The following is a 72,089-nucleotide window of genomic DNA, read 5'->3' as shown; positions in this document are numbered from 1 at the left end:
TCCATTTGATATACTTTAAATCCTTTGTGTACTACATATGCTAGTTAAGTTCTAACACCTTCTAATCATGGAACAGGAGCAAATGTTTCACCATCATCAATACCTTCTTCTTGAGAATAACCTTTACATACTAACCTTGCTTTGTTTTTAGAAAATTCTCCATCTTCATTTAGCTTATTTTTGAATACCCACTTTGTGCCAATAAAATTTTATCCTTGGGTCTAGGAACAAGAGTCCAAGTTTGTTCTTCTCTATCTATTATATTTCCTCATTCATTTCTTCAATACAACTTCTATTATACAAAGCATCTTTAACATTTCTAGGTTCAAATTTAGCAAAAAAATGTGTACCTTTTAAATTTTTTTTTGTCATTGTTCCAATTGACTTGTCTCCAATGATTTGATTAGGTGCATGATGCCTTCTGACATATCTTGCTAACAGAGGTTCTATGGACTTGGAGTTTTTTCACTGACCTCTTCATAATCTTTTGTATTAAGCTTGAGTCACACTGTCTATTTCAAAGGTGCATCAGACTCAGTTTTCTCTAGCAATAGCTTGATAGCTTTTGACAATGACTCAGGTCCTTTATGTTGTGACTCAAGTTGCACTAATTCTAACTTGGTAGATTTTGGATATTTTGGGGACTTAGGGGGTGAGACTTCATGATTTCTAGATAGATTTGGCAAAGTATTAGGTTTAAACTAAACAAATTTTCTATAATCCTCAGGTTCTTTATTAATTTCTTCTTCACTCTTTTCCAGCAAACTCGTCAATTCTTACGTGTGTAATTTCTATGATTTACTAAGTACACAAATTCAAAAAAATTTATGCTTTACTTCTGTAGGAGTATCTTAGGAATAGACCTTCATCACCTTTCAAATCAAATTTACCTTTCCTAGATTATTTTAAGATATAACATTTGTTGCCAAATATTTTCAAGTAACTTACATTATGTTTTTAGCCATTCCATAGTTTATAAGGAGTTTGATTTGAATCTTTCTTCAACTATAATTTATTCAAGGTATGCACTACAGTACTGATTACTTCTTTAAAGTATTTGATTACAACATTCTTTTCTATCATCAATGTTCTTGCACAAATTATGATGGATCCATTCCTTCTTTCAGCTATACCATTCTACTGAGGTGTACTAGGGATTGATACTTGTCTTTTAATTCCTTTTTCAATGTAAAATTCATTAAATTCATTGGAAATGAACTCACCACCTCTGTCTAATCTCAAACATTTCAGCTTCTTTCCAATTTCTTTTTCTAGTCTTGCTCGATACCACTTAAATTTTTGAAAAGCTTTAGATTTTTCTTTTGGATACACTACGATCATCATTCTAGAATAATCATCAACAAACATAATGAAAAACATATCTAAACTATAACTCTCTATTCTAATAGGTTCACATTAGTCTGTATCTAAAAGCTCTATGACTTCTTTAGAATGATAGTTTTTTTACTTTTGAAACTAGTTTTACACATGTTACCAATTTGACAATTTTTACATAGACCCATATTAGGTTTCCTTAAGCTAGGAATAACTCTTAGTCTTCTATTTTTTCTTATCTTAACCAAGTTATCAAAGTTTACATGACATAAATTTTTATGGAATAACCAACTTTCTTCTACTCTAGCAATAAAACATGAACTTTCGCTGAGATCTCGGTAGAATAGACTACCTTTTATTCATTTGCCAGACCCAAAAAGATTTCCTTTTCTATTGAGAATTTTTTCCTTCCCATTCATGATACCCACCTTGAATCCAATGTTATTCAATTGTGCTACACTCAATAGATTATGCTTTAGTCCTTAAACCCAATAAGCATTGTCACATCTAAGTTCATTGGTTAATGAGATACATCCCTTTCCATTTATGAAACAAGGTTCATTGTTTCCAAACCTTATACTGCCACCATCATAATTTTCCATGTGCTTAAAATTTTTTTTTTCTCTAGTCATATGGTGTGAGAAACCACTATCAATAATCCATGTATCATTTTTCCTAATGTAAGAGATAAGTGACATTTTATCTTCTTCATCATTAGATTCATCTTTTACACCATTTCATCTTCATTGTTATCATAATATTTAGCCATAAAAAAATATTTCTTACCCTTTTCCTTATAGTCCTTATAGTTTTTGAATTCCTTCTTTCCTTTGTACTTATTTCTTTTCTTCTCATCATTGTTTTCTTTGTTTGGTTACCTTGCAACAATGTGACTAACTTCTTTACAAGAAAAATATATTAGAGGAATCTTACCTCTGTACTTTCCTCTACCTTTGGAATACTTCCATGCAAGTAGGGCTCCAACAACATCAAGATCACTATCTAAACTTTCTTCTTCTTCTTCACTTTCTAATTGATTGGCTTATAATTTCTTACCCTTTTTCTTGAGTGAAATCTTGGCATCAAATGTAGACTCAATACCTTTGGAACCAGGAACATAGTTATCATAGTTATCTAACTCAAAGGCTATCAAACTTCCAACTAGAGCATTCAAAGTTATATTGCTATTTGAATCACATCTCATTGTTGAATAGTAGACACTCTAATTGCATATATAGGAAGAAAGGTTCTAAGTACCTTTCTTACAATTATTTTGTCATCAATTTCTCCTCCAGATGCTTTGATTGTGCTCACACTTTCTTTAATTTGATCGACATATTTTACATTATTTTGATCATCTTTCATTTTAGTCTAATCAAATTATCCTCTAAGACTTTCAGTTCTAGATCTTCTTAGATTATCATCTCCTCCATAGATGGTTTTCAATTTGATCCACATATCATGAGTTGTAGTGCAACTTTTGAATTCATCAAATTCAACACAATTATGAGCAGAAGCAACATCAATCATCATGATGTTATGAATTTATTTTTTCAAAAATATCTTCAATTGATAAAGTTCTAGTATGAGTTTTGTGTTCACTATCAAGATATTTGCATCTTGAATCACTGATAGTAGCCAAATATAGCCTTATAAGTCTTTGCTATGCTACAAAGTTATCTTAGTTCAACTTGGGAATCTCTCTACTATAAGGAATCTTGATCTTTAGTTTTGGTCCTTAAAACCTTCTTTATAAACACCAAAAGCTCTTATACCAATTCATAGAAATAAATAGGAGCAACTGAGAGAGGAGAGGTGAATCAGTTACCATAGAAATAAATCCTAGATCGCTTAGATGACAATACAAATCAAAAGTGATGTATGTTGTAACTTGGTAAACACTAAAATAACTCGGCAAAAAATTATCATTTAAACCTTTACGATATTATCTATTATTGCTCTTACTTTAACTTAGTTGCAAACTTATAAAGAAGATACCATGAACACAATTGACACAAAGATTTTAATGTGGAAACCCAATTTGGGAAAAACCACCAATTGTAACTAGTTACTAATTTTCACTCTTCTAAAGTGAGCCATGTTAGGACCCAACCTTGTTAAAGGTTAAAAAATAAACTTTTAGGTGTGAGCTAGTTAGATGATTTAATCACCCTCTTAGGAGTGGCCTTGCTAGAGGTCTTTAGACAGATTAATAGAAATGCCACCTTCTTAGAGGATTTATAAGTAGCTATTAAGCCAACTCTCTTAAGAGATTTAGATCACTACTACAATGGTTAGAGAGTAACAATGAGATGAACTAAGTTTTGGTGCAATAGAAATGCTGATTACAAATCTCAATTTTGGCTTGTATACATTATCATTCTTGATCAAATATATTTTTGCAACTCAACAAGAATATTTTCCTTATCCTTCTAATTTGCTTCCTCTAAGCATCATTAAATATTCAATATCTTCCACACATTCAATCCTCAACTTGACCTTATATTTATATCTTACACATTGTCAAGTTGGCTTGAATACAACTTAGAATAATTAATATTGATCTTCTTAGTCAACTAGAACCAATAGACAATTAAATTGAGCTCAATATGCCAAAACAAGAAAATCATTTGTTAGCTAATCTTTCTTGGTAGATACTAACTCAAAGAAATTTTCCTGTGTGAACCAAGTGAACTTAGTTAACATTGCATATTCAAAAAGTTCCTTTAGTAATTGATTGAGCTCAGTTAACACTCGTTCCATCCAACATTTTCTTCACTAATAGAGTGAGCTCAATTAACACTCAACTTCTTTAAACTTTCCTTTGTCACCCGAGTGAGCTTGATAGACACTATGTTCTAAAGTAGGAAAACTTTGCAATGCTCGATAGACACAAGAAACTATCTTCAATGCCTGAGTGAGCTCGGAATACACTGATTGGAAATGATATGAAATTTTTTGTAACATCAAAGACAAAACACAATTAATCAATTGTTTCCAACAGTATCAACATATGATAAAGAAGAAACATCTAGTGGAGAAGGTATGTCTTCTATCTCATGTACATCATGAAGTCCTATGCCAAAAGATGTGGCTATTGAAATGACACCATGAGACTACACCATATATCTCCCACATCAATTAAACGAAATCTCCTACAACTTTGTAGCCACTATAACAATGCTATAATATATTTGACTACTACCTATATCATCTAGAATATTCAACAATGCAGGAGTCATCTTTGGACCTCGTGGCATAGCCAAAAGTTTTGGACCAATTATTGTCCATTTATTAATGGGTACAACATTGTTCATAGGTCTAAACCTCTCTAATAATCTACCTAGGCCCTATCCAGCATGATCTAGAAAATATGTATAGTCTACCTCATTATGTAAATAAAATTTTACAAATAATTATTTGTAGAAATATAGGGTGAACTCATCCTTCTGTGACCATCTCTGAAGTTTGAATATCCAACATTGATATATAAATGGTGAAAAAAGATCATTTGTACAATTCATTGTCGAGTAAGCTCTAAACCTATTCCTATCTATATAGAAGGGAAATATGATTTTCACCATAACAGTGGAGACAATTGCATTAATCTACTTATACTTTATAGAACTAATGACACTATGAGAAAGAGAACAATAAAAGGACTCAATATTGATATTGTCATATGGGTTGTATGATTGGACTATCTGAATCATATGCTACAACTCATCTCTCATAGTAGTAATCTTCTCCCTATTAGGGAGGATGGTAGAATTCAAGAGTGTTCAATCTAGGACCTCGATAACATGAGATAGCCTAGCAACAATATCTGTAGTTATTCTCTCTCTCTCTCTCTCTCTCTCTCTCTCTCTCTCTCTCTCTCTCTCTCTCTCTCTCACTAATGTGTTATACCAGATTCAACACTACTAACCCCTTCATGAACATTACCCTACCCTAAAGATGTAGGTGCACCCTGAGTACTAGATACCATAATGTATGATGTATGAAAAGATATGTATGCCTATAAATTGACCTAAGATGCAAGTTGACAAAGATAGATCTGCACATAAATATATGTACACATATACATAGAATGTAAATAACCATAATTATCCTTTTATTTAAAACATATATGCCAAACATTATGTACATGCCCTATTCAATCATAATTAAGTTGAACAACTAAAAAGTATAGATCATTTTAAGACATGTACATATATATCAACATAAAAATTGTATAGTTCATCTCTTTGAACAAAAATATATATACATGTGCATGTCAAAAAACTATAGTTCAATCAAGTTGATACACAATGTATAGATAAAGATTATTTACTAAATTTAAACAACTAAGTTAACTATAGGTTTGAAAAAGTTTTCTAGGTTTGATGTCTAGATGGAACTTAACTATAGGTTATTTATATTTGAACAACTACATTGGTCCTCTAGATTTTTTTTTTATATATCTTATGAATAAGTTTGTACAACTAAGTTATTCAAGTTTAATTCTACTCGATATTTGACTATGTTAGTTCTATATCATAAAATTTAGATATGTTGGATTCTAGGTTTACTAAGTTAACTTCTTCTAAAATATAATTAACTAGTTACATTAATCTATGTTACCTAGGTTTAATCTATGACTATAATTAACTAATGTTTTTAAACTATTCAATAGTAGCCAAAAAGATAGCGGGCTAACCCCAAAGTACAAAAAGGCTAAAGAATCAGTTAGAGGTTACGCCTCTGTCATCTAGCCAATACCAACTTTAAACTTCAAAAAACAAGAATAAAAAGTAAAACCCTGTGGCGTACCAAGTTCATAAACATGATCATAATAACAACAAAAATAAACATGAGACCTAAGGATAGCTGCCCTCTTCCTTCCCATGGTTGTCTTCCTTCTTTTCCTTATTCATGTCCTTATCCATATCCTCCCCTTCCATCTTAACCAAGTTTTCTAGTATGGGCTTCAACCAGTCCTCTACCAAAAACCCATAGATGGATTAGGTTGTCTTGGTTACCTTCCCTAGGTCTTTCTCCTCCTTATTCACCTACAAAAAGTAAAGGGTGGTGGCCATGGAGTGCATGAGCTTGGTGGAAAACTCAACCAAATTTTCAAATCAATGGTAGATATCAATTTCATTGTTATCTAGGTCCCTCATAGACTGCTCAAGCCTCTCTAGTCTTGCCTTACTATGGCTATCCTTTCATTTCTTCCCAATAGCTATGGGGTTTTCTTTCCTTGGGGATGTGATACCTTCCCCTCTTCCTAACTTCTAGTTGAGGTAGTCTCAAGGATATGAGAGATAGAGGAGAGGCTAATAAGGTTGGGGGAATACTTGGTGTCCTAATATAGTCTCTTCTTTTGTGCAAGTTTGACATCACTTTTTGAAGAATCAGAGATGGAGTGATGCTTGTGGGGGGGATCTTAAATTTTTTCAACTAGAGATGCTTAATCAGTTCTCCTGGCACTATGTGTACCCTTACTAGTGTATAAATTAGACTCTATAAGGCTAATCTTAACCTTAGGTTCAATTTTGACCTCAGGGCCAGGGGTTTTATTGAATTTCTTGTGGCTAGAGCTAGGGCCAAGGTCCAAGGACACTTGGAGAATGATAGAGGCCAGAGGGTTAACCAAGAGTGGCAGATTTTGAGGTAGCTATTAGATTTACAATTTTTTCATGGATAAGGTAGAAATTCTTTTTGTCCTCATGTTTCCTCCTTGCCTTATAAATACAATCTTCCAATGACTGCAACAAAAGAAACAGGAAGGAAATGTGGTCTAGATTCTTGATGTGATTTAGAATAGGGAAAGGGAAATAATAAAGTACCTAAAAGTGGTCCTCTAGGGTAATATAGTGCAAAATTGCATAACAGATGATGTCCTAAGGCTTAGGAAGGGCTTCCTATGAAAACCCATAGCATATACACATTGGTTCCTCCTTAAATTTAAAAACTTCTACAAACTAGTTTCCTCATTAACATTGGCCTCCCTCTACTAGTTCTTTCATTCTATAGTAAATTCTCTAGCCCTCACAATGGTTTCCTCTGAGATTTCAAATCTCATTCCATTGATAGTCACCTTTCTGTCCTTCCAAGTCTGGAAGAACTGCATCAAGAAAATCTCATCATGCTTTACCATACCCTCCATATACAGTAATAGACCACCCTCCTACAAGTAAACCATCACTACCTCATTTCTATGGATACATTCCTCCACACCCACCAGTTAAATTTAATCACTAGTGACCATGTCATCACCTAGTTCAACCACCAAATCTTTAGACAACATAACCTTTTCATATGTTTGGCATTTACAAAATATAAAATGAAATGCCTCAATGATTAAAATTAAAACATAGTGCATAACCATCATAAGTCCATAAACTTTCCCAAAAAAGAAACCCTTTGCAAAATGTGTGAGTGATCTCTTTCAATCCATAAATGGTCATTTCCAGTTGTAGTTTGTGTGGAAATTCAACAACTTTTCTTTTTCATCATTAATAGATTGTTCTCTACATCTTGCCAAATCTACCATCTACATCCTTTTTTGGTAGTAGTCAACACTCATGTTAGTTGAATTTTTAATGTAGATCATTTTACAATCTTGCCAAGAAATCCATTTATGAAGAGCCTTGTCCTCCCACCCACACAAAAAATTGAAGCCCTACCACCTATTTTGTTTATTCGTATGGTATTATTGAAGGTACACTCCCTTTTCATCATAACTTGAGTTGATGATGGAAATCATCTAATGTCCTCCCATTCAAAAAATATCATGACACCATGGCCAAATTTAGCCAATTCATCTACCATGCAATTCCTTTCATGATAAATGTGAGCCACATGTATCGCATGGTAATCTTCCATCAACCTTTGGATTTTGTCAATTATGACTTTAATCAACCAATTGTTCCAGCCCTCCCCCTTAGTAGTCTTAATGATTAACATAGAATCACCCTCAATGGTAAGATTATTGACTGCCTAAGGTCTTAGAATTCTTAGTTCCCATAGGAGCACCAGTGCTTTAGCTTCGTTGTTAGATCCTCCCTTGTAGTTTCTAGTATAGGCGACCACCATATTTCCCATACTATTATAAAGGACACCTCCCACCACAATGCTTCCCATCATGGTTGAACAATCAAAATTTATCTTCATCCAAGACTCAGGGTGGGGGGGTGCCACACCCTCTTCTTTCTTGCCAAGACTTTGGAATTGTCAAATTGTGCCACAATTTAGTCAACACTCCAAGCTGATGCCCATTACATATCAAGTCCACTCAAGTGATTTAGGGGGGCTTCCAACATATGATCCCATTGCATTCTTTTAGGAGCCTAAAAATCTGTTGGGCCACCCTCAAGATAGTAGTGACTTGTTTCCTCAAATTTCTATTGTTCCTCTCCCTCCAAATTTTCCATGAAACATATGGGGAGAGCATCGACCATAAGTTTTTGAGGTATGGGTGGAAAACCAGACCATCCCAATGAATAAATTTTTTCAGCTCACTATCCATACACCATTGGACCTCCCATAAAGAAAGGACTTCCCTCCAAACATCTATGGAAAAGGTGCAATGGATCAAAAGATGTGGAATGGATTTAGAATCTTGGAAGCATAAAATAAAATAATTAGCAAGTTGACACCCTCTATGCTAGAGGTTATCAATAGTGAGAATCAACCCATGCAATGTTGTCCACCCATAAAAAGTTTATCTTTGGTAGGATCCAAGGGTGCCAAGCTTTTCACTAATTTTTCTAACCTGGTTCCCCCCCAAAACAACAGAGATAAGAAGAATTAACTATGAACTCTTCCAAGGGTATGAGTTTCCATACTAAGAAGTCATTAATCAGGGTGAAAGGGATCCTATAGTTCTAGAGAAGTTCCTTCAACTCCTAAGCAATTCCCAACTCCCTTAGCTCAAGTTTTTGGAAAGTAATCCATTGTCCATCATGGGTGATAAATTTTTGAACCCAAGGGCCATACAATCTAGTACACATCTCATGCAGAGGTAAGAACTTAGTATGAATGAGGGGGTAATCATGAATCCATTGATCTTCCCAAAAGTTAATACAATTACCATTCCCAATAATCTAGTGACACCCCAATTTTGAGATCTTTCTAGTGTTAACTACATTGTTCTAGATCTTGGAGCCCTAGGGGAGAGCAACTGCCCAAGGGAATGGGTAGAGAGACAATCCTTTGAGATATTTAACCATTATAATATTTCACTAACTACCATAAGAGTTCATGAATTTCCATCTAATTTTTGTTAATAGGGCCTTATTCAAGTGTTCTATTCTTCTTAAATTTGAACCTCTAAGAGATTTAGGTCGACGAACTTTCTACTAGCTAACCAAACTCATTCTAGCCTTCTCTTTAGTATCGGATTATAAGAATTTATGTTGGATTTTCTCAAGAATGTCTTTAAATCTTCTTGGAATTTTGAAAATGGAGAGGAAATACACTAGGATTCTCTACAAGGAGGTAGAGAGAAGCTGGAGTTTTCCAGCATTACTCAAGATTTTTCCTTTCCTATGTGCAGCTTTCGTTGGAAGCATTCAACCAAGCTACAATTACCTAATATTAAATTTTACTATAATTATCTAAATTTAATCTATGCCTATGACTAAGTAGATACTAACTGAAAAAACTATAATTATCTACTTCGAATCTAGGTCTACAGCTAAGTAGATTGAATTTAACTATATCATTTTCTAATTGTATTTAATTTGTCTAACATATAATAACTAAAAAATTAAGTTTAACTAATGTAAGTAAAAAATCCAACTAACTAACTAATAAAATAATTAAAAAATAATAAATATAACTAATACTAACAAATACTCACTTGAAAATCTCAATAAAATAAAATAAAATAACTAAAAAAGTGTACCTATCTCTTACAACCAAAATATCCCAACCCACTCCACGAAATCCTAAATTTGATTTAGCAAAAATTAGTAGGTAAGGGTCACCGCAAGAAATATATAATTTATGTGCACAATTTTAGCCAAAAGTGTTCTCATCAAAAGGTTTTTAGTTGTAACCTTTTAGCCACCTCTATGCCATATTGATGCCAAGTACCACCATGTGCATAATGCCAAAACTATTTTGGCCATAATATGTTTGGTCACAACCCATTCAAATGCTAATGGTATTCCTTTGGGGGAGTATCCTACGAATTGGAGAGCATTGACATGTTGCATTCATGATTGTGTTTTTCATTGATGTCAACATACCTATAATTATGTGAAGACTAGCAGAATAGTCAACAAAGATCATACTTCTATGTATCGAGTTTTCATGTACAAGTGAAGTGTAGTTAAGGACATGTTTTACTATCTGTCTTGATGATGAGGTTAAATGAATAGAATTTAAGTCAAAGATTTATGGAAGCTATCATGATTTAAAGAGAGACATACAGAGATAGAGTTCATGGAAAGAAGTTTTATCATCCTATTATATCTTATTGCGATGATATAATCTCATGATGCACAATTAGATAGTTATTGAGGACATTCTTATGGTGGCATCAATGAGTTCCCAAGTCATGAAGTTGTACATGTCAATTTTTGTATAGACTATGAGACAAAAATGCTACTGTGATTATAAAATAATTAATTATCTTATCATAATTAATTAGGAAAGCCTCAAGGCTGACTCAAATTATTTTGAAGATAGGGTATAAAGAAAAGATGTTTCCCTTATTTTGTAAAATATGGAATGTGAATGAAGTATATAAAGTGATCAAGGAAGTGTGAACTAGATAAGAGTGTTGTGGTAAATGTAAGTAAGCAATCAAAAGGGTTATTAAATGTGCAATTTTTTATTTGGTATCAACATTAGAAGGAGCAAAGGTCCAGTTGATAGGACAGAGAAAAATGAAGGAAGTACAATTAAATTCTATTATTCTATAATGAATAATACAAAGATCATTTAGATAGTGGGTTCATTTCTATTGTCCCTAAAGCTGTTTGGACAATGAGTCCATCTGTCTTCTACAACTCCTGACTAGGTTGACACAACTCTAAATAGGGTTGGAATCTCCTAACAAGGATTTAAAGCCTCCTAACATGGACTAATATGTACTGAATATTCTTATAGACTCTTAATGGGTTCCATCCTCTAAAAAAAATATTTATATCAGTACATCATCTTGTGCGTACCATCCCCACTGGGGTATTCCCTCTAATCAAGGGCTTACCTAGTCAACATATCTAGTATTATTGTGCATGAGTATCTTGTTATGGTTTAAATTTATATCATTCACATGGCTAGGATTTTTAAACATTGATAATTGTGATAATAGTTATATAATTGATTCCCGTCCTCCCCTCTCAATTATATTGGTGAACTATATATTCTAACAATTGGTATCAGAGCATCATGTCCTTAAACAGAAATCTTAACAAATTTGGGAGATCAATAGCAAATCTATTTAGAAAGGACCTTCCTAAATTTTATGAAGCCAACTATGATAGTTGTAAAGAGAAGATGAAGACTCATCTGGTATGTACGGGTCTAGGTTATTGTCTTTTAAATTTAAAGTCACAAGGACTATTGTGAAAGAAGAGAAGCTTGAATAATGTAGTGGAGAAGAAAGAGATATATTCATGTGCAACATGAGAACCACAAATTCCTTACTCTAAGCTCTTCTAGAGAATGGATATAGTTAGGTAAAGTCACTAAAAATATCTCATTAGACTTGGAAAATATTAGATTCTACTTTTGAAGGAGATGAACATATAGAGAGAATAACACTGTGGAATTGGATATGTGCATTTCAAGATGCTAAAATGTTGGAAGATGAATCTATAAGAAGCTATGTTTGTAGAATATCTAAGATTTTTGGAGGAATAAAATCAAATGGTGGAACCAAGGAAGAAGATGAATTTGTGTGGAAGATCCTAAAAATTTTGACACCATCACTCAGGCATGTGGCACAGATGATTAAACTATTGATACCCTACACTAAGAAGTTTACTAGAGAAACTTCGCTTGGAATATTGCAAGCAAAAAAAGTAGGTTTGAGATAGTGTAGAGAATTGGAAAGATTTGAAAGAGCTTTCAGTGCCTTAAGTGTTCAACAAAATTTGTCTAGAAGTGCAAGCACACATGGAGATTTTTCTTACAATAATAGAACTAGATCTAATGAAGATAAGAAGATTGAAGAAGGTATAGCCCTTCTTATAAGAAGAGAACCAGATGGTAAGAATATATTTAAATGTTGGATTTGTAATCAATTTGGTCATTATGCATCTAAATGTCCTAAAAGAGAGAAAAATTATAAGGGAAAGTTTATGCCTAGAAGACCTAGAAATTGTATGTATGAAAATAAAAATGAGGAATGTGATGGAAAAGTTCAGAGTGAAAGTGATCATAATATATGATTCATATCCATTAAAGAATATGATCTTGAAATAGAAATTAGAGAGCAAAAACCCCTAGTTTCTCACTTGAGTTGAAAAGAAATATGATCAGATAATAGACATTGTATGTTAACATCACATGAGTGGTGATCTGAATAAGTTTATTAAATTTAGGAATCATGATGGAGGTATTATTAGAGTTTGTAATAATTCAACCTATCACATCACAGGGATAGGATCTATTACACTTGATGAAAAGGCTAACATTGATGATGTTTACTTTGTTGATGGATTAAAGCATAACTTGTTGAGTGTTGGACAATTGGTGGATAAAGGTTATTAGTTGCAATTCATAGAAAATACTTGCATTATCAAAGATAAGGATGGTAAGATGATTGGGAGAAGAACAAGGTATAGAGGTAATGTATTTCAATTGAATCCTATTGAGATAACATCTTTGGTTCCAAAAGTGGACAATAGTTGGATATGGCATAGAATGTTCCACCATATAAACTTTGATAACATTGTGAAGGTTAGTAGCACATTTATTGTTAGAGATCTACCTAAGATAATAAAGCCTACTAATATTGGTTTCAAAGAATGCATCTCGACTAAGAAGAAGTAGGTATCTTTTCCTAGCAAGAAGTTCACTACTATAGAGAAGCTGGAGATTGTTCATGCAGATTTGAGTGGTCCATTAAGAACAAGAGGATTCTATGGAGAAAGGTATTTCATGATTTTTATTCATGATTTCACTAGAGTGATGTGGTTAGCATTGCTTAACGAAAAGACTAAAGAATTTTATAAGTTTAAGATATTTAAGAATAGAGTTGAGAATGAATTTGGTGTTAAGATAAAATGTTTGAGATTAGATAGTGGAGTAGCGTTTATCTCTAGAAAGTTTAACATGTTTTTTAAAGAGAATGTAATTAAGAGATAGTTATCTTCACCCAAGACTTCTAAGAAAAATGAGATTGCTGAAAGTAGAAATAGATCAACAATAGAGACAACAAGAGAAATGATGTTTGAAAATGATGTTTCAAAGATATTTTGGAGAGAATTAGTCAATACAACAATGTACACTATGAACATAATAAAAATCAGAAAAGGTATAGATAAGATCACTTGTGAATTATAGTTTGGTCATTCATGTTAGAAATAATAGTCCACAAAGATAAATGAGAGGAGGGGTGAATCAATTATCGAACTAAAACATTTATCAACCTTAGTTAATCTTAACCATGTAACCAAAGTAAATAAAAAATGTAACAAGATGCACATACACAATTACACTAGATTTTTTAACTAGGGAATCCCTTGATCAGAGGGAAAACCTTAGTGGGAATGATGCCCACAAAGACATATATATATATACCTTGTTGGAGGATGGACCATGTTAGGAGTATATAAATATATTCAATGCATAGGAGTCTCTATTAGGAGACTTTGAATCCTTGTTAGAATATTCCAACCCTATTAGGAGTTGTGTCAACCCTATTAGGATTTGTAGAAGAAAGAAGGACCCACTATTCAAATAGCTTCTGTGGCAAGACAACAAAAGTTCACTGTCCAACTAATCTATCAACTATTCCTTGCTGAATATTTCTTTGTACCATTCTTTATCTTCTTTCCAATATCTTGTCAACCAAACCAATCATTGTCAAACCTTTTAGACCAAGTCACAAACCTCATATTCAAATATAAAACCTTGGATCTCAAAATAAAACCTTGGCAATGAGTTTTTCTCCAACTTTTTTCTGCTCTACTTATCTTTGCATGTCAAAGTGATTACTCAATGTTCATATCTTTCGTCCTCTTTTTTCTCTTCTTGATTACTTCTTTTATTAAAGGGAAATGTTCATCCTTTATACCAAATCCATAAAAAAAATCTTATGAGTTAGCTATTACACCTTCTCAATTAATTATTATGGGACCTTATTAAGAACACATTTTACTTAGTGATAACATCAATCTATCGCCTTATAACTTGAATCACTTTATGTATGTGTAATGTTATGATGAGCAAGCTTAGCCACATCATCTCCAACATGTCTTCTACACACCTTTAATCTTGCTTCTAAAAATAACAATTCTACTAAGAGATATAACAAGTTTACTAGAACATACCTCCATAAACTCTATCGTTGAATAGTCTTCACCAAAACTTGCCTAACTTCTTCCAAACTTAATATTTTCTTGCACACTTGGTTAGTATCTTCCATTAACCTTGCTAGTGAAAATACTCAACGATCTATCTATACCAACTTAGTCATTATCATTGTTCTTCTATTAGATACTATAGAAAATTGCTATGTTGACATCAATGACAAACACAACGATGAATGTAACATATCATCATGATAATGATCTAATAGTGTTTCTATAATAATACCCCATAGGAATATCATCAATATTCATGCTTCCAACAATCTTCCACTTTGGCATTGATGGCAACATAGATGAAAAACATCTAGTTCCAAAAATTACCAACTATTAAAGACTATTATCCTTTTTTTTCAACTTCTCTTCATCAATCATACTAGCTTCTATCTTTCCTTAGTCTTATTACTGTCATCAATTATTTACACACTTCTCCCATGTATCAAAATATTTTTCATGTTGTAATCTCTCCCCCATTGACATCAATGAAAAAGGCTTCAACAACCATCTACCATTGAATCCTATCAATCTCTACAACAACTATCTCTGAAGTATCCAAAGACACTATTCAAAATAGCATCAATCAAGATTCCTAGATGAATTTGTCCATTGCAGATACTCCCCCATATAGGAAGCATCAACATTCAGTCCAGACAAACAATAGTGCTTTCTACCACTGGACTGATGCACTCTTGCATCATCTACTCCTATGTAGTTAGGGGCATAAACCCTAGCATAAATCACAAATACTAAAAAGTCTCTTTGGGAAGAGGCTTAATAAAAGTATCTGCAATCTGCTCTTTGGTGCTTACATACTCCAATCTTATTTCCTTTTCTACAACTTTCTCTCTCAACATGTGATATTTGATATAAATGTACTTAGTCTTAGAATGCAACACTGGATTCTTAGACATATTCAATATGCTTGTGTTATCACATTGTATGAAAACATGTTCACTAAATTATATCCTCATATCCTTCAATGTCTGCTTCATCCAAACAACTTGATTATAATTGTTTCCTACTACAACATATTCTGCTTCTGTTGTACTCTATGAGATACAATCATGCTTCTTTCTTAACCAAGAAACCAATCTTCCTCCAAGAAAGAATGCTCCACCACAGGTGCTCTTTGTATCACCCATATGTCCTGCCCAATCAACATCAGTATAAGTATATAAAATAAAATAATTAGATATGTCATACCATTAACAATTGAATAATGTGTTTCTTTGGGCTTATCTTGAAATCTTGCAACAATTACAACTGTATTTGCTACATCTAGCCTTGTGTGGGTCAGATATTGCAATCCTCCCATCATAGATCTATACTTCTTCTGCTCAATAGTAGGTGTCCCATCCTTTGTAGATAAATTTTGTCTAGTTATCATAGGTATTGTAATTGGTTTAAATGTTTCCAAACTAAACCTTTTCAATAGATCTTTCAAATACTTAGTCATAGAAATAAATATTCCTTCTTTATCCTACACAATCTGTAATCTTAGGAAGTACTTCATTTCCCCTTTCATGCTCATTTCAAATTCCTTCTTCATTTTTTCTTCAAATTTCTCACTTTCACTATCATCTCCTCCAAATATTATATCATCAACAATCTATCACCTATTTCTTTCGATTATAGATTACTATCTGTCATACCTTTGCTAAATCCAAGCTTTATCAAACGTTTGTCCAACCTTGCATACTAGGTTATGGGTGTTTGTTTTAAGCCATACAATTCTTTCTTCAATCTGCATACAATGTCCTTGTCATCTATTAAAGGAAAACCTTTAGGTTGTTCTATGTATACCTCTTCTTCAAGTTCTTCATTCAAAAATGTTGAATTGCCATCCATTTGATACACTTTGAATTTCTTATGTGTAGCAAAGGCTAAGAATAACCTTATTACTTCAATTCTTACCATAGGAGTATAGGTTTCTTCACAGTCTATTCTTTATTGTTGTGTGTAACCCATACATACCAATCTTTCTTTGTTCCTTACAACTTCACCTTGTTCATTCATCTTGTTCCTATCACATTCTTGTTTGCTAGTCTAGGGACTGATTCTCATGTCTCATTCTTCACTATCTAATCCAATTCTTCTTTCATAGTTTGCTTCCAATAGTTTTTTTTCCATGCCTCATCTACATTCTTTGGTTCTACTCGAAATATCAAACATAGTTCTTTATTGATTCTACTTCATGTCAACACACAATTATCTTTGTTGCCAATGATCTTCTCTAGTGGGTGTTTCTTTGTCATATTCTTACAAAAAGTAGGAGTTGTTATATCAACTCTTAGCTCTATTCTAGGTTCCAAACTTTTTTCTTGCCTTAGCTCACCTTCATTTTGTAAATCACTTTTAGTCTCAAAGAATACTTCATCATTCTTTTTTAGTAACAACATTCTCATCATGAGAATTGTAATCAACTATTTTTTCTTGTATCATGAAATTCTCATCAACTCTTACACTTGCACTTTCAACAATAGTCTTAGTTCATAGATTATAACATCTATAAGCTCTTCTTTTCAATGAATAACCAAGAAATTTACCTTCATCAATTCTAGCTTCAAATTTACCAATATCATCATCTCTTTTGATATAACATTTGCTGCCAAAATTTTTGAAATATTTAACTGTAGGTGAGTAACCAAATAAAAGTTCTTAAGGGGTCTTGTTTATGTTTTTCCTAACTTTCAATTTGTTCATAGTGTAAACTACTATATTCATAGCTTTTCTCCAAAATATCTTTGATACATCATTCTCAGTTAACATAGCTCTTGCTGCTTCTGTTACGAACATATTCCTTCTCTCTACAATGCCATTTTGTTTAGCGGTTCTAAGAGATAAAATTTGTGTTTTGATTCCATTAGCTTCACAAAATATGTTAAACTCCTTTGAAGTAAAATATTCTCCTCTATCTGATCTTAAATATTTAATATTCATACCTAAATCAGTCTCAACTGTATTCTTGAATATCTTGAACTTGTCAAATGCCTCAAACTTTTCTTTAATAAATTTAACCTGAATCATTCTAGAAAAGTCATCAACAATAATCATAAAGTACCTTTCACCAAAGAATCCATTAGTATTTGTAAAACCACTAAAATCTATGTGTACAATCTCCAACTTTGTTGTAGTAGTAAACTTCTCTCTGGGAAAAGAAGTTCTATTATGCTTTGCCAATACACACTCCTTGCAAATTGTGTTAGTAAGCTTTACTATCTTTGCAAAACCTCTAACTGCAAACATATTACTAGTTTTCACAATGCTATCAAATTTGATATGACAAAATCTCTTATTCCATAACCAACTATCATCTACCTTTGCAACCAAACATGTTATTATAGTGGGATTTAGCTAAAATACATTACCTCTAGATCTGGTTCCTATTCCAATTACATTTTAACATCTTTGCCTCTAATTTTGCATGTCTTCTCTATGAACTTCAACTAATAACCTTTATCCACTCATTTTCCAACACTCAATAGATTATGATTTTACATCAACAAAGTATAAATCCTCAGTGTTAGTCTTACCATCAAGAGTTATAGATCCAATACCTTTAACATGGTAAGTTGCATTGTTTCCAACTCTAACAATGCCTCCATCATAACTTTTAAAATCAATAAACTTGTTCATATCACTATTCATATGATGTGAACAACCACTATCTATTATCCAATCAGATTTATTTTTAACCTTTTATATCAAAGTCATTTTCCTTGGACTTTCTTCTTTAATAGCCAAAAATCCTATTTCATCATCACTGGCACTTACTACTTGCTCATCAGATTCATCCTCTTCATCGGCATACAAAAAATCTCTATCTCTTTTAGGTTTGAACTTTCCTTTATACTTTTTCTCTCTTTTAGGACACTTAGATGCATAATGACCAAACTCATTACATGTCTAACATTTAAAGATTTACTTAGCATCTTTTTCTCTTCTCATAAGAAGAGATACTCCTACATTTATCTTTTTATCCTCATTAGATCTACTATTACTAGAAAAATCTCCTTTATCACTTGTGCTCCTTGATAGGTTAGGTCAAATTTTTAGGGCACTGAAAGCTATCTATGTTCTAGACAATTTTTTAGACTCTCTAAGCTCATTCTCAACTACTTCAAGTCTCCCAAGTAATGTTTACTTGGTGAAATATTTGGCACAAGGTATTAAAAACTATATTATTTGAGTTGCTTGCATTAATGGTGGCATTAAACTTGTCGATATCTTATAGATCACTTCATCATCTTCCTTGGTTCCTCATTGAGATCAAATACCTACAATAATTTTTGATATTCTACCTACATATGTTCTTATAGATTCATCTTGCAATTTTTTAACATCTTGAAATGCACAAATCCATTTTTGTAGCCTCATTTTCTTAAAATTAACATCACCTTCAAAGATATTTTCCAAAGCTTTCCAAATCTTATGAGAAGTATCATATTTTTTTACCTGCTGGTACTCTACTTTAGGAAGTGCAGACAATAGTTCTTCCCTAGCTCTCATGTTGGAAAGTTCTCTCTGTTCCTCAGTACAAGTTTCTATTATAATTGTCTTTTTTAATTTTATTAAAATCCAATATCCTAGACCTATACATAGTAGAAGTGTCTTCTTCTTTACCTTCTAGCTATCACATTTTTCCCCATCAAACTTTAGACTATCATTTTTGAATATGCTAGTCATGGATCTCTCGAAGTTGTTAAACTTTATATTCAAGGACTTGTCACTCTGATACCAATTGTTAGAAATAGTAGTCCACCAAGATAACTAGAGGGGGCGTGAATTAGTTATCCAACTAAAACATTTATCAACCTTAATTAATCTTAACCATGTAGCCAAAGTAAACAACAATCATAAAAAGATGCACATACACAATTACATAAAATTTGTTAACTAGGAAAACCCTTGATCTGAGGGAAAAGCTTAGTGGGAATGATGCTCACAAATACATAGACACACACACACACACACACACACACACACACACACACATATATCTATATATATACATATATGTGTGTGTGTGTGTGTGTATGTATATATATATGTATATATACACATGTATATATATATTATATGTATATATACACATATATTTATGTGTATATACACATATATATGGATATATACATACACATATATATATATATATACACAAAGATATATATTTTTGTATATATATGTATATGTATATGTACATATGTACATATATGTATATGTATATATATATATATATATATATATAAACATATATACATATATATGTAAATATCTATACATATATGTATATACATATATACATACATATATGTGTGTGTGTGTTTGTGTGTGTGTGTGTGTGTGTGTGTGTGTGTGTGTGTGTGTGTGTGTGTGTGTGTGTGTGTGTGTGTATTTTGTTAGAGGATGGACTATGTCAAGAGTCTATAAACACATTTAGTACATAAGAGTCTCTATTAATAGACTTTGAATCTTTGTTAGAAGATTTCAAATCTGTTAGGAGTTGTAGAAGGTAGAAGGACCCATTGTCCAAATAGCTTCTTGGGAAAGACCATTGAACTTCACTATCTAACTGATCTTTCAACTATTTCTTGCAGAGTAATTTTTTGTACTATGCTTTATCCTCTTTCCTCTATCTTATCAATTGGACCAATCACTTTTAGACCTTGTAGACCAAGTCTAGAAACTTCAAATCCAAATATCAAACCTTGGTTCTCAAAATAAAACCTCAACAATGACATTTTCTCCAACTTCACTCTACTCTACTTATCTTCACATGTCAACTTGATTACTTAAAGTTCATATCTTTCCTCCTCTTTTTGCTCTTCTTTCTTAATTATTTTTATCAAAGTAAAATGTCCTTCCTTTATAGTGAGTCGATAAAACAATTCCCTTGAGTTGGCTATTACGCCTTCTCAATTAATTATTATAGGAGCTTATTAAGAACACATTTTACTTAGCGATAACATTAATCTCGCACCTTGTAACTTGAATAGAATTATGTTCATGTAATATTATGATGAGAAAGCTTAGCCATGTCATCTCTAGTATATCTTCTACATGCCTTTAACCTTGCTTCTCAAAATAACAACTTTGTTAAGAGATATAAAAAGTTTAGCAGAACATGCTTCTGTAAACTCTACCTCTGAACAATGTTCAATAAACCTTGCATAAATTCTTCTAGACTTAATCATTTTTTATACCAAAGTTTAGCTACATATACTAGACACTTAGTAGTATCTCCCATTAACCTCAATAGTGAAAACACTTAAGGATCTATCCATACCAACTTAGTCTTTACTATTGTTCTTCTATCAAATACCACAGAAAACTACTATGTTGACATCAATGATAAACATAGTCATGAATGTAACATATCATCATGATAATTATCTAATGATGTTTCTACAATACTCCCCTATAGGAATATCATTAGTATTCATGCTTTCAACAATTCACCCTTAGTAAGGTAGTTGAGAATCTTTGAAAGTAAATGTTATATAAAGAGAGATGATGATATTGGTCGACCTATTTGGTCCAAGAAGTGATGAAGATATGTTTCTTGGTTATTCATTGAAAATTAAAATTTATAGATGTTTTAATCACAAAACCAAGATGATAGTTGAATGTGCAAATGTAAAAGTTGATGGCAAGTTTGAAATTAACGAAAAGATAATGGATTACAATTATGATGAGAAAGAAGATAATACTAGAATTCTTAGATAGAGTGTAGAGGTTTTCTTTGAGACTAACAATGATCTATAGAATGATGTGCAAATTATGGAGCAAAGAGGTGAAAGATCTGAACCAAGAGAAGAAGCAAGAGTTGAGTTACTAACTCCTACCTCTAATAGGAATGTGACATAAAATTACCCTCTAGTGTAGATAATTGGAAGATAAGACAAAGGAGTGATGACAAGGAACAGATTTAATGAAGAGATATATTTAATTTATCAAGTTGAACCTAAGAGTGCATAAGTAGGTTCTAAAGATGATCATTTAATTCAAGCAATGAAGGAAGAATTAGATCAAATTGTGAAAAATGTATTATGGTAATTAGTTCCAAGACCTAAAGACAAAAACGTTATTGGAAACAAATGGGAATTCAGAAACAAGATGAATGAACAAAGTGAAGTTGTAAGAAATAATGTCAGACTTGTGTTCAAAGGATATACACAACAAGAAGGAATAAACTATGAGGAGACTTATGACCCTGTAGCCAGGATGGAAGCAGTGAGAATTTTCCTAGCTTATGCAACAACTAAAAAATTCAAAGTGTATCACATGGATTTAAAATCAGCCTTTTTAAATGGAGAACTTTAAGGAGAGGTATACATTAAGTAGCTTGATAGTTTCCCTCTTACAAAATACAATGACATGGTATGCAGACTAATGAAATTTCTATGTGGAAAAGCTTGGATTTGCTAAAGGTACGATAGATACTAACTTATATTTGAAAGAAATAGAGAATGGAATGTTATCATAATAGTGATATTTGTTGATGACATAATATATCAAGGTAATGGTGAAGCAAGTGATAAATTTGCTAAAGAAATGAATAATGAGTTTGAAATGAGTATGATAGGTAAAATGAAGTTTTTCCTAAGTTTGAAAATTGTATAGAACAGTGATGGTATTTTTATTTCACAAGCTAATTATTTGAGATACTTGTTGAGAGATTTGGCTTAGAATGTTGTAAGCCTATTGGTACACCTATGGTAACTGGTCACAAGTTATCTAGCAAAGATGAGACACCTACACTTAAGTAGAAGAAGTACAAATCCATGATAGGAGGTTATAATAGATGACTCACACCAAACAAGATATAGAAAATGTAGTTGGGATTGTAGCCAGATTTTAAGCTGATCCTAAGCAGTATTATTATGCAATAGTAAAAAGGATATTTAGATATTTGAAAGGAACTCCTAATTATGAGATATGGTATGACATATCAAGTGATTTCACTCTATGTGATTTTACTAATGTAGATTCGGCATGAATTATGGATGATAGAAAGAGAACTAGTGGTGGAGAATTCTTTCTTGGAGGAATATTGGTTACTTGGTTGAGTAACAAACAAGATTGTATTTTGTAGAGTTCAATTGAGGTAGAGTATGTACAAACAACAAATAATTGCAATCAAGTGATGTGGATGAAACAAGTGTTCAAAGTCATACAGGATAGAATTTTTAGATCCTATTATCATATAATGTGATAACACAAGTATAGTAAGTATGTCTAGGAATACTCTATTTCATTCTAAGACTAAGCATATATCTATTAAGTATCACATTTTGAGGGAGAGGGTAGCCAAAAAGGAGATCATATTGGAGTACGTGAGTACTAAAGATCAGATTGCAGTTATATTTACAAAGCCCTTCCCAAAAGATACATTTGATTACTTGAGAGGTATGCTTGGGGTTATGCCCCTACCTACTTTAGAGTAGATGATATAGAAATTGCATCAATCCACTGGTTCAAAGCACTATTATATGACTGGATTGAGTGTCGATGCTTCCTATATGGGGGGAGTAGCTATAATGAGAAAAGTCATTAAGGACTCTTGGTAGTTGGTATTAAATAGTGTTTTTGGACACTTGAGCTAGTTGAAGACTTGGAGTAGTAAAATGACATAATGAGGAATTTTTCATTGATTCCAATGGGGAGAAGAGCACATGAAAAACATCCTCTACTTGAATGGGGGAGAGACAATTGTACATATCTTTGTTAGGGAGATTTAGAAAGATTCATGAATATCTCTATAAAGGAGATATACAACATGAAGATACACAACAAAGTAGTGTTCCAAAGGATTTTAGATTTGATTCATTAAGAGGATTTAAAAATATGAGAAGGAAAACAATAGTAGAGTACTACTTGGTATTCTTGGAACTTAGATATTTTTCATCTATGTTGTCATCAATGCCAAAGGGGGAGATTGTTAGCATGCATTTTGATGGTCTTCCTTTGGGGAGTATCCTAAGAATTGGAGAGGATTGACATGTTGCATTCATGACTACATTTTTCATTGATGTCAACATAGCAATAATGATATGAAGACTGACAGAATAGCAAAAAAAGATCATACTTGTACAAATTGAGTTTGATGTATAGGTGAAGTGTGGTGAAAGACATGTTTTACTCTATGCCTTGATGACAAGATTAAATTCTTAGACTCTACATCAAAGATGTATAGAATCTATATGTGATTTTTAGAGAGTAGTACAAAGACAAAGTGCATAGAAAGTCATTTCTAATGATCCCATTATATCTTCTAGCAAAGACATAATTTGGTGATGTGTAGTTAGACAATGATTAAGGATAGTCTGATGGTGACATCAACAAGTGTGCAAGTCCTCATGTCATACGTGTGAAGTTTTTTGTAGAGTGAGATGACTGTGCTATTGCAATTATGAATTAATTAATTATCTTATTATAATTAATTGGGAAAGCCTCTAGGCCAACTCAAGGAATTATTTTTAAGATAGGGCATGAAGGAAATATATTCTCCTTGTTTGTAAAATATGAAATCTAAATAAAGTATGTGAAGTCATCAAGAAAGTGTGAATTAGAGTCGACTATTGTGGTAAGTACGTGTAAGTGATCTAAGGGATTATTGGATGCATAGTTTTTGATCTGGTATAAAGATCAGAAGGAGCAGAGGTCTAGTTGATAGGATAGAGAAAGAGGATGGAAGTATAATACAATTTTATTAATCTATAAGGAATAATACATAGATCATTTGAACAGTGAGTTAATTGGTGTTACCCCTAAAGCTATTTGGACAGTGAGTCCATGTGTCTTTCACAAGTCCTAATAGGGTTGACACAATTCCTAACAGGGTTGAAATCTCCTAACATGGATTCAATGTCTCCTAACATGGACTAATATGTATTGAATATTGTTATAGACTCCTATTAGGGTTTATCCTCTAACAAGGAATGTTCATATTAGTATATCATATTGTGGGTACCATCCCCACTTTCCTCTGATCAAGGGATTCCCTAGTCAACATATCTAGTGTTATTGTGCATGAGTATCTTTTTATGGTTTCACTTTATATTTCTCGCATGGTTAAGATTTATTAAGGTTGATAATTCTCATAATAGTTGTATAATTGATTCTCCATCCCCATGAATTTATTTTAATAAATCTGTCTACACGGTATTTTTTCTTTCATATTGATGATAATCTCTCTTTCACACTATGATTGAATACTACATGGGCTTTTCATGGTAAATATATTTTTGTTCTCATTTACATCAGTAACTGCATTGTCATTTACATCAGCAAGTGCATTCATGCTCTATTTTTATTCTTAGGGTTTATACTCTTCAACTATTTTTTATATTTGTTCAAAGGTTAACATGGTTGTACATTAACCAATCAAAAAGTTCATTTCAAACTTAGGGTTTTTCTAAAGTTTACATTTTTTCTTTGTTAACAAATATGATAATATATTTTCTAATGCATTTATACAATAAATAGATTTATATTTGATATTGATGTTGTATACATGATATTAAGTCACTATAAGCTTCAATTTAGTTAGAAACAAATCTATCCCACATCAACAAATACTAGTTTACAATCTAGTACCTCCAAATAATCCAAGATTCCAAACCAACCTAGATTTGGTATTATCTAAGAACAATACCTAGTAAACATCATGTTTAGATTGAGAAAAGAATAACTATTCAAACTATTCAGCTTTGAATATTTCTGATTAAGAAAATAATTACTTTTCAAATTATGTTTTTTATGATGCCTACAAATAGTCTCCTATTTTTTGGTAAATATCAGTGATTCCAACTCTATCAGTTCTTTTGTTTTCTCTATCTATTTCAATTTATTTATTTCCAACCTTCTATAATATTACACACACACACACACACACACACACCAATGAGACAAGACTTCTATTTCTTCTTTTCCATTCCAATATACATCAACTATAAGCTAGATTGTAGATATTTCACAAAAAATATGACATTATGAAGAAGATTATATTTAATTTTAAGATATATAATGAATTATATATATTTATGATATTTAAAACTTCTAAATCATATTTATTTCAACATTGACATATTGAACATAATCATTATACTTGACAAGGAAACTCAAGACTAGCAATCCTAACAAATTCTATATCCTGAATTTTGAGATAAAAACAAAATTCGTTACCACAACTAGACTTTAATGATGACTCTAACATTGATGATAGTCATTGCTAGTGCCTATAAAAACATTGTTTACTATTGCACCGGAATTGCACCCATAACTATTAATTGTGTGTCTTATAAGTAGGAAAATAAAGTCAAATTATGAAGAGCCCATATAAAAATATAGAAGTAGGATACTAGGAGAGAACCCTTTTATGACCGTGGGCTGAAAGTGATTTTTATATTACAGAATATAACCAAATAAGATGTTTTATAAATAAGTGTATTTAAGTTTCTATAGCTTGAAAGTGATTGTTATATTACAAAACATAACCAAATAAGATTTTTTTAAATAAGAGTATTTAAGTTTCTATAGCAATTAGCGGATTACATATTTACTATGAAAACCTATTCAAACATTCAAACATATCGGAATAAAATTAGAGATCATCAGGGGTTGTTGCTAAGAGAAACCCGCAAGTGGAAAATAAGAAAATACACAAATTATCTACCATGAGATAACAAGGACAACTAGGATGAGAATGGAGTCTGATGATAAAAAGCAATTGTCGAAGCTGGTAACGTGCAAGGAACTTCATTTAGTGTGTGTTTGTTAATCCCTCCAATTCCTTAACCACAATGGACATTGCTAGTCAGCTTGTAAAATCCTCTTGTAACACCATGTCCCAACTTTTAACAATTTTACTACCTCTTCTTTCCCAATTTCCTCATCTTCAAGTCCTGGAAACACCAAATCTATTAACATGCCTTCCTCCACCTTAACTTTTAAAATTGAGAATAAGTGACTTGAAATATCTTTGCTTCGTTTTCGATGCTATTCCCATGCTAACACTACACCCTTCCTAACACTGCAAGACTGTTTCCTAACACTGCAAATGTTTTTTCTAAACTTCATGTTCTCCAAATGCCTCCTTGACCTCCTTTTATACTACTCCTATTGGTAAACCAACGGCTGAGATTGATTTACAATCGATGCTTGAGATTAAAACAACTTAACAACCCTAACCAAGTCTGTTTCTAGTTGTTTCCAAAAGTGGTCAATTAATTAACAAATATTTGTTTCTAATCTAACCAATTAGTTAGCAAAACAATTAGTTGCTAAATAATAACAAATGGATAAACAACTGTCCAAAGCTAACAAAACTAACAAGTTACTAAAAATGTATTTCACAAAGAAGACAGATGTATTTAGCTTTGCAGTTATGGTGATAGAAATTGTTAGTGGAAAACAACGGCTATGTGTCGCAATTATGACAGAAATGTGTCGCGACTGTGACAGACATAGAAATCGTAGTTATTTAGTCACAATTTATGACGTCTACCCTTGTCGTCGCATTTGCGACGCCCATCCGTCGCTCTACAACCACCTTATTGTCACACCAACCCCATCACAATTCCACTTCTTTTCGTCGACATTGCGATGGGGTTTCCGTCACATTTGCGATGCCCATCCGTCGCTATGCAGCCATATATTTTTGGTTTAGCTTCTAGAGTCGTCGCAATTGCGACTCCAATTGCGACGGGGTTGCCATCGCATGTACACCAACCCCGTCGCAATCTCTGGGGTTGCCGTCGCAATAGCGACAGAATCCCCAGCAATTGCGACAGGGTTGCTGTACATGCAATGGAAACCCTGTCGCAATTGTGACGGATGTGGAAGTTAAACCAAAAAAAAAATATTGACTCGAAACTAATAATTTTTAAAAAATTACTTGACCTTTAAATTACTATCCATAATTTATTGCAACATAAATAAAATAATTAAATACACTTTCTAAACTGTGACATTTTGTTTATGAAAAATAAGAAATTTTTAAACAAGCATATTACACTAAGATGTTTAAACAAAAATCTAAACCAAAAGTTCTCTTTCTGCCTACCAAAGCCATTAAAAAATTGAACTCATCTAACCAAAAATCCAAAAAATTGAATGTTGATAAATGATATGATCAAAGAATACATTCTTACAATATAAACAAGTAATTTTTTATATTGTAATAATGTATTCTTTGATCATATACCTTGTCTCGTACATTATCTTGTCTCGTACAATGTATTTTTTATATTGTAAGAATGTATTCTTTGATCAGAAGCATACCTTGTCTCATACATTATCTGCATCTTCCCATAATAGTTAGAATTGATCAACAAGGCACCCATCCACCATGGAGACACTTAACCTTGATGCTATGTACAAGTGAACTTTGGATAATCACTTGTCTATATTGTCGACGCTAGTGAGCTGCATGATGGACCAATGACTTGATTACTGGTAGCAACCATTATGTGATAATCATCATGATATGCATCGAACTTCATATGCATTGCCATCCACAGATATGCATCCACTCATGATACATACATTGTCGTCCACATAAATGCATCCATTTATGATGTTCCATCACATGCATGCATATATTCATGACACCCACACCATATATAGACACATCCATCTAGATGTAAATGCATCATTATCATGCATCATCCACATCATGTTATCATTGTCACATTATTGCATTCCAATCCACATTTCATTAAGCATCATATAAGTATGCACATATCTCTAAAAAAAGGAAAATCATCAGATTTAATACAACAATAACCATAGATCATAAGACTAATGAATCACCATACATCATTAGACTAAAGAAAAATATGATCGGCCATCACTTTCGATTCATATATCGGCCTTATAAGTTTACCATAGTACAATAACATACGCTGATAGTATTATCCACCTGGCAATTAGTGATTCATGATTAATAGCATAATCGGCTGGCAATTGTTAGCAATAATCACTCATGATTAGTTCACTGAATAATCATGAATGATTATTGGGTAACAATATAATTAGTAGTTGTTATGAAGGGTGGCATCTTTCCACCCGCACAATTTCATAGTTTGATGCACATATATATACAGGTCAATCAACTCTCCAAGAGGCAGTGAAGAATTGACGTTTGATAACTTATATATTCCCTTGCAGAAAGTGCTCGACTTAGGAGCATAGAAGGTTACTACCACAAACACTGGTACAAGTTATTTAACTGTATATCAGAGACAACATCCATTAGAGAAGCATAAACCATATTTTCCATATCAGAGACAGCTTCACAATCTAGAGAATCAGTGCATAAGCCATTCAAAGATATACCAGAGACAGCCTATCTCTGTCCATGAACACCATACCAATGTGTATTTGCAGCATGGATTAAATAGAGAGATCAGAGACAGCCCTTCAGGTTATTGGGCATATTTTTACATTGTTATATTTGGCACAGCCTTCGCTTATTTGTATGCTACATTTTGTACTGTACAAAAATTCAGCATTTGCATTTGGACTTACCAGGAAGACATTTCATTCTGATCATAATTGTGTATGCCTTTGTATATTTGAATCATTTGCATTATTTACTACTTGTTAATTAAAATTGGATCAATAAAACAATTATTTAAGTAGGAATTGTATATTTTTAGTAGTGTCTCATATATACCAAAAAGGGGACATACAAACACCTTGTATCTGGATGGCAGTGCTCGTGAAACAGTAAGTCTTAAGATAGCATTGTTAATTATTTTAAACAAAGCTTGTGAAGCTCTCAACTCAGCATTCCTTTTGAAAAAGGATTCTAACTATTCTCCAATCTTCATCAAGATATGTAGCTGATTCTACAAATGATGTTGAGAAGTCCACCGAATTGCTCCATAGGCTTCGTCATCCTCACCACAATCTTGGCTTATAGACTCTTCCTTTTGGAGGAGATTTACTAGTTCCTCAAAACTGAGACTATGTTTCATGACATTCAATGTTGTCACAAACGCCTTGTATCTGAATGGTAGTGCCTGTAAAACAATAGGCACCAAGATAGCATCATCAACTATTTTACCCAAGGCTTCTAAGGAAGTTCTCTACTATTCTCTTGTAGAGTACAAGAGAATATAGAAACAAAAAATTAACATTTTTGATAAAAGGATTTGAGAGATATACAATTTTTTTTCAAAACAAAATTTTACAATAATTCATTTTGAGATTTAGGAAAGAATTAAAAATAGCTCCCCACAAATTTAATCATATATGCAGGCTTCTAAGTTTTACATACATGTCTACAAGTAAATTGTTAGAGAAAATATAGGAAACCAATTGACGAAATAGGGGAGAGTAAGATGAAATGTAGCTTACTAATCACCCAGATTAATTCTAGAAGCTTGGCATTTTAGTAGTTCTTGGACTCTTGGGTTTTGTAATGTCTGTTGGGACCATGATCTGTGACTAAGGTTGTCAACCCACCTAGTTTCCTTTGCCTTGTCATCCAATGCCACTTATTCCATGATTCAACAACATAGATAAAGTGAGCCTACATCCTAGACAAGGTCCAAAAGTCCTAGATAGTATGGACCTAGTCCACCTAGTCCAAACTCATCGCTACAATTGACTCTTGCAAGTTCAAGAGGAGATGCAATATTTTTAAGATGTTGAAACTTTGGTATCATAGGAAGATGTCAATGCTATTATTTTAAAAACAAAGAGACTACTCAAACAGAGGCAATAAGGGAGCACAGAGTCACCACTTTATCACCTAAGAAACATTCAATCAATATCACATGATAACATTCAGTAACACATTAGATTCATAAACACACAACATTCATCAATATTTTGCATTAACACATAATTCATGAACATTCATTAGCACATAATTAAATTCATTGAGACATGAAATTCAATCATTATCAATTAAGGTATGTAGATGACAATCATTTCTTTTTTTTCTTTCTATTTCTTTTTTCTATGTAAGCTCTAAGAGGAGCATCAGTGTCATCATCAATTCCCCCCTCATCAGTTCTTTTCCCTGTTCTTGATGATCTCAAATTCATATGCTATTGCAAAGGGGGGTCCTCTGCAATAACAAATAAAATAGTTAAATTAAAAATAATTTATTTTAATTGTTACAAGTATTTAATTATTTTAAATAACATAACTGTGGCGCTCTTTACCTGATCTGACCACATCATTTTGTTTGGACTCAACGTCAACACGCTCATGAACATCGACGCCTCGATCCTCTACGGCTGCTATACAAAATGTTACATTAATCCAAACACCAATTGCAATTACATATAAAAAATTTAATAGCAAATGTATACCTCCACCACTGGGATGCACATCATGCGAACCTTCAACATTCACAGATTGTGTAGAAGGATCGTCAGGCTGCATTCCAACATCCTACGCATTGTTATCATTGCTTGCTTAACATCAAATAGACTAATTGGTAAAGTATTCAATTTGAAATAAATTTCATTTAGCTTATTTACCTTTGGCTCAGATGCATCATTATTAAAACCTTCCACACTAATTTCAGATTGTAGCCATTCAACCACGGCTCTATAGCCTTGTTGGAAGCCAATTCTCTTATCCTCTTCTGTGAGACATCTCTTGAACTATGAGCCCTGCATTTTTGTGTGGTATGGTGAATTTTACTTGCATTTTTTCATCAACCAATGGAGGGTAGTTAAAATATCAAAAGGAAATACAAAAGTTGCAAAATTTGAGGATCAAGAATACTTACAACTCGTGCTTGAAGTTTCAAAAAACCACCAGAGCCGAGCTTGTGTGTCCCATGCTTTTCTAGTCTTGCCTTTTTTGCCTTTGATGTGTCAGGCAATCTATGAAAGGTTTGAAATATGTTAGATAATATAAATATAGAGGTTAATTAGTACATAATTACATTCTAAAAAGTATCACATACCTTGGCGGTGTACTCTCTACTGGTGTAATTGTATTTTTCTTGTCAGCTTTATACTTTCCATCCAAAATCAGAGCCTGCCACTCAGCCTCAGGAACATAGGGCGGATGCTCGTACCTAGGGTTATCCCGTAAATTTTTTCTGTATTGGTCCCTAATATACTTCAAACATAAACCATATTTTTCAAGGAGCTTGTTTCTCTCGAATGCACGAGGTCCAAAGAGTTGGGTCATGCTCTCTAGAAGATCATCCTTCAATTTTTTTTCTTGTTGATTCCACCTTTTAAGTAAAAAAAAACATGTTAGACTCATAACTGAAGTGAAGCTACCTTTAATATAGTTCAAGAAATGGATGAAAAAGAAAACTATTCTAGCAATGATATGAAATCAAAATAGTGGTTTAGGGTTTTAGTTAGGATATGATGTTCTACCAGGTATGCATGGTGGGCCCGAATATTCGCAAATACTCATCACCAAGTTTTTTCCAAAAAACATCATTCCCTACAAAACAATCATGGGATCATTAGTAGATGAAGAGTGATAAAAAAATAAATTACTATTATATCACTATAGAATAATAACTTTAAAGTGCTTGGAACTTTGGCTACTTTTAATGGAATGCCTTCATCGTCGCTAACGATCAATATGACATCCTTCACCGTTCCCATGCTAGGAACATAGGAACATCCAGGGAATGATGCTGCAGCTCCTATTGCAAAAATTTTCATAAGTTTCATAAGTCCAGATAAAATAACCTGTTTTAGATAAATTGTTGCAAAGAGAAATTTGGAGATATTTATTGCAAAGAGAAATGGGTTTTTTACTTTATCTACATCTGCAAGGATCACCCTCTTTTATTATTAGTTGTTCCAACAATCAACATCAACTAACTAATCAAGTCAATTCAAAAGAGACATCAATTCAACCATCTCCTTGCTCATTGGGCATTAAGGGTTGCCCATCTCCTAAAATGCTGAAAGTATCCTTGTACATACCGATAAAGTGGATAGTGATACAAAGATAGTTTAAAGCTCTGATCCCTTTGGTTCTTCATCATTAAATGACTAAATCTATTATTTCAAATTACATCTAAACACGTTATAAATTACAAATAAATTAAAGAAAAGTATAAAAAAAACAACAATTATGCTTACCCTAATCTCAAATGAAAAGAATGGAATCAAATTTATAAAGGTATTTCACTGTTTGTTTCTGTCTCTGTTGATTGGTGCCCACATTTGTGGCACTGCTCAATTCTATATTTCTAGCTGTAAGTAATCAAACTCGCCATTTTTTTTTTTAATATATTTTAACAACGAGTGTTGGAAAACATTAGTGACTTTGAAAGGGGCTTCATTTCATATATTTTGCGGCAAAGGTGTTGTCTCTTGCCATTGTTTAACTTTACCTAATCTTTGTACCCTTCTGCTAGAGATTGTGCTATTTTGCAGAATACTTGTGAGATTGCACACATGACAGATTTTTTAGCTAACCTATTAAAGAGGCTAAATCTTCAAAGAGAAAATAAATTCTGGGTCCCAGATTCAACTCTAATCTGTTCTGCAGATTCTATAATACATCCTGCCTTTCACCTTGGCATTTAATGCCTAATATCAACACAACATTTTATTGACTATTTTGTTTCTAAGTTCTAAAGCTTTTTATTATTTTAAGCTTTCAAACATATCAGTTTCTCCTTTATGATTACATTATGCTATTTGCAAACTAGGCACAGCTTCTCATTTGTGTTTATGTTAGGGAATGTCATTTCATTTGTGTTTCTGTTTGGGATAAGTCATTTCATTTTGTTTATGTTTAGGATAAATCATTTCATTTGCTACATTTTGAATATTTTAAATGTAAAAATGAAAGATATTGCAAATCAATTGTTCCTTTATTATACATTGACACCATGTGCATGATAAAAGAGAGAAAAAGAGGGATTTGTGTACCAGTAGATGGTGCAACAGTCGATGCTTGTAAACTACGTGTTGTTGACTCAGCAGTTGGAAAGAGATTTGTGGTTGTCCTGGATGGAGGCGGTGTCATCATAGGATCTGAAGCTAAAGAATAAAATTGTTAGAGCGTGCATAAATATAGAACGCGTGCATAAATTCAGTCTTAATTGCATGTATTGTCAATGATTATGATAATTTCTATCTATATTCAATGGAAAACACAAGTGGGGAATGGAACATGCGATCTACTTGAACCACCTACAGCACCCTCATCATGGGAATGGGGCTCGAAATCACGCAAAAAACTCTGTAAACACAACACATCCATATTTTAATTAATGGCATAAAAGAGCATAACATAAAAACTATTATTGAACTCTTGTTATAATTAAAAATTTCATTAATACTTACTTTTAAAGTTTCTGAGGTGTGCAACAATTCAAATGCCCTATTTTTTTATTTCCTGCGTAGTAGGCTTAATGGTTACCAAACGTATAATTTCTCTGCCAATTTTCTTTAGAAACTTTTTAATCGAACCGATTGGGTCATCGGTCTTTGCTAAATCAATATAAAATGGGTCCTCCTCAGGGGTGGACTGCTGAGGGAGTGCAGGTTCCTTTCCCTCCCTCCGACCACTGGCCCTCTGTGACAACAATAGTATTAGTATTATCAAAATTACTCCAAAACAATGAAGAAAACAACATTAAAAAAATAACATTTTGCTTCTATCTAGTTTGCACAATTACAATGAGTTTTACCTGCTCATGTGTAGATGAGCCGGGAACATCGCTAGCATCCCTTCCAGGCGGTTGCTCCATATTGTGCCCCTATGTCAAAGATCAAGTATAAAAATGTTAGCCAAAAATTTATTGACTAAATGGTATGTTGGAATCATTGATTAGAAGTTGGTTTAATAGTATGTACCACCCCCATGGTAGTAGCCTCGTTTGTATCTATGCGGTTCAAATTGTAATCAATAAGAAGCTCTTCCCCTACACGTATTGATTTTATCGCACAGATGAATACATGATTTCCCTCGCGCACCTCAAATATGCAATTGGGTTGCTTTATAGTTGACCCGGGTCGTGTACTATTTATAAAACCCGCAATATTCCCTGTTGCTTTTGGCCTTCCATCAATGTATATAGCCACACTTTTACTTTGATTATTGTCTTGCTGCTCTATATAATTTGTCGAGAGGGCATACCTACGCATACTTTTTTTATATTGAACAATATGCATCCAACTTTTGTAATCATAACATGGTCCAACATACTCCATTAGTTCAGAAACTTTGTTGTAAGACACCTTTATGCTGTCCATAGAAAATAGGCCCAAACCATGTAATGATGATGGTGCTATGTGATATATCCTCTTGTTAACACAAAAATCAGTGTTTATTGGAGGAAGTTCCTTGGGTACCCAATGTTTCTGTAGATGTTGGTAACTCAAGGGCACGTCGATGCCACCTTTCGTCTCATCATCATAAGAACATGACCCCCCTTGAGCAAGGAAAAATTTCATGCATTTATTGAATTTCCTTCTAGTCCTTTGACCTCTAGTTAATCTCCCTGTTCTAGATAAACTACATATCTCGCTTTCCTCTTCTATTCCTATATTTCCCTCACTCGAGGAAGACACTTCTGACAAATACCTATTCGTTGCTACCTGCAAACGGGAGAGATCTTAGAAGACATCAATCTTACTATTGATAAGTGTATTAAATAGATCGTCTATAAGGAGTATTGACTTATACCTGTCAATCCATGAGACTATGCGGGATGCTCTTGGAAGGGGTTCAGTTTCCTACAAATCTAATTCAATTATCATGAGTATAATCACATCATAATCATAATCACATCCATCATAAGCATCACATAAAAATTAAAAACATTAAAAGTTACACAATATAACACTTAAATCGAGCTCACATTATAGATATTATTCTAGTTACAACTCCCTTTTATAGATATTTAATGAATTCCCTTTTCTAAACTAAAGACTTACAAATGCTTTTGACCTGAAAGAAAATAAGGCTCAATACATTCACGCATCAATATGTGTTTTAAATAGTTTTATTTAATTAATTTAGATTAATAGTTAATTTAGATTAGCAGTATTCTATTCTATTTCTATTAGCATACCTCTAAATTTCATCATCATCATCCTCGTCGTCATCATCATCATCATCATCATCATCCTCGTCATGATTATCATCCTTGTCATCATCATCATCATCCTCCTCGTCATCATCATCATCCTCACCATCATCATCGTCATCGTTGTCATCGTCATCATCAACATCATCATCATCAACATCAACATCATCTTCATCTTCATCATCATCATCAGTAGCAACATCTACATCATCTTCTACTTCTTCGATATCTTCTTCTTCCATCGCATTATACATTATTGGCCTTCCTCTCGGTTCATGTCTAACAAAAAATGACCAACCCGGTTTATGTGGAACCTCTAAGTAAAATACCTGCTCACATTGGCTTGGAAGAACATAGGGCTCATCCCCAACTGGATCAAATGACCTTTTATTAACCATTGTAAATCCATATTCATGTTCAATAACAGTTCTATCAGGATCACTTGGATTAAGTCGTAGCCTGTACCATTTGACAATGAAGAGTACTAATTTGAAGGAACTAAAATCACAGTCTAGTATATCATCCAAAATGCCATAGTATCGATTTTTAGACTCTCGAGGATGTAAGTCGTTTCTAGATGAAATATTAGTCACTTGAAAGACTGCAGTTATTCTTGAATCACAAGTTTTCTTCGTGTCATCCAACACTTTGACGCGAAATTTTTGACCATTACAGAACATAGCCTTGTGGTGTTTAACCTGCAATAATATGTGAAACATGTCAAAATTATTGTATCATGAGTTGATAAACATACGGGTGATTAATAAATTTGTACGTACCTGGAAATCTCTTAAACCACATGCTAAATCTATTTCCCTTTGCGTAACATTGGAATCTCCATTACGATGAGCTTCTTTAACCAATGAAGATACACCTTCCCATGTTAATGTCCGACCAGAATGTTGACATCGTTCAATCCATACCGTCATCCAATCAAGATTGTTTGCAATATACAAATGTAGTGCATCCCACTCTCGAGCACCTTTCACTTTCCTTGATGTACCTTTCCCAATCAAGTACTCCCCTTCTAATATTTTAAAAGGCTCAAGATCCCAAATCCGATCTACATGGATATTTGATGCAAACTTAGGAAGGTATTCAGTAATGTACACCATAGTCTGGTATACCGTATATCCCTCTACCATAGAACCCTCAGGATGTGCTCTTTGTCGAACCAAAGCCTTCAAAGATTTCAAGTGCCTCTCAACCATCCACATTGACCTACTGTGTACAGGTCCACGCAATTCAATCTCCTCAACTAGGTGTATGAGATAGTGTTCCTGTGCATTGAAAAAAGTTGGAGGTAGACACTTTTGCATTTCATACAGTAAATGAGGAATTCTTCTCTTCCAATAGTTTATATCTTCTTTATGGATTTCTTTAGATGACAACCACCTACATTAAGAGATTCAAGTCACAAAAAATATATAGATACGAGACTTTACAAAATAATATACAATAGATTACATAGCAAGAAAAACAAATCATGAATATAATAAATATATACAACAAATTGAACAGATATTACTGCTTACCTCATGTATTTTCCAAGATCGTATATCACTTGTTTGATGTTATTGTTGAAGGGCTCTGGGAGAGATAGAGGAAGCACATACTGCAGTAATTATAAACCAATCATTTCATTGTTTTCTAACATAACATAACGAACAATACACGTAGTTTATGAATATATTGTAAATACAAAAGAACATAACTTACCTTGATGAAAGTATGCCAATCATGCGTTTTGAGCCCTGGCCCAAATCCACTTTTTTTTGATATGAGATTGTTTATGTTCGCAGCAAATCCTGTGGGAAATCGAATTTTTCGTATGACTTCTTTTATGGCATCACTTTGTTGCTCCGTTAATAACCAAGGAAGGGCACTTATATTAATCTGATCTCTGTTGCTATTTGAGTGAATGAAATTCTTCAATGCATGATTGGATTCATGAATGTCATTACAAATTTTGACAATTTTTTCTTTGTCATGCCTTCCATACAATATTTTCCACAATGTCTCTATTATATTCTTTCCAATATGCATAGAATCAAACAAATGCACAATTTGTAAGTGCTCGTAGTAGGGCAACCTGCTAAATTGTCTGGGATAGCTTTTTAGTCCCTTTGGAAGGTTGTCAGTACTGCCTTGACGACCTTCACGATCATCAATTACACAATTAGTAAACAAAAATCACAATAGAAATATATAAATTACAAACATAAACCATTACGTGGAATGACATTACCTCGACGATTAATTCTATTATATTCCAACTTCCATAGGCGAGGTGTCATTCTTCGTGGCTTTGATGTAGTCTCTTCTTTCCCATTGAAAATATGTTTTTCCGTACTTCGATACTTATGATTCCTATGGAGGAAGTGTCTACACTCATCAAACACCTACTTTCTTAAAATTTTTGAATGACAAGATTTCATTTTTGGACCACAAACTGGACATGCAAATTTTCCCTTTGTTTGAAGACCTACAAGATAATGATATAATTGGATTATTAAATATGTTAATTTTTATACATTAATGAATTATCGTGCGCAACTTGAATTCACTATAACATACCACAAAAATGTTTTAGCCCTGGGGCATCATGTATTGTCCATGCAAGTATTGCATGGAATTGAAATTGTCTTTGTCCTATTGGTCTAGACACGTCATACATAGTGACACCGTTCCATAACTCCACCAACTCGTCGATAAGAGGCTTAATATATACATTCATATCTTTAACTTGATATTTACCTACTTGAATGAACAGTAACATTACATAATTATTGTGACCGTTTTACTGCAAGATTTGTAGGTACATGTAAATTAATAAATATCAAATGATAAGATACTTGGAACAATCATTGCCAACATAATGTGCTCCGTCTTTATTGACATCCACGGAGGAATGTTATTGTTGATAACAAAAATAGGCCACACGAAGTAAACAAATCTCATCTCTCCAAATGGATTGACACCATCTACTGCCAATGAAAGCCTGAGATTACAAGGTTCTTCTTTGAAGTGTTGCCACTTTTCCTCTATGTGCATAAATGCCGAACAATTCGCAGGGATTCGAATAATGTCATCTTGACTTCTATTGCGTGCATGATAATCCATAAATTGAGCCAAGCTACTACACCTGAATAATTGTCGCATCCGTGGAATAATGGGGATGTAACGAAGAACCTTTTGAGGCACCTTTTTTGTTAGTCGATCTGTTCGATATCTACTCATATGACATACAGGGCATTGTGTTGCAAATTCATGTTCTTTATAATATATAATATTATCATTGGGACAAGCATGTATTGCTTGATACTCCATTCCAATATCTTTCATAATAGTAGATAATTCTCGATATGAGCGAGGTAGAATATTTAATGATGGTAACAGAAACTCACCTATCAATCTACAGGAAAAAAATATAAGTTGTTAATATAAACAATATTAGTGGTACATTATTCACCCTTTGTTAACTATAAAGACATATATGACATACCTTAACATACGTGACATAGTTATGTTGGATAAACCACTCATAACCTTCAAGTTCAACAACAACAATACAACAGAGAGGAGAGTTGTTTGGGAGTCTTTATATAGGGGCTCATATGCGTTCTCAAGTAGAGGTACATCGAGGCTATCATCATCATCATCATCAGATATGCTTGGACTAAATGTGTCATGGATCAATGTATTTATACCATGATCTTCAATTGTGTTTTCTAGCGCATGATCGTCATCTTCCATGGGATCATTGTCTTCAGCTTGGATATTTGCACCTCCATGTTCCTCCACTTCAAAAACTATATTCTTCGAATTGTTGTGGTTCATATCATGTACTTCCCTGGGGAGATCAACCTATATAAAATTGATTAACATAAATAAACCATGATCATCAACTCATCATCAAGTGATTTCATATATAAATAAATTGTTAAAATGATATAATGAACGAATTACCAATGGATGATAGTCATGCCCCCCTTCAATGTGACCATTCTCCCTGCAATGTCTCTTAGCTGTTTTGATTAGCAGTCTTCTACGATTTAAGCCCTTACAAATTTTGCAAGGACAATAACATTTTCCATCACCTTTTCTTTTCAAGTTAGACCACAATCTAGTGATTGTCTCCCCGTTTTGTTCTTCACTTATATTATTTGACATGATCGTTCTTTGCAGAAGCAAAAATCGAGCTATGAAAACTTTGGTCTACAACTTTCACAAACTAAGAAAAACTGTCAAAAGTACAAAAATCTTCTTAGACCTAGCTAAATACTTTAATATTTTAAAAAATACTTTCCTTGACTTTATTCCTAAGACATTTAATCCAATCACCTTTTATAACATTCAATCAATTGCTCTAGGCAAATTTCTGGATAAGATTATTTGTAAAACTTTGACCAATCGCCTGAAGGTCTTATTTCAAGAGACCTTACAACATTAAGCCACTAAAAAATATGCAATTTTCATACCCAAGCGCGTGGCTATATAACTCGTGCAACGGCCTTCTTGCTTAGCTATAGAAGCTCTCCAGCAATCAAATCATACAAGCTACAAGGCCTAACAACAATTTCAAAACATATAAGCTACAAGGCAAGACATATTATATGACATGGCAAAAGGAACAAAATTTACAAGTGTTAGCAAGACATATTAAATGACATCATAGTGCTAGAGAGATCACAATTATATGAGTCTAGATTTTGATTGTAGTCTTTCAAAATTGTGTATGGACTATGGTAGTATACGCATTACATAAAGACCATTGTTATGATAGATTATAACATTTTCATTTATGTTTTATGCATGTGAAGAGGAGGATATTGCAAATTGGAGCAGTAGGAGATCCTCCACACTATCTGGTCAAAGATAGATCTATTTGGTTGGGGCTTTCCTATAATGGTAAACCTTTGGCTTTAACACAAAGTTGTTTAGCCAAGGCTTGGAACTTAAAGGGGATCTCGTTGATACAGGACATTATGGATGGTGGGCAGCTAAGGGAGTGGGAGGATATCAAATACAGATTTAACATTCCTGACTCGCAGAAAAAGACATATACCCTTATTAAGAAAGCAACGCTTAGTTGTAAGCCAAAAGAATTGGTAGATGCTAATGGATTCTTAAAGAAGTAATATTAAATGGATTAATGGTAATCTATTGTCAGAAAGTACTACGAAAAATGTTTATCTTTGTATGAAAAATGACTCCTCTCTCATAGCCAGGGTGTCTCAGTGTTGGGGGAAAATTAAGCCTTTTTCTATTTGGTCTTTTTTCTTTGAATACATGTCGAAAAGTAAAGTAGAGCCAAAAAAAACTTTGTTTCAAGTGGTTGCTCTTATTTAAGAAGTTAGCTCTTGGGAAAGTCCTTTCATCAATTGGTCTTGCTCCTATGTGTTGTAATATTTGTAATGTTCATGAGTCTTTTGAGTACCTATTTTTTGAATGTTTATATGCACGTAAGATATGGTCTATTTTTTTGGGGTCTCCATGTAAGTAGAACTATATTAATAGTTTTTCCTAGTAAGAGATCCTTCCTGGATATGTGGATAGATTTGATTCTAAATTCAATAGTTTTTGGTTTGTTCTAACTATTGCGGTGTTATGGATTCTATGGAAGGATAGGAATAAAGAAATCTTTCAACCCGAGAGGAGTAAGCTTCCTGAGTTTAATTTTAAACTCACCCATTTTAATATTATGTCACAAGTATCATTGGTTCTTCAAATCAAAAGATTAGAATTTATGAGGCTAATCTGTGAAGGGTGCTTAATGATAAAGAAAGATTAATGATAAAGAAAGATCAAGTTCAAGCTGCAAACTATGTTTCAGGATTCCAATCCTTCTTGGCTCCAACAGAAATGGATGAATTGAACAAATATATTAGTGAATGTCAGTTGCAAGATGTCCCTCAAACTGAGCTTCCTCAAACAGGTTGGGAAAATATGTATAATCAAGAGGAGGATCAGGTTGATGTTGTTCAATCCGGTTGGGGAGCTGATCAGCAATCTACTGGAGGTTTAGTCCATAATCATGAAGAGTAGGGACTAGTGTAGCATGATGGTTGGAATACAATGCCCAATCAAGATAATAGACAGAGTGAAGTTGATCAAGTGGCTCACCCAGAGGTGTCCAACGTCAACGATGGATGGGGTCAATTTCAATAGTGAATTTTCAGATTATAAATTTGCTAATATTTTTAATGAAAATGGATTGTAGTCTAAGTATAGCTAGTTAAAAAGAACTGATACCATCACCCCCTAATTTTGTAATTGTATATATTCAAGTGGGTGTGAAAAGTCCTTTTCTTTTTCTTTTTCTTTTCAAAACTCTGAACTCGTGATGTAGATATTTATTAAATTGTCTTAATAGAAAATATATATATTATTATTATTGATAAATAGTTAGAATAATAAAATTATTAAAAATAATAATAACTCTAAAAATAAAAATAAAAATAAAAGTGAAAATATATGAACTTCAGGATTGAAAAAATTGATTGGCGAAATTAATAAAAGAGAGATGAAAACAAAGAGGGAAACTTAGATTTTAAATGAAGGTTTTGTATTTAAGAGTAATAAAAGTTTTAAGTCTTCAAATGTCGGCCGTTATTTCTGAGCTACATTATTTCAAGACTAAGATTCGGTTGGCATTCTATTTAATGACTTTTTTGAAAGACAATTTTTCCAATCGCTGACGAGTGATTATTTTACAGGACAAAAATCGAACAGACTGTGAAAACCACGAATAAATCATAATACAATTATTCGCCAATAATTGTTTCTGTAAAAATGCTTAATTTTGGCTAGATAGATGCTACAAAACTATATTCCTAAAGGCCATATCACCTGGATTAGAAAAGGCAGTTCAAATTAGAAACCACAAAATTTAACAGCGGATATCTGTTGTTTGATTATTTTTTCCTAACGAAGCTTATCTAGACGAGCAATTTGCAACTAAAAAGTTCAGACCCACAGTGGAAAATGTGCGATCTTTGTGAAATAGAAGAGGAGACTTGGAAACATACATTCATTCTACATAAAATTTAGATTTCAAAAAAAGAAGAAACATTTACTGTAGCATCACATTGCATGAAGAACAAAATCAGGAAATAACTCTGTTAAGAATTTCAAAGAGGGTAATGGAAGTTGCAAAGGAGATAATGAAAGGAGTTGTCTTCTTAGAGAGTATGCACTGAAATGGTTCAACTCATATATCTCTAGGAAGCGCACTTTTAAAGAGGTTGAAGAGGAAGCAAATAACATGCAAAATGCAGAGCAAGATCACATGAGGAAGAGGGCAAGAAGGGATATAGATGATGGTAGCTCTCACTTTAAAGAGGTTAGCAAGATCTATTGTTCTTTTCTGTAAACATCTTCTAAATGCAATCACCACTAAATGTACTGTTCATATTTATAAAAGAATGAATACTAAATATGTAAGAAATATCTCCTCCATATGAATACCTATTTTACTTCTAAAATTGCTAAAAAGTTATAGTCTCCTTTATTCCATGAATATTTTTATTGTGCTTGTAAGCACTACAGAATCTAAGTGGTTGCCCATACAGTTTCCAATTACAGGTTGACGACAGGTGGGCAACACAACATTTTCCCCTCCATGATTGCCTTTGATTCTAGCTATTTGAGATAAAATATTGGTTGTTGACATGATACAATTTGCATCTCAACTATTAAAAAGTGGGAGACGCTCTTATATGCCGTTGAGGATGAACCGACAAAGGACAAGCTCTGACTTCCCATTGGGTAATTTTGGTGCATTTCAATCAGCTACTTAACAATTCAATCAAATAAATTATTTATTTATTATATTTAATACATTTAGGCTAAATACATGGGTGAGAGGTCATAAATTGAAATCTTATAGGAAACATGTATGCACGTCTTCTTTGTAACACAGTTAAATAGTTCTTTTGAGAAGTACCGAATATGCTTATATTGCTGTAAGTTTCTATAAATCCATGTACACATTACTTGATATCATAGATTATAACAGAAGTGTTTTCTTTCTTTCTTTTGATTGCAGTTATCAAGAAACCAATGGAAATAGTGAAGTAGGGGGTTTTGTTGGCATATGAACTTCTAGTGTCGCAACAATCTGGAGTGGCAGCTCGTAAGATATTAGAGCATGTGGAGCAGTTCCAGTCATTTTCTGAAGGAAAATCTTCAACTCATTTAAAATCAAATGATGATTGTCAAATTTCATCAAGATCTCTAGAACCTTTGGCTTTGACAATTAAAGGTACATCTTCCTCAAGATTTTTGGGCATGTATCAAATTTTAAATCTAATTTTATGTGACAGTTTTGTAATTCATTTTTCAATCCAATTGTAACTGTATTGTAAACTGTTAATAGCTCAATTACAAGCCTATAATCTAAAAACAAAACATCAATTCTAGTAGAGCTCTAAATCAAATACATTAATATATAATAATTCAAATATACCTTCTCACACATTGTTCGAATAGACTCCATTGTTCTCCAATCCTTCAAGACCTTGTACATTATTGTATTGTTTCAGCATTAAATACTAACTTAAAATGACATGAAAGAAAAATATTGTTGATTGATGACACAAAGAAGATAGAAAAATAATACTAATCATAATAAACAGACAATGATAACATGCCGGCAATAATACTTAATGTGATTTTTTAAATATCAACACACTAAAAAACCTCCATTTTACATCTAAAAGTATATTTAACAAGAAATAAATTTTCATTTAATTTTTTCCTGCATTTGAACAGTTTATATTTTATTTATTTTCTAGTAATTGCTTCTCATTTGTTCCATAGAAAACACAATACCAGTATCAAGTTCAAACGGACTCTCTACATTAAATATTGCAACACCTTCATTTTGTATTAGTCATTGCAACATCTGCCTTGGACCTATTGGAGCATCATCTAGTATCACTAATGTTGTTGAAAGTATTCCAATAGTTCCAAAAGAGATGAAATGCTTTCAAATGTGTTTATCAGATGTATATGGGTTTCTTGAAAAGACAAAAGGTTTTCGAATGTGTTTATCAGAGGTATGTAAGGTTAATAATGGACTATGTCCCTAATTTTCCCCCTTTCTCAACTTCAAAACCCCTATTTTGTCAAATTTGTCCGTTGAGCGAGACCATGACTACACAGGGGTTGCAAAGATCTTGAAGAAATATGACAAGACAATGGGAGGCGGGTTATGGCAGCCATTCATCCAGGAGGTTCTGTAATAGCCATTCTTTACCATAGAGCTTCTCTCCAATCTCGTCAAAAAATGTGAAGAAAAATCCTCGAATTTGAGCAATGTCGCATGCTAGAGAGCATTGCGCGTCCGTGAAGCATCCAAGGAAGCATTTTTATAGAGCGCGAGCTCACATCAATCCTCTCAGTGATTCGCACTTTCCTGTACCTCTCTGTTCGGCTCAATTTGATTATGCCGACCATTTCCCTTCATATTTCTCCAGAAAACATCTCCAAGACAACAAATCTCCAGCACCTAACCCTAATGGCGAAGCTCAAGAAGAACACGAAGTCTCAAACTCTAAGGATTTGAAACCAGCAAACGCATGTTCTGCCTCAACTGGTCAAGAAAAGAAAATTCGGTTTACAGATATTGGCTGCAGCTTTGGTGGGCTTCTGGTGCAGCTTTCACCCATTTTCCCATCGACCCTGATGATAGGCATGGAGCTCCGCGACAAGGTAAGCGAGTATGTTAAAAAAAGAATTTTGGCTTTGCGAAAAGTGAATCCGGGCCATTATGATAATATCTTTGTAGTGTCCCTACTAAGTTTGTTTCCAGAGCATATAAAAAGGAAAAAGGAGCAGAAAGAAGCAGCAGAAACTTTTCCATACCTTGGGTGCTCGATTTGGCGATTCAGAGGCAGCGATAATTCTCAACGGCAGCGGAGCTCGATTCGACGGCAACAAATAATGAGCAATGCGCCTCTTTTTTTTTTGCCTTATAGCCCGACGACGTCGGAATTGCGACGTCGTCGGGCTATAAGGCAAAAAAAAAAGCCAAATGCAAATTGACGTCGCAAAACACTCCCAAATCTATTAGTGAATGGGGAATATCAGCGGGATAAATTAGGAGGTTGTCGAAGTTCTGCCAGTAAGAGGCAAGGAATTTTGTATCTCTTGATTTGCTGAAGTTTAATATAATTTCTCATCTGTAGAACTAGTTTTCCCTTAGGTGTTTTTCCAAGGACAATTTGTCTAGAAATATTGTGTTGCGCATTTCTTTCTGTATTTTATAAGTGAAGTTGCAGTTGTGTTATTTTTCGATATTAGCTGAAAATTTATTTTCAGCAGTTGAATAATCGTTTATGATAGGAGATTAATAATCAGTGACTGCAATAGTTAAATTTTTCACATAACTCGAGAGCCATATAACTAGGTGTCCCTCTCATCATGGTTATCACTTCACTCTGCTCTCTGTTAACCAGCTTTGTCAAGCCAAAATCTGAAACTTTCGCATTGAAATTTTGATCCAGGAGAATGTTCTTAGGCTTGATATCAAAATGAATTATCTTGTATGGGCAATCTTCATGTAAATATGTTAATCCTCTTGCAATATTCACTACTATTTTGTTTCTAGTCTTCCAGTCTAGCAAATGTTGATGCATATTGTTGGAAAATATCCACTTATCCAGAGACCCATTTGGTAGATGCTCGTATACAAGCATTCCATGAACCTTTTCCGCACAGAATCCCTTCAGTCTTACTAAATTAAGATGATCAACTTTTCCTAAAGTTTCGATTTCTACCCGGAATTCCCTTTTCCCTCGTCCTGCTCTGTCAAGGAGCTTCACTGCTATCTTTGAGGCATCAGTGAAAACGCCTTCGTATACTGAGCCGAATCTTCCGCTTCCCAGCTTCATACTAAAGCTATTTGTAGCATCCTTTAATTCCTGGAATGTGTAACGCACGGGTAAGCCTCCTGGCCAATCTGCCTGATCTTCCTCCTCGTCATCTTCATCCTTTTCTTTCCGATGTCTGCTCTTTCGACACTTATTTATCCATGCCCACAACAAATATTGACAGAGCTATTGCTCCACCCACAGAAGCGCAACTGATAACAACCACTGAGAACTCAAAGCCCTTAGACCTTGGCTGGATTTTAATATATGCTGTGGAATTGTAAAACTCCTCTCCTAGATGTATAGTTTTCATAGAATAGATATTGGATTCTAGATAGCAATAACCCATAGAAGAATTGGTTCCGTAACTGAAAAAAGAAGCTTTGAAGGAGTAGTTTTGGAGGCAAAGTGTTTTACATTCTTCCCTTGACACCAACCCTGGCGTTGAAGACTTTTCATATAGATAAGTAAAATAGCCAACGTGCCCAAGCTCCAAAAAGTGATGACCCCGGAGCCTACTAGTCTGTGAGCACGCCAGTGGAACGCGCGGAGCACATCCATTATTAAGTTTTGTGACATCAATCGGTTTGAACGCATTGCCATCTCCTGAACAGTTGCACTGACCGTTTCCGCAGACACCATAGTCTCCGCATGCTCCTGGAGATTCACACTCTGGCACTGATATCATGAATAATGGCGCAAAGACACCGCATGATCTTCCTACCGTTTCTTTGACTAAATACGCTTGCAAAATCCCTTCTGAATCCAATTTAGTGTAAAGGCTGCCTCTGGGTGTCGCTACATTAAATGCTGGGGAAGGTTGTCCTTGAGAATAATAATTGCTGGACTCATTGTCGAACTGGGTATAAGATAACTCCACATTTGCAGGTTCCTCGGGAAATCTGTAATACATTTGAGCCAGTGCAGTGGCTGTAAACATAGCGAAGCCATCGTGAAGCAAGGTACAATAGAAACGACCTCGGCTTGTATTCTTTGGAGAGATATTTGCAATAAGTTTCTGTCACACCTTAAACTTCTGCCCTCGCAAACGGGTATCAGTTGGATAGTCAAAAGACTGCCAGATGATTATACCAGAAGTGTTATAGAGAACAAGATTCCCAGAATCTTGCATCGCCATCCTTAGAAAAGCGTGGGTAGAAGTATTTGTAGACCAGACAAGATGGTCATCTGAGTTCCGTAGTACAAGTTCTCCCAAGGTGTTGAGTGTTAGAGCTGCGTTTTCTCGCACCATCTGGTCTCTGTTTGAGCTCCACACCATTTGCATATCAAACAAGCTACCATCAGTGTCGTAGACAAGAAAAAAAGTTGCGAATAGGTAGTCCGTTTCACAAGGGCTGCCATGGCAGAAGAATCCACATCCAAACTGCAGAGTCATATCATTATACGAGGTGTTGCTGCTCCGAAGGATCGGTCTGACAAGTGCATCGTTGGAAACAGAGGGTGTCAGGAAGTCTAGGGACTGGAAATTGTTTGTCCAAGTGGTACCTCGATAAGCAGCTGTGGGAATAACAGCGAGGCTCTCTGCAAACAGTGAACAGGATATAAGAAAGAGGGGCAGAATTAGAGAAGGTAGAGCAAGTGACGAAGAACAATCCGTCGTCATCATTTTTTTAAGCAGCTGTTTTGTCCAAGACAGGGACCTTCAAAAAAATAACATGTTCGAACGAAAGACGTTTTGAATTTAAACAGCTTTACTGGTAAATGCTACGGAAGAGAGAAATTAGGTTAAACTATAACGTCAAGCTCAAGAAAATCAATGTTCTTGAAGTCGAAGTGTAAATACGATGGGAAAAGTATGTCTTACGAAGTCTTCGGGGGCAACCGCTAAGAAAACTACGTACTCGCCAATAAATAGAATGGCATTTGTTTGACTTCCGTCAAGTCAAGTGTATATCTATTTCACCCAGAATTAACGGGCCCAAGCGAACATATAGTTGTTGAAATAAGTTAATTATGCAAGCCGGATTCTAATTGTCCGCACACAGCAAGTGAATGTAGACATTCATAAAATAAATGTGCAGCCGTGGTATTGGCTTCAATCCTATCAATGGGACGCAATGTTTGATAAAAAAGGACACTGTGTTTGAAATAAAAATGAAGTGTTCTATTGGGAAGATTCACATTAATGTCAATGGGCTCTTAGTTTACTGGTGAAGTTGAATGGCTCACAAAGAGCCCACTAGGGATCAAGTCTTGTTGATTGCAAAGTTTGAAGAGATCATAAGGGATGAGGCCAAGATTGCCTTGGGCAAATTTGGCAGCGTGGATGCTCTTTAGTCCTTGGCTCTTAGCCGAAGATGTTTCAGGCATGCGTGGGCCCGTATCGGGTTCCAAAAACTTGTTTGTGGATGACCTCCATAAAAAAAAAAAGATTTACATTAATGTCTCCTCTTGTCGAGTATTAATAGGCTGTTGTTTATGTTAGCAATAAGGTGTCTCAACCTTGTATAATTCCTATTCTTATTATTTGTTTTGTAAAATATATTTCTTGCAAATAATGTTCATGTGTCGACATCTTGAATTGTGTGCAAGGAGATCATGACTAAAACGGTTATGACGGATTCCTATGACACGTAAGAGCTATGTTAGGAAGATTCAATGATAGGTGAAGACATGTGGCAACTAAGATATTTGAGTACTGTACACTCTACCCCAATAGTGGGGTTCAGGGCATCGGCACGAAAATATTTTTGGGGTTCCTATTTTCTCGAAGAATGGTAAAACCCTAATACGGTTTACCTTTTGGGAGTAGCCCTAAAGTGAAGCACATGTTATAAGCATTTTTAGGGTTGCGAAGAGATGCGATGCAAAAAAGGTGTATTGTTGGTACTGCGAGTAGCTACTAGAGTCTTCTATTGTTAATGTTGAACTTGCATTGCAAGTGTATTGTAACCTCGTGTTGAAGATAATACATTGTGCAGGTTCTGAAGGGGTGGGGTTGTTTTACCGAAAGGTTTTTTCCCACCGGCAAATCCTTGTGTTATGTGTTCATTTCTCTATCTATTTTTTGTATGCATGGTTGGCTGCAATATTGTTGTTTACATGATATTGAATCTATAAGTGTAGAAGATATTAATAGGATTTGCATCATATTTTCCTTATGAGATTAGTGTAGGAAGTTGTTTCCGCACCTAAGTTTCCTTACAAGTGGTATCAGAGCTTGATCAACTTTTGATCGTAGTTGTTGGGTAGGGTTTTTTGAGCTAATCTCAAGTTGAATGGGAGTCTTGTGCAGAGCATCCTAAATCTTGTTTGCAGATTGAGATGGCGAGTTCATCATATAGAAGAATGGAGGTGGAGAAATTTAATGGCACTAATTTCAAGTTGTGGAAACTCAAAATGGAAGACATGTTGGAAGATTGTGACCTATGGGAAGCGACTACAAGTGCTACAAGACCAGCAACTATAGCTCAAGCAGATTGGGATCTCAAAGACCGTAAAGCTAAGGGTCTCACAAGACTCTGTTTAACCGATGCAGTCCTTCTGAATGTTCTAGATGAGAAAATTGCATATAGTTTCTGGGAGAGACTTGGGGCGGTGTATCAGGCCAAATCTTTGGTGAACAAGTTGTTCCTGAGGAAGAAGTTGTATTCTCTACGAATGGAGGAAGGTGGATCCTTAACGAATAATTTAAATGCATTTAATTTGCTGGCTGCACAGTTGACATCAGCTAGTGTCAAGTTAGAGGAGGAGGATCGTTGCTACACATTTTTGTGTTCTTTATTGGATTCATGGGACCATCTTGTGATGGTTCTCGGAAGCACATTAGTCACCTTCAAAATGGATGATGTGGTGTCTTCGCTGCTATCAGAGGAGATGCAGAGAAAGGCTTCTGTTTCAGAAAAGGAAGCCCTTGCTATTCGTGGGAGATTCATGGAAAGAGGGAAGAAAAATGACAATAAGTCTGACAATAAGGGTAGATCCAAATCCCATGGGAAGTCAAACACTTCCAATAAGTCCAAGACAAAATGTTGGAATTGTGATAAGACTGGGCACTTCCATAAAGCCTATAAAGAGCCTAAGAAGAAGAAGAAAGCCTTAGATTTTGGTTCTGAAAAATCTCTAGAAGATGGCGATGCATTCATCATAGCTTTGGCAACCTATGCATCTGATGATGTGTGGTTGGTTGACTCGGTGCATCTTTTCACATGACCTCTCATCAAAACTGGTTCTCAAGATATGAAGAGTTCGATGGTGGAAAGGTGTACTTGGGTGATGATTCTCACCTAAAGATAGTTGGACACGGAAGGGTCACTATCAAATTTTCTGATGGACGAGTAAAGGGAATCAATCGAGTTATGCACATTCCAAGTTTGGCACGAAACCTATTATCTATAAGTATGCTAAATGATGTAGGTGTGCAAGTTGTTTTTTCTAAAGATGGATGTAAGATGATGAGAGGAACTATGGTGCTTGCTAAGGGTACTAGGAGAAGTACTTTGTTTCAGCTTGATGCACACATTTCTCAGTGTAATAGTTCTTCTGTTTCAAAGAAGAGAGTAGCTATCACTTCATCCCCATCATTTGAACGAGCAGTAAAGAAGACTGTGGTTAGTGGTTCTAATGGTAGTGCAACAAGTGTGCCTAAGGGAGAAAACACTTTGGAAGGAAAGCTTCCTATAGAAAAGACAATGTTGTGGCATTTGAGATTTGGTCACATTTGTGAGAAGGGTCTTAGAACCCTAAAAAATAAAAAAACTCGTTGAGGGGTTAAATGATTGCAATCTTGAGTTCAACTTCTGTGAACACTGTGTATATGGTAAACAAAATCGTGTTTAGTTTTACTCTAGTTCTCACAAATCTTCTGATGTTTTGGATCTTATTCATTCTGATGTATTTCGTCCTGTAAAAGTTCCTTCAATCTCCAAGTCTATATTTTTTGTATCTTTCATAAATGATTACAGTAGAAGGACATGGATTTATTTCCTTAAAAGTAAGACACAAGTCTTTAGTCGATTCAACGAATTTAAAGCCCTTGTAGATAATCAGACTAGTAAGAAGATTAAGTGTGTGAGAACTGACAATGGTGGTGAGTTTTGCTCAGTAGAGTTTGAACAGTTCTGTAAAGAACAAGGTATCTAGAGGCATAAGATGACTCTATATACCCCACAACAAAATGGAGTTGCAGAGAGAATGAACAGGACACTAATGGAGAAGGCTAGGAGTATGCTTAGTGGAGCTGGTTTAGAACAAAGGTTTTGGGCTGAAGTTGTGGCCACTGCTTGTTATCTGGTTAACAGATCTCCTACGTCAGCCCTTGTTGGTAAGAGACCCATGGAGTTGTGGTCTAGTAAGAAGCTGTCAATTAGACATCTTTGTGTTTTGGGTTGTGAAGCTTATGCACATGTTCCAATGGAGAAAAAATCTAAGTTGGAAAACAAAGCTATTAAATGTATTTTCATCGGGTACAGTGCTAGTGTGAAAGGATACAAGCTATGGGACCCTGTGACTAGTAAGGTGTTGTATAGTAGAAATTTTATTTTTAGAGAGTTAACATCTTCTCCTATTGTGCTACAACCAGATGAAAAAGAAAAGGAAAAAGATGTTGTTCAGTTGCCTCCTACCCCTGAGAAGACTTAACAGAGAGACCATGTTAAGTCTAATGATGAGGAGAGCTCTTGTAGCTCTGATAGTTCAGAAGAAGAGGAAGAACAACCTCAACCTTAGCCCTTGAGGAGATCCACAAGAGAAAGAAAGTAACCAAAAAGGTTTGGTTATTCTATGTTAGATTCCAGTTGTGCTTTTGCGTTGATTACTAACACTGATGAGCCTAGATCTGTAAAAGAGGCTTTGGGCATGGAAGATGCTGGTTCTTGGATTGAAGCTATGGATGATGAGATGGCTTCATTAGAGAAAAACAAAACATGGGACCTTGTACCTTTGCCTAAAGGGAGAAGATCTGTTGGCTGCAAATGGGTGTTCAAGAAGAAATTCTGTGCAGATGGCAGTATTGAAAGGTACAAAGCTAGATTGGTTGCAAAGGGGTATTCACAGGTAGAGGGAATAGATTATGGTAAAATATTCTCTTCTCTTGCAAAGTTGACATCCATTAGATTTCTGTTATCTCTTGCTGCATCATATGATTTAGAGATAGAACAGATGGATGTGAAGACAGCTTCCCTTCATGGTGATTTGGAGGAAGAGATTTATATGTCACAGCCTGAGCACTACATTGTTAAAGGTAAAGAATCCTTAGTTTGCAGATTAAAGAAATCTCTATATGGTTTGATGCAATCTCCTAGGATGTGGTACCTTAAGTTTGATGCCTTTGTGTTTTCAATTGGATTTGTAAGATCGAAATTAGATCATTGTGTTTATTTCAAAATTGAAAATGATCACCTTCTTATTGTTGCATTATATGTTGATGATATGTTGTTGTTTGGAAAGGGTAAGGGTATGATTTCTGATTTTAAATGTTAGTTGTCAACATAGTTTGAGATGAAAGATCTTGGGGCAGCTAGGTACATCTTGGGTATGGAAATCAGTAGAGACAGGTCTAACAGAAAACTTTGGTTGAGTCAGAGTAAGAATGTGAAGTCTGTGTTGGACAGGTTCAGCATGGCAGACTATAGACCACTATGTGTTCCTATTCCTGTGGGAACAAAGTTATTTGTAGATGATTGTCAAAAATCTCCTAGCGAGTTGGAGGACATGAGTAGAGTACCTTATGCTAGTGCAGTTGGCAGTCTTATGTATGCTATGGTCTATACTAGGCCAGACATTGCCCAAGCAGTGGGAGTCCTGAGTCGATTTATGGCTAATCCTAGATGAAAACATTGGGATGTAGTCAAGCGAGTATTCAAATATTTGAGGGGTACATCAGATTACTCCATATGTTATCATGGTAACTCTTCTGGATCTCTGGAATCAGTTTGTATTCATGGGTTTGTGGATTCATATTGGGCAGGTGATATTGACTGTAGGAGATCCACTAGTGCTTATGTGTTCACTATGTTTGGTGGTGCCATTAGTTGGATGAGCAAGTGACAACCTGTGGTTGCTTTGTCCACTATAGAAGTTGAGTACATGGTTGCTACTCATGCTTTTAAGGAAGCCATTTGGCTTAAGAGATTGTGTTCTGATGTTGGTGTTGATGCAAAACAGATTATTATTTGGTGTGACAGTTAGAGTGCTATTTTCCTTGCAGAGAATCCAACTTTCCATTCTAGAACGAAGCACATTGATGTGTAGTATCACTTTGTGAGAGATACGGTGGAAGATGGAAAGGTAAATTTGGAAAAGGTAGATACTGTGAAGAATGTTGCAGATGCATTAACGAAACCAGTGAGCACTAAGAAGTTCAGATGGTGTTCAGAGTCTATGGGCCTTTTGGCCTATAGCGGTTAGTTCCTATTATGTTCCTATTGCACTTACAAGGTGTTCGACAAGTGGGAGAATGTTAGGAATAAGGTGTCTCAAAATTTTATAATTCCTATTCTTATTATTTGTTTTGTAAAATGTATTTCTTGCAAATAATTTTGATGTGTCGACATCTTGAATTGTGTGTAAGGAGATCATGACTAAAATGGTTATGATGGATTCCTATGACACGTAAGAGCTATGTTAGGAAGATTCAATGGCAGGTGAAGACATGTGGAAACTAAGATATTTGAGTACTGTACACTCTACCCCAATAGTGGGGTTCAGGGCATTGCCCCGAAAATTGTTTTGGGGTTCCTATTTTCTCAGAGAATGGTAAAACCCTAATACGGTTTACCTTTTGGGAGTAGCCCTAAAGTGAAGCGCATGTTATAAGCATTTTTAGGGTTGTGAAGAGATGCAATGCAAAAAAGTGTATTGTTGGTACTGCGAGTAGCTACTGGAGTCTTTTGTTGTTGATGTTGAACTTGCATTGCAAGTGTATTGTAACCTCATGTTGAAGATAATACATTGTGTAGGTTCTAAAGGGGTGGGGTTGTTTTACCGGAAGGTTTTTCCCCACTGGAAAATCCTTGTGTTATGTGTTCATTTCTCTATCTATTTTCTGTATGCATGGTTGGCTGCAATATTGTTGTTTACATGATATTGAATCTATAAGTGTAGAAGATTTTGATAGGATTTGCATCATATTTTCCTTATGAGATTAGTGTAGGAAGCTATTTCCGCACCTGATTTTTCTTACAGTTTATTTCTCCTTTATTATAGTCAACATTTCCTACCACCATCATCATTAATAGGTTTTCGAACTATTGTCATTGAATGTAGTCAATATATTGACTACTAATCGCCCTTTGGAGTATAATGGGTATGTTAAAATGGGTAAGCTAAATAGTTGTGGAGGGTCAATTAGAGATAAAAGAGAATCTTTTTTTTTTCATTTGTACTATATGATTTCATTTGGTAGGTCACTAGTCAAGCAAGCATTTATGTTTGTGTTAAAATATTAACCAATTATGCAAGGTGAAACAAAACATTTTATAAGAGGACTCATACAACGTTTGCAAGAATAAGGAGAGAGGGTGGGAGAGGCCTAAAATAGAGGAAGTAGATAGATTGAGCAATAATAAGATAGAAGATTAGAGTTTGAGAGGCGAAGATACAAAGGTATAGAGACAATAAAAAAAAACTTGTAGAGGTATAGAAAGAGGTGAAAAACAAAGAGGGAAAGAGATATGGATGGATAAGAACTACAAACATGACTAGAGATAAATAAGGATAGATGAAGATAAAAATAGAACTAAATATAGAAAAAATCAACAGTGGGATTTAGAGAGAGACTAGTAGAGGAAGGGAGAGATAGAGAAAGGGCGTATAAAGAGATAATAGATAGAGATAGAGAGTGACAATGGCAAGGAGATGGAGGCAAGGTAGGGAGAAAAATATAATAGTTGTATATTTTTATTATAATTAAAATTTCAGCATACCTAAACATTAATTTTTAACATAATCTATAATAATGTGATATCTTTAATAACACAACAAAGATTATTGATGATGAATCATTTTCAAAATTAAATAAAGCATTTTTTAACATAAGAAAGAAATTTTGATGAGCAAGAATTTTAAATATCTTTCTTAAATAATTTTAGCATCAAATTATTTTATTATAGTTTAAACTCCCCTACTCCATAGAAACGTTTCACACTTTAAAAAAAATGAAAATAAAAATGAATGTATAAAGGTATGTAACTTTAATATGTTGGAAAAAAAAAAAAAAGTTGTAAAATAAGATAATAAAGAGTAACTAATTAACTATTAAGAAATTAAGTATTAGCCTTCTCTTTGACTAGATGCCATCATTTCTCATATCAATAATAATTGGAATACTTCCTTGGAACAATCCTTTTGGACCAAATGCTTCCATTCTCTTTAGCACATGCTAGTAAATCCCAAGATGCAATGCTTTATCTAGAGGGTACTACTACATAGGATCCCTATTACTAAACCTAATGGTGACCCCTACCTTTGTTCATGCTATCAACTTCCCAAGTCCAGTAATCATATCTTTTTTTATTGTCATTTTCCCAAAGGGGTCTTTAACTTGTTTGGTATCACTGTTGAGCACCATATTTCTCTTTTCCATTTTGTCTATCTTTATACCCAATCTCATCAAGAAGCTTAATGTCCTTTGGGCTACATTCTCTTCTTTTTTGGTTTCGTATATGTGGGTAAGTGCACCAAGTTGTGGTGCCAAAAAGATGACACCATTTTTTTCTTTGTAATTTTAAATAGCGCACACACACTATAATGAGTGCGCACTATAGCGCGCATGCGCTATAGTGTGTACACACCATAGTGCATGCGCATTTTTTGAAAAAAAAAAAATTACAAAGTGCGTACGTGCTATTTGAAAGTAAATTTAACAAGCTTTAAATAGCGTGTGCGTACTATAGCGCGCACACACAATATCATGCACACGCTATTTAAAGATTTAAATTCTACCAAGCCTAACTTTTGGTTTTGCCTTGGGGATCCAAACCAAAGTTTTGGAGTCCATAAACTGGTCTAAGACGTGTTTTGCTGCAAACATACAAAAAATGATCAATTTTTCTTGTGTGCTCTTCTAGTTTCTTCGTGGTTGAGCAGCAATAAAATTAGGTTACATGACATTGTGGGTCTCTTTGTTAGCTACACAACCATATAATTTATTTTTAGTTTGAACTATTTTATGCCTTTCATCAATAATTTCTTTTGAATGTATGTCCATTTTTTGTCAAAAACCAACATGTACTAATCGGGTTGTAGATTTTAGCTTGTTCATCAAATTTTGAAACAACTTAGTTTTAAGAAACTAGACTCCATTCTACACACTTTGAAAAAAAAAGTTTTGATTTTTGATTAGTTTTCAATCATTTCTAGGGGGAGCACACAGATATTTCACATTTTTTCGAATGTGTCTAATTAAAAAAATCATTAAAAAAAAAATACACATTATAAAATTACTTGAAAAATCTGGGATAAACTACATAGTGTTAGGTAACTTTTGACCAGAGCGATTAAAGAATTTCAAAAAAAAAAGTTAAAATTTTAGGGGGGCCACACTTTGTACTATGTTATGTTTTTCCTGAATAAACAACACCACTTTTTGTGTCCCCCTTTTTTGAGGACCTAAAACTAAACCATTTTGAAAAAAAATTAGTAGTTTAGAAACTAGATTCAAAGGACTATGACTTTTTTTTTTTGTCATATCTTAAAATTTTGAGCTCAACTATTGTCAAATTCTTGTTGAAGTCCAGAAATTGCTGATTTTAGGAAAATGGTGTCCACTTATACCCCCCTTTTGGAACCACAACTTGGTGCACTTACCCATGTGGTTACTTAGAAATGAGGATATATTCAAGAGTAGACATAGGGTTCTTATTGGGTCTCTGTGAAGACTCATTATTAAACATATTTGGTTGTAGGTTTCTATTAGCTTTGAGGTTAAGAAGAAGCAATTCCTCAAAGACATTAAAGAATGTATTGATATACTTAAGAATGAAGGACTGACATTTCATATCCAATCCAAAGATATAAAAGGAGATGATTGCACTATAAGAGAAATGCTTAACCAGATTGTCAGAAGAAAAAGGATAGAGTCTCTTTCCAATCCTGATGTTGATGTTGCAAGTGGATCTATGCCCAACCCTCAAGCGTCACCTATTGATGACAATCGTGGAGGTTATGATATTGCAACTGGAGAGATAATAAATAGAATGATGAGGAACAATGCAGCAGAGAATGCTACTATTATAGTTTAGAAGCTTGCAGAGATTAGAGTTGGAAGGCATCTTATTATTGTTTCAACCCATTTACAAGCCCCTAATATTCTGATGGGTGCTCACCTTAACAATCCACATAATATAATAAGAGAGGATAATTTGTGGCTTAAGTGGGCAGATGGAGCTATGCCTTGGGTGGCATGGATGAAGGAATAGTTAGTACTAGTATTCCTTTTTTATTGGATATGTATTTTTTGTTGTTGTTGGCTTTAAATTTTAAGAAAATGATCTACCCAGATTCGAATTGAACTTGATCTTATTTTGGTAAAATCTCTCATGATACTTGTTTTATTGATAATATTTATTATGCTTAATAGAAAAAAAAAATTACTAAATGTGGCAATATATGTCACAATAAATTTGTATTACATTTTTTTATAATATTAAATAAATATAACAATAAATTTATAAAAATATTATTTCAAATATTTATCAAATTATAGAAATAAAAATAAATTTTCAAATATATATTTCAATTCTAAAATTATTACTTTTAAATTAATATTAAGAATTGTGTAAAGATAATAATAAAAATGGCTATGTGAAAAAAATAAAAGAGTTTGTGTCACTGCCTTGTGGAAGGACTGGAAGGTAAAATGTGAAATTTGTTTAGAATGATTAGAATCAAAATACAATCGTTACTTTAGTAAGAGAATATTTTAAGTTGAATATTTTTTTAATAAATCTTGATTTTTTTTAAAAAAATTGAAATTAAAATTTTGACATTAACAAAAGAGAAGGATTTAACAACAAATTATTTATGAAATTTTATATTTCAGCATTTTAAATCATATTTAACATTTATAATAGAAACTTAATAGAAATAATGCATTATACAATTATTTCAAAATATTCATTTAAATAAATAGTTTACATATACTTAATTTAATTTTAAACACACTAATTTATGATATAGTTATATTAATTTGAGAGCTCACTATAATTATGCTAAATTATACCTTTAGATCAAATTGAAATACCCAAAAACAAAAAAATACTAAAAATATTTTTTAAAAACTTAAAAATAATTAATAGTATAATCCAATCCAAATGAATTATATTGACATAAACTATAAAAAATTGAGTATTATTAAATATTCCCAATGCACATAAAATTATCTAATTTTATTTATGGTTTAAAATTTATAAATATTACATCATTACAACTTAATTTGTGGATTAAAACTTATGTATATTACATCTTTATATTATTACAACTTAATTCATGATTTAATAATTATAAATGTTACATCTTTATTGTGTCATGTCTAATTCAATTTGTGGTTTAAAACTTATATAAAAATGAAGTGATAGCTATTAATCTTTTATGATAGTAAAATTAAACTTTTATAAGTTTTGATGTTAGATGTCGGTGATATATTTAGATCTTTCATTTCAAGTGACAACTCAATATGATGTACTTTATAAATATAATTAATAGGTCTTTATCTCTATAATTTATTTACTTTTTCCCCTTTTAAATTCAATTTACTTAAAAGCTTAAAATAATAAAATTGTTAATGCTCAATCAAAAATTTGGAATTTGTGCAAACAAATTAATTTTAAATAAATGCACTCTAAACTTTATGATCTGAGATTTATTGAGCTCAGTAAATTACTTGGATATGGAAACTTGGAACATAAGTTTCCTTCCTTATAAATAAGGCATGGACTAATAAAGGAGGAAAGGAAAAAAATAAATTGTTGTCATCATTATTTAGCACACAATAATAACAACAACAACAATCATAATAAGAATAATATTGGAATATGCTAACACTAAGGAGCAGATAGAAAATATGTTTACTAAGGATTTACCCAGGGATGCATTTATCTAAGTAAGAGGTAAACTATGTGTTATTTCCCTATCTGATGCTCACTAAAGCAAAAGATTGTGATGTATCAAACAAACTCCATTGAAGATCTATGAAGTTGATGCAAATTGTCGCACTTCAGGTGTGAAATGTAGAGCATATTTCATATGAACTAGTATAAAAGGTACATAGTAACTTCAAATTGTGTATCCTTTTATAGTAGATTTCAAAGAGGGAGAGTTCAACGTCAAAGAGAAAGAGCGAGAGTTTTGTATCTCAGAAGGAAAGCATTTAGAGATGGAATCTACAACAAAGAGGCAGAAAATGAAAAAAGTACACAACATAGTGATGATAAATGTAAGCAAGAGAATCCTTTTGGAAGAAACAGAGACAAATCTAGGAAGATTTTTAGAAGTAGTTGGTATGGATAAGAATCATAATGAAACTAAGGATAATATCTAAATTCTCATACTTTTATTAATTTTTGTTGACATGTTGTCTTAACATCAATTCCAAAGATGGATTATTCTAGAGAAAATTCTTCAATGGTATGTTGGCATTGGTGTTATAGAAATTTCAGTATTAAATGAGAAATGAAGAGTTTGTAGTATTAACCAAGCATTAATTTAGTATTGACTGAGCAGTTGAGTAATGAAGAAATTTTAGTGTTAATCAAGTAGCCATTTAATGAAGGATATCCTTGTTGGAGTGTTAACTTAGTGGTCAGATATCAAAGGATTTTTAGTGTTAATCAACCATTCAATCCTAGTATTGATTGAGTGATAGTAGAATTAATTTGTTTAATTATTAAATGATTAAGGCCATGTATTTGGATATCTATTGATTATTTGAAAGAGTATTCAAGTCGAATTATCAAAGTTTATGATACATATGAAAGGTTAAGTAGTGAGGATATAATGTACAAGTGGAATGTGAAAGAATATGGATATGTGAGCGAAGGACAATGAAGAGAAGGAAAGTATGGATGATAAGTTGCAAAGAACATTTTATAAGTAAGGATCTAAAAGTCAATATAGAACATCAATATAAATCTACAAAGATACTTGCATCATAAATCAGGTCAAATTATTATTACCTTATAACCATTGTAATAGTTAATAAATCTTTTAATAGAGTTGAATTAATAGTCATATGGTAATTCCTCTAACAAGGTGACATTTCAAGATTGATGTGTTTGAAAACTTCTAACCAGGATACTCCAAACAAGGTGATCTAAATCCTCTAACAATGTTATACTTAGTAGTATGTTTTGTAACTTTTAATAGGGTTAGCTCCTAATAGGGATCACTTCAGAAGAATGAAAACTATTGTAACTATTTGCATGGTGTTTTACTCAAATTGGGTTTCCATGTTAAAAATTGGTATCATCTATGTTCATGTTATTCTCTTTATGCTTTATGTTTATAAAACTAAGTTACCAAAGGTTAAAATAGATTAATAATCACAAGATTACTTTTTTAACTGAGTGATAGTAATATCTTAGTTATAACCGATTTTGAAACTATTATATTATTAGTGAAACACTTGATTAGACATCTAGGGATGGGCAATTCTGTTTCTAGTAATAGATTCCCACCACCCCTCTCAGTTACTCACTTCATTTCCAACTTTATGAACCATTTAAGTCAACTCCAATCAATGAATTGAACATGAAATTAAAATAGTAATATGGTATTACATAGTAAAATGAAATTCTACGTCATTTAAAGTTGTTTTAAAATTAAAAAAATAGTCTTCTTTTAATTTAAGAATTCTAATAATTGTCTATTAATTTAATTTCTAGATTACATTTTATTTGATCCTTTTCTTCAAGTGTATTAAAAGGTATCTTCAATTCATTTAGTATTCTAATTATTTTTATTTTTTAAAGGTGGAATTTACAAGATAGAGATAAAGGATAAACTCATTGAGGCCATGACAACACTTTTAAAACCCAACATCTTTCAAAATCTTAGGTTTCTTGAGAAAGAGGGCCAAACTTTGAAGGATATTAGGGACAAATACATGTCCCAAATAGAACACATCCCTTATTATGAGCAACCCCCCTATTTTCCTTCTAATAAGTGTGAGAATATTAAAACGAATTCCATTGAGAGAAGCTTAAGACATGGTGGAGAAATAGTACCACATAAGGAAAAAAGGTATGTGACAAACTTAAGAATGAAATTATGTATGGTTTACTCTTTGTACTTATGTGGTCTAACATATTTAAAGAATCACGTAGGTTTCCTAACCCATCAAAGGAAACAACATCAAGAAAATAAAAGCATTGGAAACACAAGTCTGACTCAAGTGGAAATTTAAAACTTACTACATGAATTGTAAGTATTAGTAAATGAAAATTTGGATGCAAATATTAATAGAATGTAATCAATTTTGTTTTGATAAAATTTACTAAAAAAAAAATTCATAATACCAAGAAAAAATGTGGGCCTTGGAGTTCAAAAAAAAATCTTAGAAGAGGACAAGGAAATAGTGCAAAAAAAATGCTACACAGTCGTGGCTGAACGTTTCTGAGCAATGAATATATAAGATTCTTCTAGTGGATATGTTGATTAGGTAAATAGGCCTATTGATTTTTATTTCAAATGGAATACCTTATCAATTACTATATTTGATGTTAAGCTCCAACATTAAATGGATATATTTGTTTTAAGTGATAGCATGTATTTTCACTATTCTAAATTTCTAAGAGTCTAATATAAAAATTTAGGTTATATTTTTGAGATTAGGGTTTGTATTTTCATATTGAAGAGGCCTTGTTAAAAAATCCCTAATTTCATGTCCATATACACTTTTCTTCATATCTTGACCCGTTTTGTTTCAAATATATGTACTAAGGGTTTTTGCACTTTAAAAGAAACATTATAAGATTAAGTCTCAAAGTTGCAACTATAGCTTCATTGGTGCATCTCTCGCTTGTCAAGATATAGTCTCCTTTTAAGTCATAGTTATATTATGTGGTTTGTTGAAAGTCCTTTGCAACTTCTCTACAGTTAATTGTGAGTAGCCAATTTGAGCAACAAAAGTGTGACAATGTTAGCCAGATAGTTTTTGCGGTATCTCCAAGGTTAAGTGTGATGGTATGGCTTGGCTAGTGATGGTGTGAAAGGCCTTTTCATGCTATATCTCTAATATTATAATAGATCATAAGAATGCCACATGGAGAAATTGTTGATAGTTTATTGTGATACGAAGAAAATGATTAAGCGGGGAAGTAGAGATTGATGCTAGAGAAAATTGTGATGCTACTTCGCAACTTAAAGCTCTAAGTGTTGAAACTCTAGGGAGATGTAAAGATCAACCTTGATTGTAGGTTCTCATAGAAACAAATAGACACAAAGTAGAGATATTGTCAACATAATGTAAATCCTAGTTCATGTTGGATCTCACGGTCAAAGGCATGGAGAAAATAAACAATCACAAAGAAGACATAAAGCTGATCCTATAGTGTTCACCACTTCTCTAGGCATTTTGAAGGCATGAAAATAAAATGGTGAAACCTTGAACACCCAATCATTAAATTGCAATTCCCATTTGCTAGTTGAAAATTCTAGTTCTCCCATTAAGCGAAGAATAAGAGATCAAGTCTATTTGCAACTTTGCATTGTTAAACCAGTGGTTAGGACAGTCGAACAAGAACAATAGAGCTAGTTAAATGGCATTAATGTTGTTGTTGATGTCAGAAATTGAATATAGGAATGCAAGGGTAGTAAATGGTTGCAAAATGATGATAAAGTGATACTAATAATGATTTCCACTTCACATGGTCAAAACATTGAGTGTAAAGAAGGGCTTCAAACTAGAGATAGATGGTTTCACACCATCATGGGATAGTAAGGTGGTTAAGTGTCAAACCTTGTGACACTATGAATATGTCAAGTCAACAAGGGTTCGTGCCATCATGGCTTAAACTGAATAACTATTGATAGAAGGTGAGAATCAAAGATAAAGAGGGAAAATGGCTACCAGTATTTCACAAACTAGTTGAAATATAAAGTACTTATTGTATATGAAAAGGGTAAAATTTTAAACACTAGATTGGTAGTACAAGCACCATAAAATACTAATGAGATAGATTTCTTAAAATTTGAAAGATTTCTAAAAATTTGAAAAAACACCATTAATGTTATTTTCAGCTCAGACATCGTTAAAAGGTGATGTAATAGAATTCTTGGAGGCAGTATCATAGAGTTCATTATTGAGGAGAGGATTGTCCAAGAAATTGATGACAGAATTGATTTGTAGAGGAGTTCTTGAGATTTTAAATTAAGAAGATATTGCATAGGAAGAAGGAAAGCTAATTGCACAGGTGAATATTGAGGAATCTCCTCTTGATAGTGAACATGAAAAAACAAAGGTGCCAATTTCATTCACTAATGAATGGATTTATTTTCTGACAAGATCATCAAATGTTGAGTTTGCCAATTTGCGCATCTTGAGAGATCCCCATAGTTTCTGTAGGGATGCAAAGGTTCTTGAGACCAACGGATATGAGTTATTTTGGTTTTTCTATAACAAAAAATTATGCAATCCTCCCATTTCAAACCCATGGAATAGAAATATAGCTAAAGTGATATTGCCAGAAGTCATCATAGATGTAGACCTAGTGAAAGCCTTGATCAAAACATCTAATAATGTAAACCATAGATTCCACAAGAAGGATAGAAGTGTCTTGTGTAAATTGGACATTGGGACATTCATAGAAGTCTTTGACTTGGAAGGAACTATGACTCAATTATTGAACAACAAGACAAGCTTAATGAGACTTTCAAAAGTCAAAAGAGTTTCTTTACTGAAAAAGATATGAGGAGACACATTTCTAAGTGCAAAAAGGAGAAGGGTGAAATCATGATGAAATTAGGAGACCTTATGCCCTTAGAATTTCTTAAAAGATACTTTCAATATACTATCTTTGGATTGCACAAGGTGATAGGGTTGGATGGAACCATGAAATCTACTAGTAATATATACAACATGTCTTTAGATATACTGGATTTAGACAACAATTTAGGGTATGATTTGTTTACCCACATAATTAATCTTATCAACAATGAGATCATGACTGCGTAGAAAGGGCATATGAGGAATTTCAAGTTCCACCATTATTAATTGTTAATGTACATAATTCTATGTAAGAATATAGGATAGAATAACCCCAATTTCATTGAAGGAACATAAGAGATGAGAGGAAGCCTATAATTGTAATGATGAACCAAGGTATGACAAAGGTTCTACCCTTATTCTAATTCTTTAGTATTTTAAAATGATTTTGTGCACCGATTTTTGAACATGTTAGGAGATATTACTGAGAGGATCCCATGGGGTGTTATAAAATTGATTAAACCCTCTAGGTTTCATGGTGATGGTACTTGGAAAATGGAAGATGATTGGGTGAGTGTTTTTATTTTTGAGAATTGTTCCATAGTAAGTGTTTATTATGCCCTTATCCACCTTATTTTCTACCCAAATACATCCCAGAGAGGTTGGGAAATATTGAATTCTTCCAAAAGCTAATTATAATGAACTAAGAATACTTGGGACCAACCATCAGAAAGGGAAATTTTTATATAGAAATTTCAAGGTGGGGGATTTAAATATAGGTAAAGATGCAATACAAGAATTATAAGAATTCATGAGGGGACTTCTATTGTCTTCTGCTCTTGCTAGAACCTATGATCCCAATGATGTTGTTAGACATGCTCTAAGATAGATGAGAAAGTATAACTAGCCCAATAGCAAGCCATTTTATGAGGAAGATGTGATCAAAAATTTCTTGGAAAGTAGACAATGTAGAGGTACAACCTTGAAATGGAAGGAGATGATAGCCATTGAAGTGGAAATAAAGAGAATAGATCCTTCTTTCAAAGGTTTCTATCATGAGGAAAGATATCTTAGAAGATCTAATAAATGTATCCAAAACTATCAAGATAAAACGTCTCAAGTTCCCCCAGAGATAAGAAATATATTAGATACTAAACCTCTTGAGAAAGATATTATGATCAAAATTGATGAAGAGGGGGAACACCTAGAAAGCTCATCTTGGACTAAAGGTCATAGAGAAAGGAAAATGTTAATTGAAATACCAAATAAAGAAATCTAGAAAAGGCCTACAAATTTTGCCAAGAGGAAGCAAATATTTTGATGATCTTAGTCAAAATTTTCTGATGAAGCAAGCCACTGAAAATGAGAAAATCCCAAATAAACTTGAGCTTGAGGCTAAAATGATGGATGATAGGATCATACAAGCACACAAGTCTATGAAGGATGATGATTTCATTAATTATAATAAATTTAAAGTTTTCTTTTCAAAATAAAGTAGAATGAATTATCCTTGCAATTGTAGCTAGGGGATTCGAATGAAAAGGTAGCAAAATTGGTAAAAAGGTTGCAAGAATATGATCCAAATAGCAAAAAACCTAATATGGATGAAGCTATAGAGCTTGTAAAAAGAAGTGGAATGTTAATATTCCTTGGTTGGATATGAGATCATCCTTTTTTTTGGATCAAATAAGGGGGTAGGACAAATCTATCTTATTTGAGGAGGTTAATGTCACTCGAGAGTTACAAGGGGTTGGCTGGTTTTAATGTTGATGCTTAGACAATGATAGTTTGGAGTTTGGTTCCTAAATCAGATAAGCCACAATGGATGGAGGTTAGAGATTCTCCACAAGGAAATGTGATATTTTGGAATGTTAATACAATATTCCTTGGTTGGATATGAGATCATCCTTTTTTTTGGATCAAATAAGGGGGTAGGACAAATCTATCTCATTTGAGGAGGTTAATGTCACTCGAGAGTTACAAGGGGTTGGTTGGTTTTAATGTTGATGCTTAGACAATGATAGTTTGGAGTTTGGTTCCTAAATCAGATAAGCCACAATGGATGGAGGTTAGAGATTCTCCACAAGGAAATGTGATATTTTGGAATGTTAATACAATATCCAGTGACCATATGTTTAAGATGATGAATGTAATGTCATTCATAGGGAAGAGCAAGATGGGCCTATGAGAAGAATGACTATATTAGACTTACAACACGTGCATTGAAGAAAGGAAGAAGTGTGAAGAAGAAAAGAAGAAAACATATGTATTAGAATAAAGAATTGATGTTTTGGATAGTGAGGTCAAAATGTTGAGAACTATTAGGAGGCATGTGACTAAGGTAAAAGACAAGGAAACCCAAATAGACAGATATGGAAATTATGGATATAGATCAAAGAATGGAAATGGAAGAAGTGGAAACAGAGAAGATGATGGAAATAAGGATGATGGAGAGCATGTTGGCACAATAGATAAACATCTTAAGAAGCTCTCACAAAATTTCAATAGTACTTACATTTCATTACAAGGTGTAGAGTACCAAGGCTCAAAAGCATTCTTTGCTTTCCCCATTGTTTACCAAGTGGAGCCCATGATACATACCATTCCTTCATTGGCTTGTTCCAATTTGGACACAAAAGAAAGAATTACCAAAGGAGGTTATCATTTGCACAAGGAAAATGATAACTAAAGTCAAGGAGCTAAATAGTTTATTTTTGGGAAAGATGCAAATGATAAACAACAAGATGAAGACCATTGTTGATGGAACACCTATTTTATACCAAGAATTATTGATGATGAGAATAACTTAAGGTAATGGCAAGAATGATCTAATTACTTTGATAATATTTCAATGCATTAGAGATTTATTACCTATTGTAACATGGGTGACCACAAGAAGTTGGATCGCAATTCCGCGGAAGTCAGATCCCCAGACTTGTACTTCTCACAAATGGGTACCCAATTTTAAAAAACCAGGTACCCATTTCTCAGATTAAGCTTCGGGCACCCGAGCCAAATTTTAAAAATCGTGTACTTGATATTGGAAACTAGAGTGGGTGCTTGAGCTACTCAAATATCGGGCGCTCGCCTTTTTACAAATCAGGTACCCAATTTGGAGGAGTTTATTTAACTACTTTTTTGGCATTTTTTAGGTTGTTTTCATGACTGCAAAAATGGGAGCCCAATTAGAGATGCATATGGGAGCCCAATTTTCAGCCCTACCGACTACCCCCTTGCTGCTAGTTTTTGATACACCAGGTATTTTAATATGTTTTATACTATTTTACTTTTTTTTTTTTCAATTTTCAATTTAGTATGTATGTTAATTTATTATTTTTCACTTTTAATATACGTAAAATTGTAGATTTACATTTTTAATGAACCTAGATGTTCAAATTTTTGTATTTGTTAATTAAAATATAGTTTCGTAAATATTTATTTAAAAAATTATTATTTTAGATGTTTTGAAATGTATTTAATTTATGTCTTTATTACAATGTTGAATGATTAGATTATATGTAAATTCATTGTTTAAACATATAATTTTAAAAATAAATATAACCTTGACCTAAATTCATTGTTTAAACTATAATCTCGACCTAACCATATAAATAAAACCTTAAACATATATAACTAAGTACTTAATCACATAATAGCCTGCCAAGAGATCTAAACAAAAAACTTATAGTATTTAAAATAATTTTACTTAAACTGTATTGTACTTTATTTCATGGATCGAAAATGGATGATGTAAACTATTTTATAAATGTATATTCTTTTGGCCTTTCATACCCCGTGACATGTATAGTGGATGATTGTGCATTTAGAATTAATTTTCCAAGTGGCATTTGGAACAAATGTATATAAATTATTTAAATATATTGACCTGAAGTATTTAATATTCTTTCATGTAGATGTGTTATTTATTTTACTTTTAGTACTTATAATTATTTAAAAATGAAATGTAAGTGTGCTCATTAAGGAATGCAATATCTTATGTTTTTTATAAATGTAAATTATTATATGTATGTTATTGCTCGCTTAGTAAAACTTTTGATTAGTTCTTTGGATCCCTAGGCTGGGCGTCATTTAGGATTAACTATAATGTTAATTTGTGTTGAATTTAACTCTAATCATAACCCTTACTATCATCTTAACCTTAATCTTAATTTGCTAAAACCTACACTAGGTAATATATAAATAATTAAATAACTTTCCTATCTTACCTTCAGTACTAATTTTATAAATGTCAAACCCTAAGATTGAAAGGTAACCCTAGGCCTTAACTAATTAATTTTATACTTATAAACCAAATTGAATTAAACCATGATCATAAACCTATAATAGACATTATGACCTATTAGGACTCCCATGTCCCCTTAAGACACACATGTATGGTTAACGTACCTAAAAATGTATCATAATTGATCTTAATGTTTTGTTTGGTAATGTAAGATGAGTAATGATCTAACATATAATCAATAAAATGAGTAATGATCTTTAAATTATCATGTGCAAGTGACTTGTTTTTAATATTACAAGCAATAGTAATTTGAAACTTCAAACAAACATTAATTTAAACATGCTTCAATGTAAATGTAATCGAACAAAATAGGAGGTCATTACTTAAATTGACAATTAATTTATAATTTATCAAGTGCAAATAGCTTTAACTTTCAAATAGAAGTAAACTCTCATTTTTGAATTAGTTTGTACAACATATTTCACAATATATGTAAGACAATGTCAATGATATATTTATAATTTAGTGAACTAATTTGAAACATAAAATTGGTTGAACTCATCTCTTCAAATGAGGTCTTGTAAAATAAAAATATAAAACAAAAACACACATGTTAATAAACACATAAAATAATATTCAACGTATCTGAACTATGTAAATATATGTGTAATTTTTATGTACTTACTATGTGAAATTGCACAAGATGTTGATGTTCGATCCACTTTAACATTTAAATTTGCATAAATTGTAATTGAGACCTAAATAAGAGGTATATAAGTTATCTAAATTGGTATTGACAACACAAACATACATGTAATTAAATTATATAATTACATATATATATAAAATAATACAATAATAAAAAAAACTTACATGTGTTTGATTTTAATGTAGTCATCCCATTGTACCATCTCCATCCTCTCTCTTTTGCAATGCATCGTTGATTGTCTCGTGCTCGTCCATTGAAATTGTCCATAATACCTTATTGGTGGGTCTCCCTTTGTATCTTTTTAATTTGATATTTTTTGCCACAACCAAATGAGAATAGTGTAAAATCTTCTTTTTGATTTGGTAGTCTTCAAATGCTGGCAAACCATTTGTTCTTGTTAGGTATCTATGTATCCAGGTGCCAGCTACAACAACAGACCCGATTGGATACTCAAAACCATCATCATCTACTTGATGACATGTAAATTTTTTCTTAGGTTCCACACATCTAGCTAGCCAATACTTAATCTGTTCATCATTATCACTAGGTGCAATAATAGCATAAACATGTCCTACAAGATAAGATAAAGTATAGAAACACTTTAATCACATGAGTGTACATATGCAAATTATATAAATTGAAGCATGAGATCACAAAAAAATCTAATTAAATTATGCATACCAGGTTCTATGAGGTCTGAAATATGATCATAGTCTTCTGATGCAAAAGTAACATTTTGGACTTCATTTACTATATCATCTTCAAAATGCATGTCAGTAGGTGCTAATGATCTTTGTTGCCAATCTTCAACCCACTCTGTATTCTCACATTCTTCCCATTCACCTGCAAGACAAAATTGACAAAAGCAAGCAAGCTCCCTAATCCATATAGTCCAAGTGCTAGAATCTAAACTCCTAAATGAATGCCATTTAGCTGACCCACTAATTGTATCACAATCATATGTTGAAGGGATATTATTTTCTTCAACTAGGTAGAAGAAATGTTTGATTGTAGAGTTTTGACTTGATCTCATGTATAAATATTTGTTACACCATTCGAAAATCTCATGTGCATTTTTGAATTTAGCCTTTTCCTCAAATTTTAATTGCTCTCTACTAAGGGCTCTCTTCACACATGCACCAGCACCATCATGTTCTCCTTTACCATGTCCAGCCTCAAAAAAACTCCACACATGTTGGATGTTAGTTTGCTTATGTGTCCTACTCAACCAATAGAACATTCTAGCATTCTTGAATTGTCCTGTACAATTACCTTACCATATCCAATGTTGTGTCATTTGAATTTGTCTCTCTTTTAAATTATCATAAAAGACCTTGAAACAATATTGGACAAACTCAGATGAATGGAGTTTATTATCACTTAAATAAAAATGGTACTCTCTCAATATTTTTTGATCCTCCTCTGTACTATCAGGTGCATGCCTATAAACTATATGAACATAAATTGTTACTTGCACTAAATTGTAATATTGTGGTTGTACCTCTTCTTGCAGTGCAAGTGTGTAGTTCTCTGCAAAGTCAACAACTGAAAGTATAGTACAAATTGGAAATGTATTCTTACATATGTGAAATTTTCCATCAAGCCATCTAGAATATTGAGAGTGTTTAACATATTTTGGTATGATCACACTCTTAAACTCATCCATAAATGCATGACAACTAACTTTATCTGTAACTAGATCACACCTTCTTCCAATCTTTCCATCCTTCAAAGAATATTCAATAGTTTTGAATCTTTTTACCTCAACTAATTTTGTTCCAAAAGTAGTCAAAGCATTTTCATGCAAACATTCATCTAACAAAGAAAGATTGCCACACATATCACATGTACTAGAAAGACATGCATTGAAAAGAAAGTATTGATCATTAGGCAGTTGACAAAAAAAACCTGATATGAAATCTTTTATAGTTTGAGGTCATACTTATATACCACATTCTTGCAACATTTCTTTACTATGCATAGTACCACGTATAGATCGAAATACATCATAATGGTAACGAAATTGAATATGACTTTTACAACAACATGTGATTCTTTCCTTATTAATCATTACATACCATGATTTACACTTTTCAAAAGATCTTTGACTAATGGTAATATTTAATACCTTACCATCTACAAATTTTTTAAACAATTTAGTTTGAGTCATGTCCAAAAGGTGTTTAGGATTTGGATCACGTATTTTTTACCCAATTCTCAATTTAAGAACATCTCTTAAATTTAGTTGATACTCTTGTATTATCATGCCAAAAAATTTCAATCAAACTTTTGATTTCACTAGTAAGTTTCATATCACATCTCAGGAGTCTACCACTAGAAGTCCATAAAATATTTGTTGGATCACATTCAAAGTTAACCCTTCTCTTTAAAACTCTTTCTAAAGTTTTACGATTCACACTAAGATATCCACTTATGTTGCTAATCAATCTTTTGTCAGATGTT

The 72,089-nt window shown here is 33.2% G+C and overlaps 1 protein-coding gene and 1 pseudogene across 1 annotated transcript; one reads left to right on the top strand and one right to left on the bottom strand.

Moving 5' to 3' along the window:
• Window positions 1–26,563: 26,563 nt before the first annotated feature.
• On the bottom strand, window positions 26,564–48,417 carry LOC149547270 (G-type lectin S-receptor-like serine/threonine-protein kinase SD2-5; annotated as a pseudogene).
• LOC149547271 (tRNA (guanine-N(7)-)-methyltransferase-like) lies at window positions 45,238–45,966 on the top strand. Its single transcript, XM_089793642.1, has one exon. It carries the CDS (start codon window positions 45,238–45,240, stop codon window positions 45,964–45,966), a length of 729 nt encoding a protein of 242 aa, XP_089649768.1.
• Window positions 48,418–72,089: the final 23,672 nt, after the last annotated feature.

This window comes from Cupressus sempervirens, chromosome 7 (genome assembly GCF_028749045.1).
Source record: "Cupressus sempervirens isolate cs-2001-9-10 chromosome 7, ASM2874904v1, whole genome shotgun sequence".
In the NCBI taxonomy this organism is placed as follows: Eukaryota; Viridiplantae; Streptophyta; class Pinopsida; order Cupressales; family Cupressaceae; genus Cupressus; species Cupressus sempervirens.
This window is presented reverse-complemented; position numbering and strand designations above follow the sequence as displayed.

Coding starts and splice junctions, on each gene's coding strand:
- LOC149547271 (XM_089793642.1), top strand. CDS start 45,238: ATGTCGCATGCTAGAGAGCATTGCGCGTCCGTGAAGCATCCAAGGAAG.